This window comes from Panthera uncia, assembly GCF_023721935.1.
Source record: "Panthera uncia isolate 11264 chromosome A1 unlocalized genomic scaffold, Puncia_PCG_1.0 HiC_scaffold_17, whole genome shotgun sequence".
Lineage (NCBI taxonomy): Eukaryota > Metazoa > Chordata > Mammalia > Carnivora > Felidae > Panthera > Panthera uncia.
This window is the reverse complement of record NW_026057577.1, coordinates 127983894-128055982: the sequence shown is the minus strand read 5'-3', so window position 1 is coordinate 128055982 and position 72089 is coordinate 127983894.

Genomic DNA, 72089 nt, shown 5'->3' with positions numbered 1-72089 from the left:
GACTTACCCTAAAACTCTAAGGAATGAGTAGATCTGTTTTCCTTCCTCTAAGTTTATCTAAATATTTGAACTCAAGATTTTTCTGCACCTGGCTGAAAGGTAGACAAGAATTAGAGAGGAAACCCAGTCTCCGGCCGCAATTTCACAACCCTCTCTCTGCCCCTTTGCCACTGTCATAGGGAAAAAGATTCTGGTAGAGGCTGTTCCTTCAAGGATAAACTGACAATTTGCTAAGCATATGTAAAAGCACTCTGGTAACTTTTCGATTAATTTTGAGATTTTTTTTTTTCACCTTGTGGTGCTTCAAGGCCAAACGAGCCCTCAAGGAGGTCACAGGAATGTAAGAACATAAGAAATGCCATAATAGGTCAAATTAATGAGCCAGTTAGTCTGATGCACTTTCTCGGAGAATCGCAACAAGGTACATTTTGTGCATGTTGTCAATTTCAAAATATTTGAGGCTATCATTGGGAGCGGTTTTTAGATCAGGTATCTATTTCAAATGTGCATGGTTCCCTTTATTCATTTTTAATGCATATTCACCCATAAATTCATTTAAACCCATCTGATGATACTTGAACCACGTACTACTTTTTGTGTAATGAGCTCTATAAATCTGTTGCCTTTAATTTGGCCTAAACTACCTGCTTCACAATTCCAAGGGTTTCCAGATTGAAGTTTGCTGGAAGTTGGTAGACCAGTAACTACACTTCTATACACTCTAACTGTGGTCTCTATATTGAGTTGATTAAATATTTAAATCCTCCCAACCAGGTGGTTACCGATTGTCCATCTACAACTCCTAGCACTTCTTGCCAGCTTTTTATTACCCATGGTCAATAAGTTCCTTCGTAAAGTCTACTTAAGTATTTTCTGTTGTTTAGCCTATTTTCTTCTTTTATTAGCACAAATGATCTGGATTCTCCTCACCAAAAAAGTAAATAAATAAATAAATAAATAAGCATTGTTTCTCAGGGCTGAATAGTAGGCACATGACCGCCAAAGAGGCAGGGTGTGCAGCCGTCATAGATCCATGAACATCTGGGCCTGTAGAGATGTATTTTTAATTGAAAACAAACTATTAGTTTTCCAAAAACTCATTGAAAAAGCAAAAATAAGAAACAAATATCTGTATTGTATTCTTTTATCCACAAGAGTAAAACAACTTTAGTACAACAAGACCTGTGCCATGTTTCCCATAAAGGAAAACACAATGAAACAAAATGACGTTTTTTTCCAGCTTGGAAGGAAGTAAATGTTTGATATAAATAGGAAGGGAGGGGCCATCCATGTCTTGAGTTGCAGTAAGGTCCACATTACAGTCTCTCAGCCCTGGCTAAACTGCCGTGTGGTTGCCTCACTCCTATAATTTTTGACTGGTCTAGGAGAGAATGGCTCAATCTCAGAGCTGGTAGAGACCGGAGAGATTTTCTTTCTTACTTTATAGATAAAGAAACTGGAGTTTAAGCAGAGAGTTTAAATGGCTTTCTTGCAGCCACACAGCTGTTTATGGCAAAGCTAGGTATTAGATCCAAGTGTGGCTTCCACACCACCATGGATAGCAGGGCTGTCCCTGCTCCATGGGATCTGTTCTTTCTTGGGACCACCCAAGGTCACTACCGGGATAATATCTTCTTCCAATAAGACTTTGTTTTCTTCTAAACTCACACAACACACGCAGTTATTTAGTGAGTAATTAAAACAAAAAAGAAAAACCAAATACACCCAAATCCTACCTTCATTTCTCAACCCACCAAGTAATCCAATAAATTATTTACTTAGGGATTACTTGGGTTAAACAGCATTCCCTGCATACTGTATGAGATGGCTTTGATTTCAAGCTTGTTTTAAATAAATAGTTCTATCAAAATAGAATGGCTTTAACTTTCAGCCCTGGGAATAAACAAATAGTCTCAATCAATGACGCTGAGACAACCATTTAACATTTTTCAAGAGGCTAAGAAAAGAAATATTTTCATGCCTACAACATTAAGTCAGAAATAGCCTTTGGCACATCTTTAGCTTGGTCTTTTCAAAGGTTGTGGGAAAATATGGGGGGGAAAATATAAGCAAAATTAGCAAGCTACCATGACAACAGCAAATACTCAGAAGCAGAGTTGAAACTCTGTAAATCTCACAGGGAAGCAGAGGAGGGTCCCTAGGACAGTTCATCAGGAAAGAGGCATCGAGCATAAAAAGAATTATTGCTAAATGGACAGATATTGGAACAGATATTTATTGTAATGGATTTCCTGTGGAGTAAAATTTTATCAAAAGGGCACTATTACCGAGGAGAGACCATTTGCTTAAAATTATAAGTGTTTTTTGCTGTATTGAACTCAATGTGGAAATGCATGTCCTACATTTTCATTTCTGTGGGCTGTCATTTGTTTTAATGGACACAAGAAGCTGCATGTTTAGGGGTAAAGAAAAAGTACATGGAGAAGTTTTTAGCATTCTGTTTGCCAAAGTGGCTGAGTCAGGACTCAGGAGTAGACACAGATCTCCCAGTCTTTTTCTATCACAGCATGATTGTTTTTCCTAGTTATATTGTAAGTCTTAAATACTTACATTCTTTCATTCACTCAAAAAATATTGGCATGCAATTACCATATACTGGTCTTCTATAGCTTTAGGAATACAGAGCTGAACAGAAAAGAAAGTGTACATTACATCCTAGTTGAAGAGAGTAGGAAAACAGAAGTAAGTAAATCAGTATATAACAAGAAAATGTCTAGACAGGAGGACCAATGAGTGTAAAGGCCTTGAGTCAGGAAAGGGTTTGGCATGTGTCAAGAACAAGAGGAGGCAAGTCTACCTGGGGCACAGTCAGCTAAAGGGAGTGTACTTTGTGACGATGTTTGCAATAGAGTTCAGACCATTACAGGAGTGCAGCAGGAATTTTTCATTCTTGTCCCCAACCATCTATTTCTCAGACATCTGTCAGAATAAGCTAAAAACATAATCCCTCGCCTGGATTGTTGCAGTAGGGGTAGATTCTCTACTGAAAATGAAAGTTGAAAATAGAATTGAGAAGTCATGATGATGGCATGGATGTGGGAAAAGAAAAGGGGACAGTAACAAGTCCTAGGTTTTTGGTCCAGGGCAGTGAGCGAATGGTTGTGCCATTTACTAAGATGGGCAAGGCACAGAGAACACATTTGAGGGAAAACCTCCTGACGAACAAATTTGGAACGTCTATTAGACATCCAAATGATAACAATATACATTCCATGGTTCAAGGTAAAGGGTTAGGGTGATACTCGAAGGTCATCAGCCTACAAATGACACAAAGCAATGGGCCCAAATGCAACCATCTAGAGAAGAGACAGAACCCATAGGCTAGCCCTGGGCTACTTCAACATAGAAGTGGGGGATGGAGGAGTCAACAAGGAGCCTGAAAGAAATATATCACAAGGGAAGAATAGAAATAAGTTTAATGTGTGTCACAGAAAACAACTCTTATATATTTCCAAAAATAGAATAGTATTCAAAAATAGTATCAGAGGTGGCTCTGATACTGCTGAAAGGTTCAGTAAGGAGGGGCACCCGGGTGGCTCAGTCAGTTAAGCATAGGTCATGATCTCACAGTTCATGAGTTCAAGCCCCACACCAGGCTCTGCACTAACAGTGTGGAGCCTGCTTGGGATTCTCTCTCCCTCTCTCTCTCTCTCTCTGCCCCTCCTGCACTCTTTCTCTTTCTCTCAGAATAAATAAACTTTAAAAATTGTTAAAAAAAAAAAAAAAGAATAAAAGGAGAAGTGTACGTTGGATTTGACAACAGGTAGGTCATTGGTGATATTTAAGATTAGTTTCCCTGGAGTGACAGAAATGACCACAGTTTTGAGGGGAATGAATCATGAATGAGAGAAGTATGGAGAAAAAGGAGTGAGTCTAGGAAGCGTTTCTTCAACAAGGAAGCTGAGTTTTGTTCTACAAGAGGTAGACAAAACTGTACACTTACTAGAAGGAAATAGAGAAGGAGCTGATAAATTTTCAACCATTAAATTGACCAAAAAAGACTCAGAGGAAGTAATTATGATCAAATTTGTTTTTACCTCCTTCTTTTAAAATCTATTCAGGGATTACTTTTTTTCTCCTTTCCCTGGATGAAAATTTAGGTAATCCCATGACTTTTCTAATAATTCTTGGTAATTCCCAACTCCTACCTTAAGTCATTAAACATAATGTCAACTTTGTAGTTAAAATGTCCAATACCACGGAAGAGTCAAAGCCTCCAAATCCATCCAAAGGAAAGATATATATGAATTATGGTTTTGTGGAAAATTTATAGATGGAGGTCTAATTTCAAATCCAATAATGCTCATAGAAATAACACCTTGTAAATTCCTTGGGTGACAAAGAAGCATTGGGGTATTAAGTTCATTATCTCTTACTCACCTCCCCTCCTATGGCTGGCTGTTTTTTCTCATCCTTTCTGGGGTTGGAAGGAAAAGGAAGGAGGTGGAAAGGAAGGTGGATGCGAAGCACAGGAAAGCGCCTATGTAACAGTGCTGTTGTCAGCTGGCTTTGTGCTCTTTGGCTCAATGAAGGTTTAGAGGTGTGTCCTCTGTGGAACTTTTTCATGGGTTCCTTGGTGACCCACAACACTTGTGGCCTCTCACCTCGATTTCCCTAGACCAGATGAATGTGCTCTATTCTTGCAATTCCTTTATCTTGCCTCACTCAGACCATCTCCAGCTTCTCCTCTGTTGAAACTTTTTTCATCCTCAAAAGATGATCCTATTAGGTCAAATCAGCAGTGGTTCCAGAGCAACCTCTTCTCATTTATGACCCTAACAAACCCGTAAGAAACTCTCCTGCATTCTTTGCCCAAATAAACCCTGAGGTTATACTTAGAATTTAGTATTAATAATTAATTAATAATAGTAATAAAAATTTAGTCAATTTTTCTTCACCTTGTTTTTCTAAACCATTCCATCTCTGCCTAAGTTTTTTGTTTTCTTTGCTTTTTTATCCCCCTCCCCCCACCCAGTCTGGAGTCACACACTGGGTTCATTAAGACATCATCATGTTCTCCAAGTGGACTCTTTGAATGTCCTCTCACATCTGAGATGAAGGGCTGTGAAAGGAGGAAAAAGACATCTTACAGGGCTGCTTTTCAAAGAAATCTCCAAATCCTGCTTTTTAATCTGACCGTTCTATACTCAAATGCAAGTGTAGTATACAAGGACCACATAACCACTTTCCTAAAACTCCTTTGGAAATTCTGAATACGATTTAGCACCTACTCCAGAATGCAGCATCTATTTCATTATGGTATTCAACTGAAAATGCAAATTTAAATCTAATTGCAGATTTTTTTTAACACAGAATAATCTAAAGTAGGCTCACAAATTGATGTGAATGATCAGGGGGAAATGACCCAAAATGATACAAGAAAGAAAGGGAGTAACTACAGAAGGGAAATTCCTGGAGTGGGAAAGTGGGAACGTGATCAAGAGAGCTGGAGGAGGAACGTGATTATGTGTATCACAAGTATACCAGTATTCAATGTTTCTAATGAAAATTTAGCAAAATTTAAAAATATAATTTGATCTCATCTTTATAACTGAAGCAAATATTGATCTTGTGTCTGTTTAACCTAGTATCAGTAATACTTTACTGTCTTTTTTTTTTTTTTTACAGTCTTGAGGTTTTTTGTTGTTTTTTTTTTTTTTTTACAATTATCATGCCATGAATTCATAGGGAATGGGTTCCAGCAGCTCAGCCTCCTTTCCATTGGTCCTCACAAAGTGTGTGCTTTGCTGAGTGGGGCAGGCTGGCGCTTCAGTTGAACCCAAGTACCTTTCTCCTTGGCTTCCTTCTTTTTCTGATCATTTTCCTTCACATGCTTAAGGAAGCTATCTCGGCTCTTTGAGTGCTTAATATGCTCAATTGTACATTAATTCTCTTGGCAAGAATCTTGCCCTTAACTTGTTTACAACAATGCCAACAGCATGCTGGGTACCACTATAGACTCTTACAGTTTTGCCATAACATTTGTGGGGCGTTCCTTTTTGAACAGTGCCCATTCCCTTGATGTCCACAATATCACCTTTCTTGTAGATTCGCCTGTATGTTGCCAAAGGAACAACTCCATGTTTCCTAAAAGACCTAGAGGAGAGTACCTCTCCTCTTTCCCTTTGTGTTGGTCATTTTGGCGAATTACTGGAAGATGGCGGTTCCGGCTGCAAGGAAGGGCAATACTTTACCGTCTTTATATCAACAACACTAAAATAACAAAAGCTTCCAAATATTTTATTTTTGTAATATTTTTTAATGTTTATTTATTTTTGAGAGAAAGAGACAGAGTGCGAGCCAGAGAGGAACAGAGAGAAAAGGAGACACAGAATCAGAAGCAGACTCCAGGCTCTGAGCTGTCAGCAAATACCCCAATGTGGAGTTTGAACCCACGAGCAGTGAGATCAGCTGAGCTGAAGTCAGACGTTTAACCGACTGAGCCACCCAGGCACCCCAAGTTTCCAAATATTTTAAAGATATTATAAGCATTTAAGGTTTTAAAACAATTTTATAATGCTTCCTTTTATTGATAAATATTTAAAAGCTTCACAAACTCTTACCAAGTTATAGCAGAGAAACAAAATTGTACAGACCTAAAATCTTTTCTCTGAAATCCCCAAAATCCAAAAAGCTCTGAAAAGGGTCTTTCATAAATTTTGGTGAAAAATATTTGACCTGAAGACAGATTATAGTCTCTATCTCACTGTGGACGTTGATATTTTGCTGGGAAAATATGAATCTATTTGATCATGGGTTTGGCCCAGACCTTGCTGTAAGTATTACATAGCATATAGTATGTGCACAATATTACCCTTCCCAAATTGAGAGGCAGGTGAAAATCTGAATTCTTAAGCATTTTTGGCCCCAAGAGCTTTGGATGGCAGATTGCAAACCTTTAGTATAAACTAAAATATAGTATCTTTGTGAATTTAAGACTACTTAAGCATTTAATGAACTCCAAATTTATGGAATTCAGTATAAAGCAGAAACCCTGCCTTGGAGAAATACTAGAAAGACCTTTTTGTAACCTTGTCTTACCTATATCACCAATAGCATGCAAAGACTCCAAGGAGCAAATTAAAGCAAGATATAGTGCACTGTCTCTAAAGAAAGCTGGGCTTTTCTGCTAGCTTCCTTATTTCATCTGGCTTACAACATTAAGCATGTTAATAACCAGAGCACTCTTGGAAGTCATTTGACCAAGCCAGCCCTCAGATCCCTGGAGTTCAAGCAAAACTGCACAGTAAATCTACTGTAGTAATTTGGAATATGCATTACAAATACAAAGGGAATGTACATTTAATCCATCTCTAAAAATCATATCTTAAAATCATCAGAAAGGAGGATAAAGTTTATGGTGCATAATCCTATCCTCATGGAATTTTAGCTGACCAGCAAAATACCTTTTGATACTACATTATCTGTTTTAATCTTTAAAAAGTTCTACCCTTGACCAAAATGGTTTTCAAGAGCAATGGTGCTGAAACCTGTTGTGCGATCAACCATTGTATTTGGAGCCAAATTCTGCATCACTCACTGGGTTATCACCTAAGGAGAATAACACATTCTACTGCCTGAGAGTCATGACCACACAAATGTCTCATATCTCATGTGTTAAAACTGACTCACAATTAAAGAGAGTAAACATAGACATGTGTAAATATTAGATAATACCTTTCAACTTGAGATATGGAAACAAAAAACTTTTAAACCTTTTAAGGACAAATAACCTATTATAGGAGCTGAAGAATGTACACATTACAATTCAGCACTGTTTTATTCATTCCTTGGAAGCCTGACTATGGTAGAAACAGAATTTTTTTTTTTAAATAATGTTCAATAATGAAAATGTGGTAATTTTGCTCAGACATTAATTTTAAAAACCCAATTTTGTTAGAACTCATGTCAAGACACTAAATGTATAGGTGGTCAGTCTACCTTCTAAAATATAAATACAGAGAATAAAATATAAGCTTAATGGAAGGCTATGACACCAGTGCTAATTATATTCTCCCAAAAAACAAGGTCATTGAGAGCACTCCCCAGGAGAATGTTCTCTGGATTCTACTGTGTCCAAAAATAATATTATCTATTAAGGTGATTAATATTCATTTAGGCTTTGTTTATCAACTTCCTTTTCTGCATGAATTACTAGCAATTATCATTATGGAGAAGGAGGAGAAGAGGGAAGAGAAGGAGGAGAAGAAATGAAGATGAAGGAACTAAATGGCCCATAAAACTCTCCTACTTACAGGCCCTAATCAACCGAGTTAAAAACTAACGGCTGCTCTATCCTGAGGTGGGGGGGGAGGGGGTTGTTTCCCTCATTCTGGTTTTTTCTTGGTTGTATTGTTCTTTAGTCTACATTTTATTTTTTCATAGACTCCACACCTTCCTGAGAGTAAGCATTTCATCCTGTTTTTTGAATTTCTGGTAGTCAGAATCAATAAAAGTAAATATCCAAACAGGCTGAGGAAGTAATTTCCTAAACATCCTCACCAAATATGGTTAAAAATAAACACAAATTAAGAGTTCAGCTGTCACTGAGTTTTAGACTTTCAAACTCTAATTCATTACAAAACACACACACACACACACACACACACACACACGCACACACATGCACACATACAAATAAAATAAAATAAAATAAAATAAAATAAAATAAAATAAATAAAATAAAATAAAATAACTAAAATTACTGGAGTAACATGAAGACCTGCAGAAGCTATTGTTCAGAGATTTACTTTTTTTCTGGGAGATAAAATTTGCTTTTCCAGCTTCCCTCCCAATGTCTTGACAAAATAATGACAGGAATTAAGAACATAAAGCTTGCAACTGAATTGTAGCAATTTCTGTTTTGTAGACCTGACGTTAGATGGGACTGCTCTGCATATTATAAAGGCTAGTGTCTCTGAGGTCAGAGCTATTGGTAGTTTTATTTCCCAAATTTTTAAGGGTAATATGCTTGTTTCAGCAAAGCTCACTAATTTTGATTTCTAGTATACTGGCCTTGTCTCATAACTAAAAATATTTTTAAAAATTTAAAAACAGAACCCACCAAAATAATAAAAACGACTATTCAATGGTGATGCCCCTTTCTCGTTAACATGACTGAAAAGAAAGCTGGCATTGTCAAAAGGTACTAAACAGCCATAAATGTTTTATCAGTTTCCAGATGGGAATGATAAGCAACCTTTCACATACCCTTTCTCCTTTTTCTTTTCTTTTTTTTTAATGTTTATTCATCTTTTGACAGTGGGGGTGGGGAGCAGAGAAAAAGAAAGAGACCTAGAATCTGGAGCACTCTCCAGGCTCTGAGCTGTCAGCACTGAGTCCCACTCCGGGCTTGAACTCAGCAACTGCAAGATCGTGACCTGAGCCAAAGTCAGATGCCTAACCAACTGAGCCACCCAGGCGCCCTCTTTCTCCTTTTTCTGATTATAATGCTTTTAGATTCCATTTAGGAGTGTGTCTAATTAATTTTAACAGCTTAGCAACACTGGCCCCAAGTCATTTCCTATTTCCTCTCTTGTTGTGAGCAGAGGCACATCTCTGTAGAAGCTTGTTGGTCCCAGTGATTATCTCCTTGGACTGAGCATGTACAGGTCCAGCTTTGTACAGCTAGGAGGAAGTCTGCTAGGACTTCCTTAATAGAGGAACAAGCATTAATAGAGTGGTAATAAACAAACAGGAGAGGTAACTTAGTAACAAAAGAGAACACCTCTGAAGCTTCAAAGTTCCTGAAAAACAAATGCAGCATGTATAAGATAGTCCTATTAAAAACGTAAGACTTTTGATGACATTTTATAAAACAGAAGCCCAGTCTAGTGCCCTTTGTCTACTGTTTTAAAATCTTTATTGTTGAAATTAAAAGAAATTAGAGACAAAGGTCTGTTCTTTATTAAGAAAATAATTTACACTACATCCATTTCTTGACCTCATTACTCATTATACTTCCATTAAGGGCATTACTGTCCAATTGGCATATTGGTCAATTTAATGCTAAACTTTTGCTCAAAAAAGCATATGCCCACTTTTTTTTTAATTCATGCTAAGTTAAAATTATCTTATTTTGTCTTATATTTCTCTAAGCCAGTTTTGAAAATAGACTTTTTGGTATGTAACCAGGCCAATAAAACCTACCTACTACCCAAGGTCATTCTAATCCCTTCCCCCCGCCACCCCCCCCTCCCAAAAAAAAAAAAAAAAAAAAAAACTCTTACTTGTAGCCATGACACTATTGTGGTTTCCATTTTTCTTTTTTCTTTTTTTTTAATTTTTGAAATCTTCAATAAATTGACACCAGTATAAAAATAATACATCAAGTGATTATTAAACACACTTAAAATGATGTGATTTTTGTGTTTTTATTATGATATTTTATAGTACTCAGCTCAAAAGAAGTCAAGAGAGGGGCTGTATCTCATTTTTTATAAATAGTTGAGGATTTGACTGCATCATTCCATTATAGGTACTGATGTCAAAAAAATCACCATTTGATCACTTTAAACTTCACATATATAAGTAAAACAAACTATTAACTTAATGTGCACAGATATCTCACTGCCTTGCATGCAATAATTCATGTATTGCCCTAAAACAGAGTTCAGCACTACTTACACTTCCTGAAGAAACACACAGGTGGGACAAAGAGGTAGCTTGTAACACCTAAAGCTTCTCTCTTAATACCCTCCTATTAACCCCCCCCCCCAATTAAAAAACACCAACCCAAAAAACATAAAAGTTATTTGTGTGCTTTGCAAACACCACTTCAGGAAATGGCCCCAAACTCCTCTTTCCAATTGCATTTCCAGTATTAAAATGCTGATGGGCTTAGAGCTATTCAGAGATCCCAATTCTCCTTCCAGCCTGTAGGAGGGGGGTGGTACTTCCTGCCCACCTGGCTGATGTCTGTTATAGGACTTGCTTTGGCCAATGAAAGATGAGTACAAAGGATAAATGTCACTTCTCAGAAGAAATTTAAAATTTTTTTTTTTTTAATTTTATTTTTGTGACACAGAGAGAGACACAGCACGAGCAGGGGAGGGGCAGAGAGAGAGGGAGACACAGAATCCGAAGCAGGCTCCAGGCTCTGAGCTGTCAGCATAGAGCCCAAAGCAGTGCCTGAACTCACCAACCGGCAGGATCATGACCTGAGCCCAAGTCAGACACTTAACCAACTGAGCCACCCAGGTGCCCCTCTCAGGAGAAGTTTTCAGTCCGCATTCTCTTTTATGTCCAGATGGAGCCTCCATTGGTTCGACACCTGAGTGACCACACTGAACAGTGCCTCCCCTCTGTCAATCCCCAATGAACATGTGGCCTGAAGGAGAAATAAATTTCTGTGGTATTAATCCACTGAGATTTCAGAACTTTTTTTTTTTAACTGCCACTTAACTTAGTGTATCCTAACACACCATCTCATAGAGAACCATGAGCATCTTACCAGAGACAGCCAAGTTAGCCATCATCACTACATGTTTATTCAAAATAACATAAATCAACTACCCCTACAAATCTCTAAAAGGCCATTATTCTTTCACTGTAAAATCTAATCCATGAGTATTTTAAAAGATGCATTGCTTTCCATTAAAAATAGCTATTTTTTTATTACAGTGAGGTTTTCAGTGGTCATAAAAATTTGAAATAGTAATTAACGGTAATAACATTTACATAGCACCCTAAAACAGTTTAAATTCATGTTTTATGTTAATTTCATTGTAATTGAGGGAGGTCTGATTAGAAGTTTCTCAGTTTTATTGTGCATGTTGTATAGGGAATAACATGGCAATCCCTATGTAAACATGATTGCAATGGCAGAGTAAGTGAGAATATTAGACTGAAATGTTTAAAAGAAAATTAAATACTATATCAAAAAGAGAAAATTATTTTATTTTAGATGCTCAAATGCATTTTCTGTAAGAAAAAAAAAATAACCGCGTATTTGACTGCTTGTCAGAATCCTAGGAATATCGCAGAGAAATCATTTGGAAATTAACATCAGCTCGAGGTCTCAGTATACACTCACAAGGGATGACAGCAGTGCAAATCCCTGCTCAATGTGTGGCTTCATCCGGCTGCTCAGCAAAGGGAAATCATAAAGAAAGTCACCAAATGCTCTCACCTATGAACCATTAGTGACGACAGTGTCATGAAGTGACCGAGCATTCCATGAAGCTGGACAAATGACACTTCTCAGATGGTTTGGGGCATGTAATTAATGGAGAAATGTGTGAACTTGAGGAAATACTAGGATGCAGAGTCATCAATATTATTTAAAAATTCAGTAGAGGAAGGATCATAGTTTTTTGGCAAATAGTAGTCCTATGTAAGTGTATGTGTATGTGTGAGAGAGAGACAGAGAGACAGAGCACACAAGCACACATGCTCTACGTAACAACAGACCATTACCGGACAAGTATCTACTGAGGACTTATTGTGGTAAAGTTTCTAGACTTGGCAGCATGGACAATACAAAGATGTTTGAAAAGCACCACATGGTCTCCAAAACTTTACAGCCTAGGCCATACCAAACATTCTAAGCCTTAGAAGCATAATGCATATCTGCTAGAGCACTTTGCAACCAAGCCCATGCTCTGATTATTGTAGAATTAATAAATACTTAGTTGAATGAACAGACAATGGCTGAGAATGAATTCCATCAATATATTTTTTATACATAAACTTCAATTTCTGAAAGCTTGCCATTCTTCATTTGGGATATTGACAAAGCCCCCTGCAATATAGGGTTTCTCTAATTTATAACATGATTAATTTGTTACAGAAATATTGTGACAATTTTATAATAATCATGATAGTGCAATTTAAAGTATTAACTGAGGTGCCTGGCAGGCTTAGGCAGTGGAACATGTGACTCTTGATCTCAGGATTGTGAGTTCAAGCCCCATGCTGGGTGTACAGATCACTTAAAAATAAAATAAGTTATTAACCAATGCCTGGTATAATAGAAAAGTGAATAGTTGAGTTACAAATATCCAAGAGGGCAAAAGGAGCTAAGGGAATCATAATTCTAAGCAAAAACACTGAAATAAAATACCTTACAAGGTTTCGAGTCAGCTCATTTTACTATTAATTTGAAACAGTGACAACAAATATTTGATAGCTTAGTCTTTAACTCATAGAGTATTTCTATATCTAAAAATACAATAAGGAAGTCCACATTTATCAAGTCTCAACCATGTAACAGATGGCATGTATATATATACATACATGTATATTTATTTATATATTATCCCATTTACTACCCTAGCCTTGTGAAAACTAACACACACTATGAGGATGTTTTAGGTTGCAGATAATTAACGCACCAAACCTAATCATAGAGGTTTTGGCATAAAGTTTTATTATCTCATGTATCAAGAAGGCTTCACTGGGTAATTCTGGTTTTCCTCAATGTCCTCAAAAACCTAGATTTTGTTCAAATTTTCTCTGAGCCATACTTAGTATATCAATTTTGTCTTCATGGTTTCAGATGCCATCCCTGTTATCTGCTGTTCCAGGAAGGCACAAAAACTTCTAACAGAGGGGCGCCTGGGTGGCTTAGTCAGTTAAGTGTCCAACCAGCTCGGGTCATGATCTCACCCTTGTGGGTTCGAGCCCTGAGTTGGACTGTGTACTGACAGCCCAGAGCCTAGAGTCTGCTTCGGATTCTGTGTCTCCCTCTCTCTCTGCTCCTCCCCTCCTCACACTCTCTCTTTTTCTCTCAAAAATAAACATAAATTAAAAAAAAAAAAAAAAACTTCTAACAGAAAAGGAGGAGAGGTGACTCTTTCTGTGTTCTTTTGTCAGCAGGAAAATCCCTCTGAGAAGCCTTGCAGCTCACTGAGCCTCCTTCTCCCCCATATCTCACTAGCTACTGGACCACATGCCCATCCCTATACCTTTCAATGGCAAAGTGACTGGTTCAGATGGTTATGAATTAGCAGATGTCCAGGGCCTCCTCTCTGAGCACATGGCCACAGAGGAAACAGTGAACACAACTCATTCAAAATTAGAAATCAGCCAACTAACCACAAGTTGGACATGGGAGGTAGGAAACTAAGAATGTCTGTAATAGAATATTCTTATTCATGCATAGCTAACCCTATTACTCACAGATTCCTTATTTGCAAATTTCCTTACTCACTAAAATTTATTTGTAACCCCTAAATCAATACTTATATACTTCTGTGGCCATTCACAGACATGTGTGGAGCAGTGAAAATTTTGAGTCACCCGACATGACCCCATCCCCAGCTGAGGTCAAACAAAGTGATGTTCTACCTTCTCATTTCAGCTCTCACACTGAAAACAGGTTTTCTTTTCACAGTCTATTTAGTGCCATGATTTTTGCATTTTGTGCTATGTTGGTTATTTCACTACTTTAAATGGCCTCCAAGAATAGTGCTGAAATGCTGTCTAGTGTCTAGTGCAAGAAGGCTGTGATGTGCCACATAGAGAAAATTTGTGTGTTAAATAAGTTTCATTGAAGCATGAGTTATAATGCTGCTGGCCAAGAGTTCAATGTTAACCAATCAATAATATGTATTAAGTAAGCTGTCCTTTTTCTTTTTTTTTTTTTAATTTTAAAGAGAGAGAGAGAGAGCATGCAAATGGGAGACAGCAGCAGAGGGGGAGAGGGAGGGAGAGAGAGAGAATCTTAAGCAGGCTCCACACTCAGCATGGAGCCCAACATGGGGTTCAATCCCATGACCCTGAGATTATGACCTGAGCAGAAATCAAAAGTCAGACTCTCAACCACCTAAGCCACCCAGGCATCCTTTTAAGTAAGCTGTCTTTAAGCAGAAACACACATAAAATGAGGTTATATACTGATCTGTTGATGAAAATATATGACCAGAGGTTCACAGGAACCTAATCCTGTATTTCTCCTGTGAGCAATGGTTCAGTATTCACGAATTCAGTGTTTGTGACAACTTCCAGAATAGAACTACTGCAAATGATAAGAATTGACCAGGTAATGAAACTAAGATATAACTGGGTCATAGTAGCCACAGTCAGCCATAAGTAGCAGGCCAGACCTCCAATCCAAATCCTATCAACACTGTTAAGGACTTTGGAATTTATCATGAGAACAATGACAAGACATTGAAAGGTTATAAGTAGGAAGAACCATAAATAGAGGTGTATTTCTAGAGCACCATTCTAGATACAATCTAGAGAATAAACTTGAAGAAGATTGAATTCAGGGAGACCAGGTCAGTGGGCTATTGCAATAATCCAGGCAAGAAGTGATGATGAGGGATGAGTGGAGTAGGAAGCCATGATAAGGGTTCTGAGCCAACAGATGTGGTTCTGAGCCTCACATGATGTAAAGACTGGTCACCAAGAAAGGATGTAAGAGTAATAGAGTAAAAACAAGAACAATGAAGTTTAAGAGGGAAAATGGTGCAGAATAGAAATAAAAAGAGAAGGATCCAACTTCAAAATATTGCTGGGTACAAGCTAAGCTTGGCCCAATTTCAGATTCTTATCTGAAAATCTTAGCAAAAACCTAGTTCACAGCCTCTATTAATATTAGGGCATTAAATTTTAATAAGTGGAAAATGGAATTCATAAGGCTTCAGTTTCATCCAATAGGGAGTTGACCAGTTGTCTGTGATTTTACACATCTCCTGGTAGAAACAGAGTTACAAATGCAGACCTGAGCATTGAGATACATCATGTAAATGTGTGACTCTCCCTGGAGGACTTTCTGTCCCCAAAGTGATGATTGAATTACAATTGCGTTATAAATATGATAGTCCCATCTGTGATCAACATTAAATTTTTCTGATGTAGTATTTAAAGTAAAATTTATCCCAAACCCCCAGAAGCCCTCAAAACTATCACACATTTGTTTTTTTGTTTTGTTTTGTTTTTTTTGTTTGTTTTTGTTTTTTTAATATATGAAATTTACTGTCAAATTGGTTTCCATACAACACCCAGTGCTCATCCCAAAAGGTGCCCTCCTCAATACCCATCACCCACCCTGCCCTCCCTCCCACCCCCCTTCAACCCTCAATTTGTTCTCAGTTTTTAACAGTCTCTTATGCTTTGGCTCTCTCCCACTCTAACCTCTTTTTTTTTTTTTTTTTCTTTCCTTCCCCTCCCCCATGGGTTTCTGTTATGTTTCTCAGGATCCACATAAGAGTGAAACCATATGGTATCTGTCTTTCTCTGTATGGCTTATTTCACTTAGCATCACACTCTCCAGTTCCATCCATGTTGCTACAAAAGGCCATATTTCATTTTTTCTCATTGCCACGTAGTATTCCATTGTGTATATAAACCACAATTTCTTTATCCATTCATCAGTTGATGGACATTTAGGCTCTTTCCATAATTTGGCTATTGTTGAGAGTGCCGCTATAAACATTGGGGTACAGGTGCCCCTATGCATCAGTACTCCTGTATCCCTTGGATAAATTCCTAGCAGTGCTATTGCTGGGTCATAGGGTAGGTCTATTTTTAATTTTCTGAGGAACCTCCACACTGCTTTCCAGAGCAGCAAAACTATCACACATTTGAATGCAGGTAAGTAAAATAAGAATTATGCTTCTTAGTTTTTACTATCGTGTCACATTTCAGTTGGAACATCTTGGAATTTGAAATTTTATCTAGTCTCTATGGAATTATAGGAGAGAAGAGAAGGGAGAGAGAGAAATGGCCATGCTAGAAAACGGTGAACTTTAGAATGTTAGAGCATATTAAGTTCTTTTGTCTATCACACATTGATGTCCAGTGCATTGGCATTCCTAGTTCTCTTTTTAAGTTTATTTATTTATTTTTGAGAGAGAGAAGATGCAGGAGAAGCAGCGAGAGAAAGAGAGAGAATCCCAAGCAGACTCTGCACTGTCAGCACAGAGCCTGACACGGGGCTCGAACTCACGAACTGTGAGATCATGACCTGAGCTGAAACCAAGAGATGGACACTTAACCAACTGAGCCACCCAGGCATCCCTGCATTCCTAGTTCTTATGAGATGTGACTAATCTTAATTATCTCCTAATAAGAATACTGTACTAGGCTTTACAATATCCAAATAATTAATGCTAATATACAGCCACAGGCAAAACTTTCCATGCTGTGCATTTGGACCATGTGCTAGATGTTTTACATAAATGACAGGCACACACTTGAATAACCCACCGTACTATAATCCTTTAACGTAAGAGGCCTTCAAAGAGGCTATGAGGCCTCGTCTTTCAACAAGTTCATTAAAACCTTTCAGATATACTCCGTTAAAAAGATGATCAATAAAATTAGAAATAAAGGAATTATTTTAGAATATTTTCCAGTGTTGAAATTAAAAAGAGACATACAGCAAACATTATTGAATTTGATTTCTCTTACCATTGACTATTCTGCAAATGACTTGCGTCAAGTGTCCCAAAACTAGAATGATATTTTTCATATTATATTTGTCAACATAAACACTAGCTGTTATAATAGATAAGCCCCGACTTCTCTGTGGCTTAACACAGGAAGTTTATTTTTCACAGCGGAATTAGTGAGGGTGTTCTTGGTTGGGCAGTCTTCCACATGGCCTCACTTCCCATCCTTCTTCCACCTTTCCTGGACACCGCCTCTTCCAGGAACCAGGCGTTCTCTTCATTCAGCGGATGGATACTGAGACTATGGCCATGACTCACCTGTCTCTTAATCACACTGGTCTGGAATTCACTTCTCTTACATTTCATTGTTGAAAACTAGTCACACAGCCCCACCTACGAGGGCAAAGGAACTGGAAAACACAGTTGTTGGCTGGGCAGCCACACTGCCCAGCACCATTCTACACTGAACAGGGTCCACAAACTGTTCAATTAGGTGTCTCTGTCACATGTACCATTTGCATTTCTTGTCAATATCTTTTGCCTTTAAAGATCTAAACTTGGTGGGGCACCTGGGTGGCTCAGTCAGTTAAGCATCCAACGCTTGATTTCAGCTCAGGTCATGATCTCACAGTCTATGAGTTTGAGCCCTGCATCTGCACTGTCAGTGCAGAGAGTACTTGGGATTCTCTTTCCTCCACCCCCCCCCTCCCCTACTCTATTTATGCACACATGCTTTCTCTTTTTCTTTTTCTCTCTTTCTCAAAATAAAGAAATAAACTTGAAAAAATCTAAAATTGGTTATAGTGGGAGTCAAATCATCATACACAATTCCATATGCAAAGAATCTTTTTTGTTACAGAACAGAAATATTTGTTATGCCTCTTCTGTAATACTAAAGTAGACTTCAATTGCAACTAGATGTTTATACCAAATAGAGCTAATACAAAGAATAATTTAAAATTGGGATGAGAATAATTTCAGGATATACAAAGAGTATTCACCCTTTGCCACTCCATTCTTTACTACCCTTGTAAGTTTTAGGTTTATGATGAAGCCTGTTTCCGCATTTTCTAAAACAAAAAGCATAGAAATGTTGGGTACCGCTGGAAGAGTCTTTGATCCATCACAGCCTCCGCATCTTTTAGGCTGAGGTACAGAAGGATAATGGCCTTGTTTACTTACATTTTTTCAGATCTTAACCAAATTGCTAACTGAGATTCATACTGACATACCCAGGCTCCACTGTTCAAAACAACACCATTTGCTCTAAATACAACTTGAAGCAGTTGTGAAATCTAAATCTTAGCTTTTTTGTACACCTTAAACACAAGGTTCTATATGAATTATATATCCATCAAATGGGAAAAATTTAAATAAATCTTATTTTTTCCCCACTGCTACAGAAATTACTCATGAGTCAAGGAAAGTAAGTGATTTTACTTTGATTTCAAATAAATGGAACAGTAATATGACAAGATTTTGTGTGAACTATAAACTTAAGAACTACCTTGATATAATCCTAAAGATGTTTTAAGAAAATAAAGGGAAAAAAGTCCCATTTATGATGAGACAAAGAACTCGTAGAGGCATAGGAGAAAGGAAATAACATGACTTTGGGCTCAAAATAAATTATGCTGAACTTTAGCGAAGGGATCAGAATAGAAGAAATGATACAAAAATACTGGCGACCAGACTGCCATGATTAATAATGTTCTTACTCCTGAAGGCCAATTAATTGACACAATAATTCTTTTAAAAGCATGGTAATGATGCAGTGAAGTAAAGAGGATGTTTCTTATGAGTACTTTAATAGACAGCTGGTAGGTGACATCAGGAAGGATTAATGAGCAACTCAATACCGATGGACAGACAGCATAAAGTGAACAGAATATGAGACAAAACATCTTCATCCTTGTGTGGAGGTTTATCTATAGTTCAAACGGAACTCAGATTTACCAGAAAACAGGGGTCAACCTTAAACTATAATTTTGCCACTTTCACATTGTCCTGAAATTATCTCAAGCCTTAATTAGAAAATCTGGAAGAAGAAATTTCTATAGAATAAGGAAATTCTTCCTCCCTGTATGCTCTTTTCAGTGGGACCACACCACACCTCCTTATAGTCCCCATCTAGTACATAGTGTGCACTGAATAGAATACATTCAGGTTAGAAATTGCATTTATCAGATATCAAGATAATATTTCTTTAACAGCACCATTTGGCACGCATTTGTTTTTAATTTAGAATGAGTTTAAATTAATTTTGTCTTAAAATTTTCATGCCACTTTCTGGGATGTTTGAAGCTACCCTGGAGGGCAGTAAAACCAGAGCTGGGAATCAGTTTCCGTCTTTAGAGAGAAAGAAGCAATTTCCATAATTCCAGAATCATTTCATTAGTGGGTACGTATGGTCTGAATTTTCAAATCTATGGAACTGACCATATGTTCCCTCTCCTCTGAAAAAAAACAAAAAAAAATTGTGGCAAATTGCCACCATCCAACATGGGAAGAATTGAAGGTATATAATAACAAGGAATTGTAAATATAAATATAAGGGCACTTCATTATGCATACTACTTAACATAAATGTATGGTCTCTGTGTTAATTACAAAGCTTTCTTCCTCCTAAAGTTATACAGTAATGGATCCCATCTTAGAGTTACCAATAGGTCAGCCAAAAGGAAGTGACTGAGAAAGAAAAATGCATTGCAAAATAGTTACTATGATCTACTGAAAAGAGTTCCTCCACAGTATAGCCACATTACCTGTGATTTTTATTTTGTGGATTGTTTATAGGACATCAGATTCCAGTGGTGGCAATATTCACTGGGGACCGGATTCACTCCTTAGGTTCAAATTAACAGCACAGTCTTACAGATTTCTAGAGAAAGATGTATAATGCTGTCAAAAGCACAGCATATTGTTAAATCATGTGTTAAAATAAGATCCAGAAATCACAGTAAAAAAAAATTTTAACTGTAATTGTGCAATGGAAATATTATTTGTAAAAAAAAAAAAAAATACACATTGTTTTCCAAAACAAAATATGCTCTCTATTCACCATTTTTGTATTAAGCTGTTTTAAAAGCATTCTTGCATGGAATTCATGGAATTCAAAGCAACTTTCACACCTGATCTGAAAGCGCACGACATCCCTGGAAGTTCAGGAAGGTAAAATGATATATTTTTTACTATTTTATAAAAAGAAAGGCAGTTAGCAGATAGATTATGTGGGTTATCCAAAGTCACAACATAGAAAAGTGGCAGACCCAAGAATCAAACTTCTAACAACCAATTCTGTCACAGAAAGGGGCTATCAGGCGTACATGTGGTCTGATGTACACTTTCACCTTTCAACATGTCTAAAACATGCTTGGCCCAGGCAAACAGAACCCTAATTCATTCTTACATTTGCAAGGTAATAAGCCTAAAATGAATTAAAAGGCATATCATGCCATGGCCTTGGGAAAAAACATCCTCTCTCATTGCCATTACAGAGAGAGATGAAATCATATCAAAGTAAGCTAGACAGTTAAAAGGGAATAGGAAATAAAAAGGAAGTGGCCAAGCAGTGCTGGTGGCAGCTGTCTGAAAGGGAACATCAGCAGGATCAAATAACAGAACTTTCTTAGTTGATTCTTGAAAGCACAAACTCAAAAAAAAAAAAAAGAAGAAGAAGAAGAAGAAGAAAGAAAAAAGGAAAAGAAAGAAATTTAAATTTAAAAAATCATACACATGCCATTATGCTGAGTCTAAATACACATCCACACATACTCAGTTTAGTTTTAGACAGTGTAATGGTGAGCTTCTCACAGGCACACCAGATTAAGCACCAAAATTAAATGTCTTTGAAGTCAGTGTAGACAGACACTTGCATGGCCTCGCTTGAGATGAGCTGAGAGCTCACATCCCTTCATGCCTGGCATGGGGCCTGAAATCTCCAGGAAAGCCATTTCTGAGGATTCCCAGCTCAAATGCAAACATGTGACAAGGGAGGAATAACTTTAATCTAGATTTACCCATTAATGCAATAGTTTGTATCTGGGAAAGAATCCGGTATGGTAAAAACTCTGGAGGGAAAAAGGAAAGAAGAGGTCCTAAGGAATTTATTGCACCTGGAAAGGGAAAGCCCTGCCACTGGGAAGCTCAGCAAATTGCTCTGTTCAGTTGAAAGACTATGAATTTATGAAGCCTAGAGAACAGCCTGCTAGGCGGCACAATGACAAATTTTAAAGTTCTCAAAGGGCTCCAATGTTAAGTAATTGTCTAACTGTATACAATTGATTACATTTTTTTAAATCTTTTGAGTTCCTCCTTCCTTTCCACAGACCCTGTTGAGGCCATTATACATCTGGATCCTGCCTACCTTCCAGACTTCATGTTCTATCTTTTTCCTCTGCATTAATCTCCCTTCCCTGTACACATACACCCCACATTACAGTCGCACCAAGTTTTATAAATTCACCATACTTTATCTCTGGAAATTCACCCACAGTTCCTTCTGCCTAGAATTCATGTGCAAAAAAGCAAAAAAAAAAAAAAAAAAAAAAAAGAAACATGCATTTGGCAGTTTATACTGATTGTTCAAGACTCAACTAACAAGACTCAACTGACATTCCTCCAGGAAGCCATCTCCCAGGACACATAATGTGTTTCTTTTACATGTTCCAAGTGCACCATATACAGATGGGTCCCAGTTAGAACTTTATCGTACCAAGTACTTCAGAAAACTGGACAAAAACAACTGTAGACCAGTTACACTCTAATCACTGCACCAACTGACTTACATAGTTCAAAATACACAAAAAGAACTGAAGAAGGTTCCCAATAAAAAGCAACGCAGCATCCCATAATTCAGGTAATCAAAGTAAAAGAGCTCAACCTTAAAAACGGAATCAAAAGACCCCACGTACAAGAGAGATCCTGTGAAAGTTCTTAGTCTGTTTCCAGAACCCAGTCTTAATCAGTTAAAATAATTAGCCAGGGGTAAAGGTAAGGATGCTTTTTAATTCACCATATATGGACCCTGGTGACAAGAGAAAGAAAATTACAACACATAGCTTAAAGCTGAGCAAAACATAAGGTTTTTCCACCTGTTGTACAAAACTTTTCTTCCCTAGAAGAGCATATTTAGCCCACTAGTTGCTCAAAAAGGAGGAAGAGGATTATTTTGGCCTTTGAATTAAAAATATCGGCTTGATGGGGCACCTGGGTGGCTCAGTCGGTTAAGCATCCACCTTCAGCTCAGGTCATGACCTTGCAGTTCATGAATTCGAACCCCTGTGTGAGGCTCTATGCTGACAGCTCAAAGCCTGGAGTCTGCTTCGGATTCTGTGCTGCCACACCCCCATTCATGCTGTTTCTCTCTCTCTCTCTCTCTCTCTCTCTCTCTCTCTCTCTCTCTCAAAAAATAACCATTAAAAAAAATTTTTTTTTAATATCAGCTTGAAGCTGGACCTCTAACTTGAAAGTAAATAAACCAATAGAAGCAAGAGCAAATAGCAGTTCACTTTGAAAATAATTAGCTGGAACAGCTGGACTATCAAAGTGACCCTTTTTTCAGGAACAAATCTGAGAAACTATAAAATATTCTAAATTGTTTAATTAGGCCTTTGGTTCTCTAAACAGTTAAGTGTGGGTTTTACTTTATTATGCTTCCATGATGGCAGCCTTTTTTCTCCTATACTTGGTAGCATATCCTGTGTACCTAGGAAGAAATAATTGGAAATTAGTGAATAATAATACATTATAATGTATTCTAATTATAGAGTGACGTAGAAAAGGAAAGATACAATGACCTTTTATTTCTGATTCTGAATTTGACTGTACACAGTCATTTAACTTAACTGGAATTCTAGTCAGCCTGTTTTAGTTAGCATAGAATATTCTGGTTAGCATAGAATGGATAGATCATGACCTGTAACCAACCACTGAAATAAAACTGAGTCAGGTGAAGGCATAAGAACACTCATTACTACTGGTGGTTGCAATATTTGAAATGCACACGTAAATACTATGTCTATTATTGGGTCTATTTTTTTAAGTATCAATAGACTCTTCTACAAAATATTTCATTTCCTCTTCACAGGAAGTAAACGGAACTGCCAATATGTGTGAGAAGTAAAAGCTTCTCGAAATTTTGTTATGAAGGCCACCGAGAAGAGTTAGCTATTAGATGACCTTCACCCATTGAAGACTCTGAATATCTCTGCTTTTCAAGTAGTTTTCTGTATCTACGGACACCATCCGAGCTGGAATTAATAGCCTGAACATAGGCATGATTTAATCAAAATGTCCTTGGTGCCTAGTCCAGCATTTCAATTTAAGAATTGAAATCCAGTTTCTGCATTTTAAAAATCAAATCCATTCTCCACGGAGAATTTTTACAAAACATCTTGGCACCTGCAATGCTGAAAATAGATCCAGCCCTATTTAAGAGAAAGTAACAGCAAATCGGGGATTTGTGTGATGGCAGTAAAATGCAGTTAAGTGTGGTCGTGCCAGGTTTTAGTCTAGAGACAGGGGGTTTTTATAGCACATTATAAACTCCTGAAACGGGAGGTTATTAGAGGATCAGTTCCCTAACTGTGTGGTTCTAGCAGGCTCTGCTCTGTTGCACTCTTTATTCTCCTGCTGGGAGCTCTGTCTTCTGAGGTGCGGAGCACATCCATCAGCCTTTTTCAGCTGTTAAGGCACTTCATTTTTTCCGGTGTTCCCTTCAACTTATTCCCTTGCCTCTGCCCCCGTGGACCTGAGAGATCTACAGTTCTCTTTGGCCTCTTAACAGGCATAATGGATCACCAGCTGAACCATCACCACATAGCCCTTCTTGCTAGGAAATTATTTCTCTCTTGCTTCAAATGTTCTTTCCTTTCACTTGGCAAATCCCTTTGCTGCTGTTCTTGCTGTGTGTTGCCTATATGCAAAGAGAGAAAACTTGGTCAAAAATGCTGACTTACCTCTTGAAGTTGTCTCTTGAGTATTGGTCCTTTAATCTTTTCCAACAGAAAACGTGAAAATACTTGCTTAAGAAAAATAAGTGTTATTATCATCAGGTCTCTATTATTTGTGACCCTCATAGAGTATTATTCAACTATTTGGAAAATTAGCTCTATTTGTCTTTTTAGAACCCTCTCATTGAAAGATACTTTCCTAAATACAACATTCTGTTTTAGGAAAAAAAAAAGAAAACACTAAATTTTATAAACTAGACACAATAAAAAGTAGCAAAATCCACAAAAAGAAGCAATCTCAAACTCCTGAGATTATCAGTCATCTTTCTGTACTAATGCCCACATCTGTTCCACACTAATGTCATTAATTAATGATCTTGCTGATCTAATACTTCCTGAAAGAACTACGTGCTAGTAGAAACATCACTGGGTTGGGGGATAGAAGACCTAAATTCCAGTCTCAGATCTGGGTGGGCTAATCAAATGGCTTTGAGCAAGCCACCTAAATTCTTGGGGCCTCAGCTTCCTCAACTGTACTAAGAACAGGTTAGAGTAGATCACTGTGATCCATTCTAAGATTGGTACTCTATGAGGAAACTTAAAGGAGCTTCTCCTTTTTTTAATTGTCTGACTGTGTCCTTTATTTTCCTTATGGGCTCCATTTCCTGTTCCTCTCTATACATGTTATTTCCTTTCCATTTTTCTCTTTTATTTCTTCCTTGTAAGCTATTCTCTTCCTTCTCTCTATCCACAGCCCATCCTTATAAAAGCCACTTAGGTTTCAGAAGAGCACTGAATACAGAAGTCTCTTCATTCTCAGATATGAGGCCCTGTTGGCTCTCTACAGGACCAAAGTGAAGGTCCCTTGATAATCAAACCTAATCTCACCTATAAAGTAGTCCTTTAGAATTAAGAAAGGTCTTGTGATCAAAGCAGGATTTAGGTGCAGGTTACAGTGATCAATTCTCTCCCTCCACATCATCCGAGGATTGAAAATTAGGACAAATCATTATATTCTCCATGTTTCTCTCCTCCTTGCCTCTTTCTACCCTTTTCTTACTCTCTCTCAATCTCTCTCTCTCTCCCTCATACACACACACACACACACACACACGCACACACACACCCAATTACACTAAAAAAAATCATGTAAAATGAGACCATGAAAACTAGTCTTTATATGTTTCTTAATGTATGTACGTAATATATGTATCTTTTACTTGTTTTTCAAAACATAAACAGATTTTTTTTTGTTTTTTATGTTTATCAATGTTTAATCATAAAATAATTGGAAAATGTCAAAATGGATAAAGGAAAACCAACGTGATAACTAACATGATGATAACATTATTTCAGATGCTGCTAGTGAGACAAAATCACTGTTTACAATTTAGAGCATAATCTTCTCAGTTTTTCTATACATAAAGTTCTTTTCTTACAAACATTACATATGCTATTCATAGTATTTTATACCCTATTTTTTTCCAACTGAAAATATATCATGGGTCTCTTTTGATATCCATAGATATGTGCCTTCTCATGACTAAGTACTATTTCACTTTATAAATGTGTATGAATTATTTAGCATCCCCAGTTTATGAATAATTGGTAGCTTTTTTCCTAATTTTTTCTATTAAGAAAATACATTCTAATAAATAAAATTTTTTCTATTACAAATTTCATCTCTACATAATTTATGTTTCTTGAACTATTTCAAGATGAAAAATTCCTGGAAATGAAACTGTTTCAACAAAGGGTATTTGTGTTTTAAAGAGTTTTAGTCTATAATGTCAAATAACTCTCCAAAGAAACTTATCCAATTTTGATCCCAGTAAGAAAGTATAAAATAAAAAGCACATACACACACATTCTTGCCTACCTTGGATATTGTTAATTGCTTTAATTTCTAATTTTGTTGAAATATGAATTCATTTGATTACAAATGAGATTAATATCCTTCCATATGTTAATTGGCCATATCATGTCTTCTTCTGTGAATGTTTCTCTATTCGTACCAAGAATATTAGCTCTTTTATTTTATATATTTTGCAGGTGTTTTTCCAGGTGGCTGTTTGTCATATTGTGATTGCCAGGGAGTAATGTTTACTTTTCACATACTCCAGTCTAGCAATAGTTTTTTCTGTCTTCTTCACTTTGGTGCCATACTTAAAAACACTTCACACAGAACAAGATTACATAACTATCTGCCTACATTTTCTTTTGTTCTTTTTCATACTAAAACATTTAATGCATTTGGAATTCAATTAGTATATGATGTAATTTTTTAATCAAATGGTCAGCAGGGTGTCCCAACAAACTGATGATAGCATCTACCCTTTCCTCCACTGTATTAAAATTCCACTTTTATCACACACTTCAGTATTATACTTCTGGGCCTTTATTTTTGGCACTTCCAATCGAGTGTTAATCTATACATCTCTACCTATACCATGCTATTCCTATCACTACAGCATTCAATTATATGTTAATACTCAGAAAACATGTCTCCTCTCACTATTCCTTTTTTTATGTATTTCTCATATATTTCTTCATCCAAGATAACTTGAGAATCATTTGCACTTTCAAAAAACTATCCAGTGCTGTCTTTAAAAGAAAACGAATAAAACGAATTCACTAAAGTGGAAATCAGATTGAATTATCTGAAAGAGTTGAGAGAAATTTTGACATAGTAGAAAGAGCCAAAACTTGCTCTTACGGTTTGACTCTCAACTAAAGCTATAAATTTGGCAAGTTTTTTAGCCTCTCTGAACCTGATCTTCATCTACAGAATGGAGCTAATAAAACCCACATGTAGTGACATCTGACATGCTTTTTGGACACCCATCACTGGAACCTAGTCCCTAAATTTGGAGCATTCTTCACCTAAAAATTCTTGTGAGAAGTACTGAACCTCTATAGAAAGCTAATGATGCCAAGTACTCACTCCTCCACCTCAGTCAAGAGTCTGCCAGTCTTAGGCACCCACCCCAGTTTTAAATCAGCAGCTGGTGAAACAAGAAAAATGGTCCATGAGGAAGAATCTCTGGCTGTGAAGGCAAAATTAGCACTTGCTGTAGTAGCAGCAGCAATAGTGTCTCTGACGCAAACCCAGGTAAGCAGCAGTGGTGTTCTCCCAGAACCTGGTTTAACAGGTGTCCCAGGAATTCCAGAAGGCTCTCTAAATCCTTTCCTGCTTAAGCCAGCTATAGTTGGTTTCTGTTGTTTGCAACTAAAACCCATGCCCAAGGTGCCTGGGTGGCTCAGTCAGTTAAGAATGCAACTCTTGATCTCAGCTCAGGTCTTGATCTCAGGGTCATGAGTTGAAATCCCATGCTGAGCTTCACACTGGGTATGGAGCCTCCTTAAAATACATCCATCCATCCATACATACATACATACATACATACATACATACGTACACACACACACACACACCCTGGGCTGTTTGAGCAATGAAATAAGAGAAAGCATGCATCCTCAACATTCTCAGGACATTCTCTTTCTATTGAGCTCCCTCTATACGCTGACCTCTCCACTAAGATGTTGACCCACAACAGACTGCATCAACGAGCTCCCTTTCTCTCACTTTTCTAATTGAGTTCAGCTAATAGAAACTCCCAGCATGAGGTGTGATGGAGGAAGGAGAGTTGGGGGTAGGCACTTAACTCCCCCAGCTCTTTCTCTAAAGGCCTACTATTCAGTATCCCTCCTGTGAGCTAGAACCCCTGACACTCAGTCCTCTCTCTGAGTTCCAACTGCCACTCAGGCCTAAGGGTAATAAAGACATTCCAATTCTATTCTTACTAGCCCTGAGATGACTCACAAACTCTTATGGTTCTTTTACATAAAACCCACACATTTTTTTAATTATCCTATTATTATATCCTTCCCAAATTTCCTATTTTTAGTGTGTTTTCTGTTGCTTGGGCCCCAATATGCAAGCAAAAGCTCCTGGGACAGTGCTCAGCTTATAAGAGAGCTCCAGAAATTTTCCATGAGTCAAAATATCAAATATATTCTTTTTTTTTTCCTATCCTGTAATGCAAGGGGGCCATAATGCAAGGGGGCCAGAATGAGATGAGGTAATTTTATGGACATCTGCAGCCCTCTGGTGTTTCAAAGATTAGTGGGGTCTTCTGCTTTCTAAAGAACAGAAAATCTAGAAGTATGCCCCTCAAATAGAAATTTGCCTAATTCATCATTCTCAGGGGACACTCACACCAAAGTGTCTCAAACTTTTGTCTATGCTCATTTAGGCCCATCGCAGGTGTGAGACCACACATACATACATACAAGTGCCACATCACCCCCTTCACCTCACGGCCACTCCTTTCCTACTCCTCAAATGCAATGGTATCCATCCTACCAATCAAGAACCTTCCTCTGCCCATTCCACTCACTGGTGTCAGGTCAGGTTTTCAATGAATCACAGCACTCTATCAAACTATGTGCAAATTTTTGCAGATTTTTTGGAGCAGCAAAAACTTCCTTTTAACCATTCTCTCCATATCCATATAATAAATGATACTAAATGCTACTTGACTGTCCAGTTTTTTGTATCAATACATGGGTATGAAGGGCAATTAGCCATTGAAATAAAATTGGTAATGAATGCTAATTACTTCTTTCTATGGGTTTTGGGGTAATGTATTCCAAGGATTTCCTCATTACTTTGAGAAATTGAGAGATGGTTCTATAGAGATCTACAAAAATTCTGAAAAGTACTTAAAGCATCAGACATTAGCTAGAGTTCTGTATAATTGGATCTGTTCTGCACCCCTTGCATGTAAGTTTTCTTGATGCAGAGCCCTGAATGCATAAAGAAAGGAGAATGTAGAGGGAAGAGCGGCTTCAATCTGCTTTGCTGTCATTTGGATCTTTCGAGTTCTGAATTCTTTTGGCAGCTCTAATATAACAGAAGAGCTTTTCCTTCAGTGACTATAAAATCCCCATTTGGAATGTTTTTCTCACACATTTATGTGAACGTTGCCAATGGCTACTTTTCTTAAAATTAATTCTCACCCTCAATAATGATTTACAGAAGTTTACTAAAGTGCTGATAGTAAATACCAGAGACTATAAAATAGATATCTTTGCCACAGAAGACAAGTACTTCCTCTGTGTACTCAAATGTTAAAGAATCAAACTCAAATTTCACTAGATTCTAAAATAAACACTGAAAAATGAAAAATGTAATTCCTTATAATTAATTATATTCCATATTATCATCAACAATTCCTGTATATCGTGGCAACAAAAACAAAATGATATCACTCTACAGGGACAGAAAATTCCTGACATAAGGAGGATGCTGGTTTGGGAGAATACAGAGAAAACAGAAAACTTTTTTTTTTTTTATCACCTGAAGTAAAGCTGGATTCTGGCTGCAGCTGTACCACTTCTGACCTTGACTTCTTTTGATCTCTATCATCTGGAAGGTAAATTAGCCTCACTTATTTCAAGGAGCCATCCCAGCACCATTATTTAAATAATTTTCCACAGATATCCAGTAAGTTTCACCAGTGGGGAATTAAACTGGATCAAATCTAACCCCTCCCATTCTTTAGCAACAGGATTTTTTTTTAGAACCTACTTTTATTTGAAAGTTTACTTCAGTTCTTAAGATAATAATGACAACACTCTTTAAATCTGAAAGTCTTAGACAGAAATCAAAGTGGACATCAAATAATGCATGTTCTGCTTTTGTACCGAAAGTATCTGTTGTTTCACAGATAAGAAGACATATCTTATTAGGTGATGTGTAGTCTTCAGAAGGGATGGCCCAGGAAAAAACAATGTCCACATATTCCTAAGTCTCATTCAGATCATGAGATATCACACTCAGGGTCTTGCTAGCTCTCTTTGGTGCTGCAAAGTTCACGCAGATCCTCACAGAAGGGCTGAGGCAGGAGGCACAATGCCAGGACCCTGGCCAGAGTCCCACCTCCCATTACTGGACTCTGGAATGCCCCAGGCTGTGAATGAGAGAGTGTGGAGAATGTAATGTGTGCCCCGTCCGTAGCCCAGGACATCAGCACAACTAGCCAGTTACTCAGGTCTTCAGGATCACCAGACGATGAATAGCTCGATGTGGAGCCATATTCTGTTCTATTCTAGTCCATTTATTTCTGATGAGCTCAGGAGCAAGTGGATTGAATACATGAAGGTCAGCCAGCACCGTGGCAGGGTGAGAGAGATGAGAGCACTGAACTTCCTGCTCTCAGCACTAGTTAATGGAAATAATAGAACCAGGGAGGATTGGTAACAGTTTGCAACGAGTGACCTCCCACTATAAACCAATACACACGTTTCCATTTTTTTCCTTTTTTAACTACTGCTATTGATAGAATACCTTGAATGAATCTATCAATCCATTAATCTGCTTTTTTTAGAACCAAAACATGCCCAGGAGAAGGTTAATTTGCGTGCACACGCTTTCTCTCACTCTCTCTCTTCTCTCTCCCTGAAAACAGAAAACAGCACTGGCAGGAGCAGCAGCGGAAAAGAAAGGAAAATCTGCTCCAGAATAAATTGGCTGTGCTGAAACATTTGTAATTAAGCATGATAACCAATTACAGAAATACCTGGGGTAGTTCAGTGATTCGCTCTCCCACATCAGAGGTCTCCTAATCAATTTGAAATAACCAGACGCTGCTATACAAAATAAGCAAGATCACAGCGTTTGCTAATGAGTCTCAAAAATGGATTTCACCGCATGAAAATGTTCATTGTCAGGAGAAAGAGTGTTTTCAGAATCTTGCGGGTCATTTTCATTTGCATTTGATTGGAGAAAAGTCCTTTGTTCTTTTTTCCCTTCTCACATCCTTTACAATACTACTTTTTTTTCCTGGTGATTTAGTATTTTTGTATCAGTGTGTTGTACCAAGCCCTAAAAACACACCAAAATAAATCCTTTTGTGCTGAAGTATATCCGCTTAAATTATTACTGAATTTCACTGTGGTGAATGGGTTTCCTTGAATTTGACTTTGCAGATGTATGACATGGAGTGAAACTGCCTGACAGAAGTTGCAGAGGTGGAACTCCGAAAGCAACAGGAAAGCCCCATGGTCTACCATGTACAACAGCTCTTCAACGATTCTCAACTGCAGCCTGAGAGATTTGAACAGTCATGGGCAAACATTTTGAAGGCCACCAACCAAAATCTTGGATAGACCTTTAAACAGGTGTAATAGCACATCATAAGCCTGATGAGTATCTGCCTTTTCACAGAAAAAGAACATGGGGAGAAGACACAAAAACTTGAAAGAGGAGAGAACATGACACTTTTGACTTCTTACAGGCGACATTACTTAAGACAACTGCACGTTTGCAGTGGTCATTACCAGATCATGGGTGACCCATTCATAAATCTTTGGTAAGTTCATGGCTTAAATATTCTCTCCCAGATCACATTACAGGGAGTCGTGTGTCTCTCTCCTCTCTCTCTCTCCTTTCTCTTCTGTCCTATGCTGTTCTACTATCATGCTCTCCATCACCCCTACTTCTCTCCTGCTACTCCCTGTTCTCACTTCGTTCTTCTCTCATAGCTGTTCTAGACCTATGTACATTCGCAAAGCCTGTATGCATGACTGAATGTGTTTCATCTCTTCACATCTCCCCCAGGACCATAAGAAGCAAAAGACATGTGCCCCAGTGTGTGCACAGCTTGGTCATTTCACAGTGCTTCTAACCATACCCTTTTTCTGTCACCTCTTTTACCAGAAAAAAAAAAAAAAAAAAAGGCCATGCTCACAAATAAATGTTTTACTCTGAGAGCTACATAGTTTGTGGTAGATAATTCATCCAAAAAAGGTTTTTTAATTTAAAAAATTTTTGTCACAAACTATTATCACAATTCTTGCTTATGTTTTTTTAACTTGAGAAAGTAATCAAATTTTCCCAGGCTAGGTAGGAAGCTATTCTTCAGATCCATTACGAGAAAAATGATCTATTGTCATTCTTGGTAAGTACTAGAGTCCCACATTTTTTTGTTTTTGTTTTTGTTTTTGTTTTTGTTTTTGTTTTTGTTTTTGTTTTTTGAGAATGAGTGCAACTGGGGAGGGGAGCGGTAGAGGGAAAGGGACAGAGAGAATCTTTTAAGCAGGCTCCACACCCAGCGTGGAGCCCAACACAGGGCTCAATCTCAAGACCATGAGGTCATGACCTGAGCTGAAATCAAGAGTTGGATGCTTAACCAACTGAGCCAACCCAGGCACCCCTAGAGTGCCATGTCTTTCTAAACACCTTTTGTAAGATTCTTGAGTTCAATCCTTGAAATAGCTTGGTTTCTATTTTTGTCTTTTCTTCCTTTGCTTTCTAAATACTTTCCCTTCTCCCTTACTAACGGCAGAACACACACATACACACACACACTCCATAACATACACACACATGTATGTACACACACACTCCATAACACACACATACACACACACATAACACACACATGTACACACACACACACTCCAAAGGAAACTAATAGAATATTAACAATTAAATGTAAAAATATGTAGTTTTGCTTCAGTGTTATTTTTTCAGCCCTTATCATATCTGCTTTCTTTGCATCTTTCAGGTATCAGCTCCAATGTCTACCTACTCCATAAAGGACCTTGCCTGACTATCCCTGATAAAGCTCATCTCCCTCCACCCTGCCAGTGTTATTTCCATCACATAGATCTATTTTATATTCTTAATAGTGTTTCTCAGTATCTAAAATTATCTTTATGTGTATATTCATTTACATATAAATATATCTATGTGTATATATGGTGTACACGTGTCTGTATACAATTATGTATGCATACATGTGGGTACGTATATACATATGTGTGTATATATACATATTTGTGTGTGTCTGTGTCTATGTGTGTGTAGCATTTCCAGAAAGTAGTCTCCAGTTTATTGTAAATTCCTCCAGAGACAGGAAGTTCAAGGTCAGCCACTCTTTATGCCTTTGAACCAGCTGTCCTACACCAGACTCCAGAAGCCATGAGAACTCGTTAATGTCTTTGTTTTCCATCTTGGAGTCTTACTCTCCTGCTGCCTAACACTCTACCTTATAAACTCCTCTTTATTTTGCAGTTCCCCTCTATGCTTTCCAAGTGTCCTTTACACCCGACACTGGAAACTGCTCCTCTGCTACTGAGGTCAGTTCTCTTCCTCACTGCAATCTCTACAGACCCTTATTAGATGCCACAGGAAAAGCCTCAGGCCAGTAGATCCCAGTCACTATGCCCTACCTCATCACTAACTCATGTATCCTTTTTTTTTTAAAGAGCAGTTCTAGGTTTATAGAAAGTATATAGAGGGATGCCTGGGTGGTTCAGTTGGTTGAGCGTCCGACTTCGGCTCGGGTCATGGTCTCGCAGTCTGTGGGTTCAGGCCCCGTGTCGGGCTCTGTGCTGACAGCTCAGAGCCTGGAGCCTGCTTTGGATTCTGTGTCTCCCTCTCTCTCTGCCCCTCCCCTGCTCATGCTCTGTCTCTCTGTCAAAAATAAATAAACATTAAAAAAAAAAGAAAGTATATAGAGCTCCCATATACCCCCATCACCCCCCATCTCCCACACACAGTTTCCCCTATCGTTAATATCTTGCATTAGTGTGGTACATTTGTTACAATTCATGAACCTACACTGACACATCATTGTCACCCAAACTGCATAGTTTACATTAGGGTTCACTCTTGGTGTTATACATTCTGTGGGTTTTGACAAATATATAATTGCATGTATCCACCATTATAATATCATACAGAGTAAGCAAAATAATAATATGGAAACCATTGTTCTAAAAATCCCCTGTATCCCACCTTCCATTCAACCTCTGCCAACCATTGATCTTTTCAGTGTTTCATGGTTTTGTCTTTTCCAAAATATGATATACTGGTGGCCCTTTCAGATTGACTTTTTTTCACTTAGCAAAATGCATTTAAGGTACTTCTGTGTCTTTTAATGTCTTGATAACTCATTTCTTTTTATTACTTTTTGTTATTATTATTTTATTTATAAATGAAAACTGGATGTACCACAGTTTGTTTATCCATTCACCTTGAGAAGTACATCTTGGTTGCATCTGAGTTTTGGCAATTACGAATAGAGCTGTTATAAACATTTGAGTACATGTTTTTGTGTGGACATAAGTTTTCCACTCATTTGGGTAAACAGCAAAGAACATGGTGTCTGGGTGTTATGATAACAGTATATATTTAGTTTTGCAAGAAACTGCCAAGCTGTCTTCCAAAGTGGTTAAACCATTTTGCATTCCCACCGGAACTGAGTAGGAGTTCTCGTTGTTCTACATCCTTGCCAGCATTTGGTGTTGTCAGTGTTTTGGATTTTAGCCATTCTAATAAGTATGTAGTGGTATCTGTTGTTTTCATGCAGCCTCCTCCTTATTGGATTTTTCCCTCTCTTGGAAAGAAATTGGACAACTCAATGTTTTCCTGGGCAATTCGTGACTTAATTAAAAGCTGGCTATTAAAAAGTTTTTCCCTAGAGTTAGCCAAAGTTGTTTTCCCTGTAACTTCCAGATAGCGAATGCTAGTCAAAACTTTGACAACATGCAATAGCAGACAAATCTCTTTTCCTCATGATAGTACTTCCACTGTTAAAAAAAAAAAAATACCAGCATATTTCCTATGAATTTTCTCTGATCATAGAAAAATATTCATTTCACAGCATTAATTTAAGACCCTTTGGGGCACCTGGGTGGCTCAGTCGGTTAGACATCTGACTTCAGCTCAGGTCAAGATCTCACTGCTCATGGGTTCAAACCCCATGTGGGTCTCTTTGCTAACAGCTCAGAGACTGGAGCCTGCTTCACATTCTGTCTCCATCTCTCTGCCCCTCCCTTGCTCATGCTCGGTCTCTCTCTCCCTCTAATATAATAATTAAATTAAATTTAAATTAAATTAAATTAAATTAATAAAAAGAAAAGACCCTTTGACATCCTCTAACCACATTCTAATTCACCTGTATCTCTCTGAAAATGTGGAACCCAGAATTGCACACAAGACTTCAGATATGGTCTAACCAATGCCAGTGGGCCAACCTTCACCTCCTTCCTTCTACTCCACTGGCCTGTGTGTGGCTGCTGTACCACTAATGGTCCTTTCTTAGAGTCTTCCACATTTCTACTTGCAGTTGTTCAGCAGAAAAAGTTTTTTGTTTTTTGTTTTTTGTTTTAAGGTAAGCTTTTACCTTTATCCCTATTAAATTTCATCCTGTTAAAGGAAGCTTGTCAAAATGTTTTCAGATTCTGATTCTGTCATCTAATATATTTGCCATCCATCTCAGCCTCAGGTCATTTGCAAATCTGATAAGCATACATTCTATGTATTCATACACATCATTGATACATGAATTTAACTAGATGTGGCTAAACGCAGACCTCAGCAGCCCAGTGTCAGAACCACCTTCAGGCTGACATCTCCCAGTTAATCAGCATCCATTGAATAACTACACAAAGTACCGTGTCAGCCACTGTAAGGGATGCAAAGTAGTCCAGTTTACCCCTTCCTAATGGGGATGTTTCCAAGGATTTTGAGCAAAGATATACTAGAAGCATTTCTGAGAGATAAGTCTGACTATAGAGTCCAGTAAGAGCTGAAGTACCTGAAGTGGTAACTTAGAACATTATTATAACATTATAAAACAAGAACAAGAAAAGCCTGTACTACAATCTTTATTTAAGAAGAGAAATTCTTGTTCATGAAAGAGAGCACTATAACAATTCATCTTCATGTTCCTGTTAAAATTAAGCAACCATACTAAGTTTTTAGATGAGACTAGGATTTACTTCAACTCAACAGGCAATGGACAATGTGTTTTCTGTCTACCAAGTACAAGGCTAGAAAATGGATAAACTGAGGTACAAACTGAACTTTCTTCTTTCCCTCTCAAGTCACTAATAAGCCAGACATATACACAAGATATACACAATCAACTGTAACATGTGTGATATGTTATTCTAATAATATACCATAAGTCAGGGAATACTTCCCAGGAAAAAAAAAAAAATGACACTGATATTCTGTTGAATCAAACACTGGAAGGTTAACATTTTGCTTAATGAAATTAAGATTTTTCACAAGGTAAGATATAGTGATTGAGCATAATTCAATAATCTATAACATCTATAGTGTTACCTCAAATTCCAGATAGTAAAAACCTCAAGCATACATGTTAATCAAGTTGTTCCCTCATTAAATGTGAGGATTTCTTGCCCCTTAAATTGACGAATGCTTAAAAACTGTAAGAGACAAAAAAATTTTATGCTCACAACAAAGTAAAACTATGAATTACTAACATTAGTAGGAAGAATTAAAGATGAAAATGATAAATGTTTGGCTAAAAATAGGAACATAAATGGAAATAAATGACTAACTACTCCCTTTTCCTGTGTTTTGTGTCTTTCTTGGAATCAACTCTTTATAACGCCTTGCCCTAGGCTAATTTGTCTGGAGCAAAGTTCACTTAGGATATGCACAAAAGAACAAAGAGTGTGATAGCTGAGCAGGAAGCTTCTGAATACATTCTCTATGTCCATCAAGTCTATAGGCTTTGGAATGTCTATCAAGACAAGTTGTAACTTTCACTTCCTGGGGAGTGCATTCAGAAGAAATTAGAGGAAAAACAAGGGAAGGTGAGCCTCATAGGCCAGCAGTAAAGCAGTAAGTCAGACTTGAAAGCCAAGCAAAGCATGCCATTGAGTCATGCCATTGAGTGAGCAATACCTCAGAGACAAGCTTGTTATTCCCCCACACCATTCATAGACATTCACTGCTTATCTGCAACAATTTCTCTTCTCGTGTTGCCTTTATAAAACAGGCTGGCTGAAATTCTCCAAATAAAAGCACATCAGCACTTGAACCAGAGACCCAGAGCCCGTTGCCCACTGTTGCCCAAACTTAGCACAAGATATTTGAACAAAACTAGAGAAAATCTGTTTTGTTTTTTTTTTTAAGTGCTTGACTCTTTAGTTTCATGAAATTGTCATTCATCTCAGGCAGGCACTTTGAAATTTAGTCTGATTTTTTTTCACTTTAATGAACTAATTTGATAAGCATCATTAAGACCAAAAAATTAATATAATCCAATCAAATAATTCTATAGATAGCTATTAAATGCCAAAACATTACTAAATAGTTTAATGCAATGGGGAAAAAAACACAAGAAACACACACTAATCTCCTAGACTTTTATTGACTTTTTCCTGAAGTAATATGAAATTATACAATTTTTTAAAAAATATGTAATATTTATCCCCAAACATATTGTTTCCTCCACATATAACTAATCAATAATCATTTCCTTTTTAATCAGATTCTGTGTATTTTACAAAATTCATATTTATTTGAAAAATATTACCCTAGTCCATCTTTCACCATTGAATCTAGTTAAAAAACACTTTTAAAAGCCTTCTACATTAATGGGTACCCTCGTAGGCCCTAGGAATACAAAGGTAAAGGTCACAATTTCTTACCTTAAAGAACTTACTCTTTTGTAGGAAAAACAGACATGTAGAGAGATAGTAACTATCCAATATGACTTATGAAAAAAATATAAGTAATACTGGAATAATACAAAACAAGAAATAATTACCCTTTAGATAATGATCAGGACAAAGTGATAGTGGGATTTGTATACACCTAATTTTGAAAATTCAGAATCTTACCTTGACCTGTCCTGGGCATGATATATCACCTTTCCCCTGTAGTGATCCCAGGACAATCTGATTCAAACATTCCCTGGGTGACGGCCCAACCAAAGGGATTCTAGGGGATTCAAACTTGATTCTGGTTCAACTGCCTAGATTCTTTTATTAGAATGCCATGGTCTTAGGCCATAAGAATAATGACCACTATGGCCTAATGACCTTAGACCATAATGATAATGACCCCCATAAATATCCCTACAAGGGCTCTGTTGGCTGAGGTTGACACATTCGGGGCCTCTGTAAGTTTTATAATTATGTTCTACCTCTTTTACACCTCATGTTTCCAGAAGTAAAGTTTGAGAGTAAGCAGGAGATGACTGGAAAAAAGTAAAGTTACCTAAAGAAGACAACATATTGTGACAGTGTAGAGAGAGCACACAACAACGCAAGTACCTGGGATAGGGAGCATCTTAGACCCTGGAAGGTTCAAAGAAAGGAGGAGCTTCATACATAGAACTTTCCTTATGAAAGGGAAATGCAGTAAAACTCTTCCCAACAATTGCAAGCACCTTAAATTCAGCTGACTGGCAGTGTTCCATCCTCTACTAGATGATTCTGACTACAGTTTTGTCACTACTCCCTTTACTGATAAATCCAATAGGAAACAGCAGGACGACCCCAGCTCACAAACTCCCTACACAAAATATCTATTACATATCTTGATGTTTTCACCTCCCTGCTTCCCCAGTCTAAGTCATTCCATAAGGCAGAAAAAATGCCACTGGCTAATGGTATAGACAAACCGGAAAGACTGAACTGACTGTCCTCAGTTATTTCTTCTGAAATCAAGATCTAGACTCAATTAGTCAAACTAAACTGGGAACCGTAGGCTTAATAGCCAGCCACAAGACCACATTGGAGGCTCTGTCATCCTGTTCTTTGTGACCAATTTTTAAGTCTCGCTTGGAGGGTAGTAAACAACAAGTAGAAATATACTTTCTTTCCAAAGACACTACATGTGCCCCCCAGAACTGTACTGCTTGTGGGAAAGCCAAACATTTACTTGCCTCTATCCCAAAAATACCTTGACTTGCACCTTAGGAGTAAGTATGAAAGACATGCAAATGTCCGGAAAACACAATCATCGGACTTAGGTAGCCAAATATGACTGTGAAGATCTTGCCAAAATGATCAGGGTCTTGGTTAGTCAGAGGAGTTTCCTGGAAGAATAACCAAGTTGTCATTTATGTACCCTATGGGCAGTTATCCCTACAAAGGGAGCCATCTAATCAGACAATGTTGCACAAAATCTGTCTTTGACTTAAGTGATCAAAGTCACCATCCCAACCCTAGATTGCATTCAGATCAACCCCAACTCACTGGTAACGTTTCTGTTTACTCTAATTTTGAAGAGAGAATTTTTTTTAATTAATAGACCTTATTTGTTAGAGCAGCTTTAGGTTTACAGAAAAACTGAACAGAAGAATAGGAGTTCCCACATAGTTACCTCTCTGACCACCACCCATCCCATACACACACAGTTTCCCTTATTATTAACATCCTGTATCAGTTTGGTACATTTTTTACAATCGATGAAACTACACAGACAAGTCATTATCACCCAAAGTCAAAAGTTTACATTAGGGTTCACACATTCTATGGATTTTGCCAAATAAATAATGTCACGTATCCACCATTATGGTATCATACAGAATAGTGTCACTGCCCTAAAAATCTGCTATGCTCCATCTATGAAATCCCCGCCTCTAACTCACCCACATCACTGCCCTAGTCCCTGGAAACCACTGATCTTTTTCGGTCTCTATAGTTATGCCTTCCTCGAATGTCAAACATTTAGAATCATACAGTGTGCAACCTTCTCAGACTGACTTCTTTCACTTAGCAACACGCATTTACGTGTACTCCATGCCTTTTCAGGGCTTAATAACTCATTTCTCCTTATCACCAAATAACATTTCATTGCATGGATGTACCAGTCTGTTTATCCCTTCACCTACTGAAGGACATCTTGGCTGCTTACAAGCTTTGGCCATTATGGATAAAACTTCATACGAGAGATTTTTAAAAGGCTATCTCTATCTCTCCCTATCTAAGGATCCTAACTTTCTAGAAGTCAACCTCTTGGAAAGACCTCTGGAGTTGTGCTTTTGTTCTGTTATTTTAAAACCATAGCAAAGAGAAAACAGGAACTTTTAACAGTGACCTTACTTTCACGGAATACAAAAATTTATTTTAATTTTGAACTGATACTGAGGAACTTGGATATCTTAAACTCAATTATTTCTATCTGAATTTTATTAGATTGCCTGAGCAACTCATATTTCCTTTCTACTTAGGAAATTTATAATGATGTCCCATAAACTGAAAAAAAAATCTGTCTCATATGCACATGTGTTTTTATGTCATATATACATCTGCAATAGGTGTTTGCAAAGAGGAAAGGTATTTTTCTCTAAAAGTGTACCTATTTATAAAAATAACTTAATAAAACATGCACTTGAATTCTCACACTCAAACTGCCACTTTTCCATAAATTAATTACATTAATGTCTCAGACTAGAATTCAAGCTAACTGTTCTACATAATTAGAATTTCATTTATAACCTGTTAACAACCTCAAGTCCTTGTTTGTTCAAGGAGGTTCAAGCTAAGGCCTCATTATCCATTATTGATAGCTGTCAATAAGATAACATTATTTTATCTTGTAAGTCTTATATTGATTTTTTTAACCCAATGTCAGCTCTATTGAAAATACACATTCTAAATTAAGCTGACAGATCATTTCCTGCCCAATAAACATGCAAACCAGACAAGAGAAGCCTGATTCCTGAGCACATGCAGGAATGTGGATAGTGTGTGCGTTTTTTCATCTAACTAAACCAGGTACACAGCAGCTTCTTTGCTCGTGGCTGTGTTACTCCTCTGAATACCTGAGTTATTTAAGCTCCCGTAGTGCTGTACAAACCCTGGTAAGTAGGCACAGAGCTGTCCCTTTGCATTAGTTGCTGTCACCCTCAGTCCCTCCATAATGAGTGATTTAGCTATACCTCCATTTGTCACTGCACATATATCCCCTTAGCCTAGATCTAAATGTTTCCAATAAACTTTATTATACTGTGTTGCTTTTCACTTAAAATAATGTCTGCATCATTTCATTACTGAACCACATATAAATTATTTTTATCTCAAGTTCATTTGGTGGTATCACTTTAATGTTATTCCAACAATTTTGTGTCTTTTTCCCCACCTCTGGATTTCTAGCCAAAACAAACTGTCCTACTTCCAAAGCTGACATCAAGGAACTTCCTGCCTAGAATCTGAATTACCACTACTAAATCTGATCCCCAAAGTGCTTTTAAAATGGCTAATTTTTACTGTCATGCATAAAATTTGTGTACAAATATCCATTTATGGGTCAATGACTTCTGAAATTTGCCTTTTTTTTTTTTTACTTCTGTTAGCTTTTTAATGTCTGTTTTTGTCTCCCCCCCCCTTTTTTTACAGGAAATATCAAGAATATTACTGATGTTAGGATCCTTTTTCCTTGTAATTTCTCCTTGAACAATAAGTGAGCTCTTTCAAGGCCTGTCCTGCACCAGATTGAACCTACTCTTCATCATTCTCTGCCCCTTTCAGGTATTAAGGGGGAGATAACAGATTGCAAAGAAGGTCAGGGCAAATGTTTTGTTTTACTTTATAAAAGCCAAAAGATGCTACAGAATTAAAATACTAAAGAATTGGGAATAACAGATTGGCAAGTCAAAAGCAGCATTTCAGGAAAATTGATCTCCACAACTTTGCCTCTCTAGGTTTTATTTCTAGCTTAGTACTGGGCAAATGCCATAATCACTCCCCAACACTCATTGCTTAAATTAGAATTTTACTTATTATTTCTCTATACAAGAATATTTCTTAGGAGAGATGACAATAATAAAGCTGTGATATAAACAGAAGAAAAGTTCACATCCAATCTAGCAATAAAATCTCCCACTTGGAGGATATCACCTTGACATTATAACTACAAATTAGAATATTAGTCATGGTAAAAAAAATTACTTAAATATGAAAATATAAATGTCTATTTTGATGTCTGCTGCATAAAAGAGCAAACCTGATCCAAAAGCCAAAAGCTGAGAACTGTTATATAAAAGAAAAAGGAGTGTGAATAAGAAAGTGACTTTAAAAACAATTTGGGGGGCGCCTGGGTGGCGCAGTCGGTTAAGCGTCCGACTTCAGCCAGGTCACGATCTCGCGGTCCGTGAGTTCAAGCCCCGCGTCAGGCTCTGGGCTGATGGCTCGGAGCCTGGAGCCTGTTTCCGATTCTGTGTCTCCCTCTCTCTCTGCCCCTCCCCCGTTCATGCTCTGTCTCTCTCTGTCCCAAAAATAAATTAAAAAATGTTGAAAAAAATTTTTTAAATAAAAAAATAAAATAAATAAATAAAAACAATTTGGTACTTCTTTTTAAGTTTATTTGTTTGAGAGAGAGCGCACGCACACGTGTGTGCATGTACACAGGGGTGGGGCAGAGAGAGAGGGAGACAGAGAATCCCAAGCAGGCTCTGCGGAGCTCGATGCAAGGCTCAATGTGGAGCTCCATGCAGGGCTCTAACGCACCAACCGTGATACCATGACCTGGGCCAAAATCAACAGTCAGATGCTCAACTAAGCTACCTAGGCACCCTAACAATTTGGTACTTTAAGAAATGAGAAGACTTATTTCCATAATGTGTTATAAACACATGAGTAGGAAGAACAAGTTTTGCATTTACTAATTGAAAATTTTGTCATACTCAGGGGGCCACTGATTCTCTTTTTGATTCAAATACCAAGTTGACAACTTGAACTACTAAAGCTATTTAGAGAGAGAGAGAGAGAAAGAAAAAGACGGAAGGAGGGAGGAAGAAAGAGAGAGAGGAAGAAAGGAAGGAAGAAAGAGAGAGGGAAGGGAGGGTGGGGGAAGGAGGGAGAAAGAAGGAGAGAGAAAGAAAGAGAAGGAGGGAGGGAAGAAGAGAGAAACATGCTCTCATTTAAAAACTATTCACATTATTAAAGCACTGAACTAAAAGCCCAAATGTTTTAAAAATAATTTTTCCACTTGTTGGGATGAGCACTGGGTGTTGTATGTAAGCCAATTTGACAATAAATTATATCAAAAAATTAAAAATTTTAATTTTTAAAAAATAAAATAATAATTTTTCCAACTGCCAAATTTTGTGGAAATTTGTGCCAAATTTCACAAAGTGCATAACTTACTAAGACTTATTTTATGATCAGTGTTATATGTTAACAACAACAACAAAAAGAAACCATAGGCAAATAACTCTGAAATTAAGCATCAGTGACAGGAAGTCAAACATTCTCCCCACAGGCAGGGAAGAGTCACTTTCCTTTTACCTACATCCCAGTATGGGGCATGTTGGTGCTTTGTACACTCACAATGGCCTTCTTAGCCACATCGGAATTGCTTCTTTGATGAGCAGGCTAATGATCATTCTTGCTTTGGCCTTACTGGAGCAATGGAAGTTGACAAGGTATGCATGGCAAATGGCCATGCAGGCACAAACCTATCTCACTAAAAAGCCCAAAATTTCAGGTCCAGGCAAGTACCTATGTTCCCATCTTTTGAAAGTTATTTAAGGAAGTAAAAGTCCCACCTTGCCTTCAATCCCACTCACCCTTCCAACTGCTTTAAAATTTTAGTACTTTCAACAACTAGGGACACGTACTTCTCAATATTTCCCTAAGATTATACAGAAATACACACAAAGACACACACGGACACACACATACAAGAACTGACATACTGCACATTTTTTCACTTGACAATATAGCACATTTTTTTCATGTTAGCATGTGTAACTGGACTCCATTCTTTTCAATGGTTACATAGAATCCAATGTAAAGATGATGTAATTTATTTTGTCATTTTCTTATTAATGGACATTTATGTTTGTGATAGGCATAAATGTATGCTTTTGAACCCACAGCTATAGGTGAGAGTCCTCAGAATACGTATAGCTAGGTATTTCTAGGTTATAGGAAATGTGCATTTGAATTTTTAATAGCTATTACCAAACTAATCTCCAAAACTTGCAAATTCCCTTTAACACAATAATGTAAGAAAAGGTCATTTTCATACCACAGCTTTACCTAACATAGCACAGCACAAAATGTTTTCAATTTTCTTTATATTGTCCAAATATAATAGCCAAAAGGGCATCCTGTTTTAATTTTCATTCCTTTAATTAGTACTTAAGTTGAACGACTTTTCATATGTTTATCAGTCCTTTCCAGCTCTTCATCTCTGAATTGCCTGTTCATATTCTTAGTTCATTTTTCTATTAAGAGGTTAACATTTTTTCTCCACTTATTGGAAGAACTCTGAAAGTATTTATTAGACATACCTGTTATGTAAGTTACAATATTTTCACATTAGCTGTTTGTATTTTAACTTTGGATTTGTTATCCTTTACAGAAATTAGAATTTTAATGTACTCAAATCTAACCATGGTGTTTTCTTTATGGGTCCTGCTTTCCAAATCTTACTTAAGAACACTACTCCAAACTTACATTTTCTTTGAATACTTTTATAAGTTTTACATTTAGATTTCTGATCCATCTGTGGTTTATCTTTTGTGTATAGTATGAGGAGGGAATCCAATTTTGTGTTTTGCTTTTGAATATTTAATTGTCTAAACGTCTCATGGATTTGAAACACCATGCCTAACAAATACCAAGTTTCCATATGTGGGGATGTGTGCATGTGTCCACAGTCCCATTAGGTTCCATTGATCTGCTTGTCTATTTAACTTCCAGGCTCATATTATTTTACTACAGTAACTCTTTTGTCTCTTTCAATATTATTGTGTGTACCTCATTATTATTAATTCTCTTGGAATTTTTCCCTCTGGATTTTAATACCAACTTTTTGGATGCTGATTGGGGTTGAATTTTATTTTTATATTCATTTAGTAAAGACTGACATCTTCACATTATTAATTCTTCCCATCCAGGGAAAATTCTTCTGGACTTCATTTTATGTAGAACAAAAATGTTAAAAAATACTCTAATGGGTCCTGAAGGACAAGCACTGATGAGAGTAAATTTTAAATCAACTCTCCAACACAGTAGGGTATAATTATAAAGAAACTATGAAGCTAATTCCATGACTCTTTCAAATCTGGACTTTGCTCTAAATGATCAAAAGCATTTGTCATTTTAGAGACTATTTTTCTTTTCTAACACTGCTTTTGCTCTTGTCCCCCCACCAGGAGTGAAGGTGTTGGACTAAATTTGGCATATATAAAGATTTTGTCACAGAGATAATCAAGAGAATTGAAGACATGTCATTTAAGGTAGGCTCAGTTTAACTCAGCTTGCAACAATGAATGGTTTCCTCCTCTCTGCCTGGCCAATGGGATGACCTGGTGCAATGAGCTCAATAAATGAGCGATGGTGTGAAAAAATAGAGCATTTTGTCACTCTTCCTTCTGACCTCTTGAACCCTGTTTCTGAAAGCATCAACCGGGGAGACAATTAGTACCGGTTACATTCTAGTCTTGTGACATGGACAGCTATTCGCTAGGAAAGAGACCAATTCATTTCATTCAGGTCGCTGAACAATCACTGGATCATAAAGACTTTTAGTCACTGCCAAAGTGAACTACATTTGAACCACTGGACCCAGTCGTGTGAGTCCATCTATCATTGCCAAGCCAACTGGTCACCCATACAGACTTTGCATTAAATGCAATATCCTCCAAGATGATTTATAAGTTATCCTCTAAATATAAGTCTATGTCTTGGATATGGAAAAAAATTGCAGAGAATGGATATATAGATTTTTTTTTATGTCTCCTGCCTTCTTATTCTAATCTCTCTTATAATCCTTAACTTCTGTCTTATTTTTCCTTGGACCTTGCTTTGCTAACTTCACATAAATAAGACATAGGGGGAAAAAAAGGATTCAGAGTTTAAAAGCCTACCATGACTGTCTTATAAAAGACAGAGGGTTATAATAACCAAAGGTCCAAGTTTACAAAAGTTTTTATAACTGGCCTTTTTTCTCTTTCTCAGACCTAGATAAAAGTTCAGTGAAGTGGTTAATTGTCTATCCAGACTGGACAGCAAAAAATGGTGGTTGTATAAAATAATAGAAGCTCGAAGAGTCTCAGACAACATGCGGTGCTGAAAGATTATGTATTTGGGACACTGGCTATACTTCTAAATAAGATACGAAGTCTGAATAGGATAAATTTTCTGAACCATTCCTGAGGAATATCTACCAGTGTTTCATCTTGCTGGGCATTGGGTTTTACTGCCAACCAACACAAATGAAGATAAACCAGTCCTCTTGGTAAAAGAAAAGAACAAAATCTTCTGGGTGTTTGGTTTGTGTGTTTGTTGATAGCCAGAGTTAATCTTTAATCTTGAAAAGAGAGCAAGTTTTGAGGTGGGTAGAAAATATTTATGATCTCTTTTCATCATTTCTTCTTCAGATTATTTTTTTTTTATTTTTTAATATATGAAATTTACTGTCAAATTGGTTTCCATACAACACCCAGTGCTCATCCCAAAAGGTGCCCTCCTCAATACCCATCACCCACCCTGCCCTCCCTCCCACCCTGCCCTCCCTCCCACCCCCCATCAACCCTCAGTTTGTTCTCAGTTTTTACAGTCTCTTATGCTTTGGCTCTCTCCCACTCTAACTTTTTTTTTTTTCCTTCCCCTCCCCCATGGGTTTCTGTTATGTTTCTCAGGATCCACATAAGAGTGAAACCATATGGTATCTGTCTTTCTCTGTATGGCTTATTTCAAATCTGAATTAATTTCATTTTCTGGTGAAATTAAAAGATACTGTTCCATTTAGTACAAGTTCAAAGTGAAACCATAAGTAGTAGTAATGGTAGTTATCTGGTCTCCCCAGCCAAATGGATGCACCAAGAGAATTAAAACCGGTAAAGGCTATGGTAGAGAGGGGAGGTGGCCCTCAGCCTCCACGCCAGGAGCACCTTGATGAATTCTGTATATAGAACTGAATTAGAAACCTTCAAGGAATGGTTGGCATTTTCTCCATTACAGTCATAATCTTATACAACAAATCACCCATTTAAAAATGTAGAACCATGTTTATTGTTTCCTTAGCTCATCTCAAAGGAGCCCTCTGAGATTACAGATACAATGCAATTAATCTTCGAAGAGAAAAAAAAAATCTGCCAGTGACAAGAAAGCCCAAATTTGAGAAAGAATCATGAAAAGCCAAACTCAGCCAGGCTGTATTTATATAAAATTAAGTTCAAAGAAATAACCATAAGTTACTCTGTGCAGGAAGAATATTTTTAAAGACTATACAAATAAATGACACCATGTATAAACCTGAGGTTTTCAATGTTTTAAAATACTGCTCCATACTGCTATGAAAGGAGCAAGCAGGTTAACTGAAAGAAAGCTTTTGGTTGTGTATCAGGAGCACATTACATGGGGGTGAAAAATAGTCTTTAGTAACCATTGCTCAGTACGAGAAGTAGCATCTACTGAAAAGAGCATAGAATTTACACTATAAATAAAATACAAAGCTTCACATACAAAGCTATGAAAATAGCAAAATAATTTTACCTGCTTAATGGGAAGTCTATGCAGGACATTTATTGTTTTTACTCTTGCTCCACAGAATATATTATTTGAGCCCATGTTCCTATCCCAGTAGAGAGATGAATCCTCCTCCTTGTGCTTTACATTTTTGTTTTCATCTTCCATAATGTAAAAATAAATGCACAAAATGGAAATGGACTCAAGTATGTTACGTGATGGAAAAGGATGATTTGGAAATGCAGAACAAAAGTGTATTAACAGGCTGAATTAACTTTCATTGACCACTTTCTATGCCCTGCATACTACAATAGGCACCTTACATAGATGACTTCAATTTAATTTTTTTATAAAGGCTTTAAAAATTACAACTAAATCAAGAGGATGAAAAGAATCCTTAAGCAACAATTTCAGGTACCAGAATGGTATGTAAGGGCAGGACAAATCACACATGCACATAGAAAATGAGGTCTGTTTTTCAGGCAACACTAGGCTAGGGAGTGATTAGTTTGTTTATTGGTAACCTACTGCACTGTGAACAGAGTTGAAGCACGGTGTTAGTGTTGTGTTACTGCAATGGTGAATTAACACAAGTAAGAAAAGAAGGGTTGCGCTGTCAGAACACATGTGAAGAACAGATTGAGAGACTTTTTTTTTTTTTTTTTAGCAAACTGTAATTTTATTTCTCAACTAGATCATAGGTTCTTTGAAGGCAAGACCATGTCTTATAGGCCCATTATCCCCAGCACAGTCATACATATACTCAATAAAGGCCAGTTTATTGAGGATTCATATTAGAAAGTAGGAGGGTCTGGTACATCTGGATAACCAATATTCAAGATGTTTTAAATGTAAGAAGATAATCCAATGGGGTTTTTAGATATCTCAGTTATAGGGCATGATATATGCCTGACTAAAAAGAGGAAATAACACTTTCCCCAGTGCTAAACACCATCTTAAGGGCACAGTCATAAGAAAACAAGAAGAGATGAGGTGCTTTGTGTTTTTCTAGCACTTATCATCAAAGGGAGATTTTTGTTTTAGGACCAACTGATACTCCCCAATGGACATCTAGATCTTTGGCTATATTTGTCCCATTTTATGTGGTAATCACTCAGCATTCTTGTCTTCTTTGGCCCAGAGGGGAATTGTGAGTTCAAGCCAGTTTGTTGAGAATCCACACTGCTACAGAGAAATGTTGTCAGTGTTACATGGCTAGGTCGCTCTTGATCCTGCTAAGTCCTTCTTGGCTCAGCAATGTTTGGTCACACTGTACACAGCTATAGGGGTCTTTCTAGGGAACTAACATTTCCCAACATTATGAATGCTCATAATGTGCCTGTGACTTTTCTAAGCTCTTTACGTAGATTCACACAATCCTTCAGTGAACTCTGTTAAATAGTATATTTCTCTCCAGTTTAAGATGAAGACACTGAAGCAAAGAGACATTAAGAAACTTGCTTAAAGTCACACAGCTATTAGGGAGACATGCTAATAAGATGTAGATACAGGCCTCTATACTATATCGGTTTTCAGATTCCAGCCACCACATCAGTTCTGCTGACGCTTATGCTCCCCTCCTGCTTATTAGAATATCCCATTAACCCACTGTTCTCTTCATGCCTACTTCCCAGTACTGGGGCTCTAAGGACTGCATTTCTTCATTCCACTGTATGATCTTAAGTTCTTCCTTTTCATTTCACCCCCTACTGCATGTGCCCCCCTCACACCTGCCATACTTTCCTAGCTGTTTGTACTACCGCCTGTGGAATCCTGTTTGACCTTCAAACTTTTCCTCAAGAGTGTCTTCATGGTAGGGACAAAAAATAAGGCACAGAGAAAGAAGGTAATGATCAGACACCAAAAATGCAAGAAGACCTGGTCCAATTAGGCGAGCACAATACTCAGAAATTTCTCAATGGCCTTCACCAAGGAGAAGGCATACAACCAACATATTCCAAGAGTGAATGGTAAAGGAATACTAATATTACACAAGAGAGTGAAAATAAAATTAGTAAGTAGGGATTTTTAACACAGAAACACCCTAAAAGCAATTCTGTGACTACCGAGAGACAGACCTTCATGTTCTTCTTGTTCGTAAGGGTATGTCCCTGGTATAATGAATATTTCCCCCAAAAGTCACTTTGAAAAATTCTGAAACTGCTTTCCAGACCCACTCATAAAGAGGGTAAAAAATTTACAGTCCACTGCAGTCAGTGTTAACGACTACCAGAGGATGATAAACTCATTCTAATAACCTCCCCAGCTAGCGGTATGGGGTGGGCTGCCGGGGGAAGAGCGCTATAGAGGCAGAAGCAGCAGGCTGATGGTTTGGGAGTAGTAACATTCCTCTGGACAGATTCCTAGGACTTCACTCTTTCCCCTCCCACTCCTGGCTGATACACTCTGGAAAAAAAACTCAGAAGTGCAGCATTGTTTATTTCTACATTTCTCATCCGAAATGTTCGTCTTTGCCTAGTTATTCTCAACTTCACAGTGAACATAGGTGGCTCCATAAAACATAAAGGCAGTAGGGGGAGAAGGTTGAAGTTGCTGTAGAGTTTGATGTCATTTCTTTACTAGGTAGGAAACGAGACTTATGACTGTCAGGTGCGTTTTTATTACTTTGCTTGTAAGGAAGAGATTGTGAATAAGGTTATCTGTAAATGATCAGTTCCAAAATAGGCTTCTTATTTTCTCTCCTGTTTTACTCAAAATTAAGCAGAGTAACCATGTAATTATTTAATGTCCCATCCAGAACACTGACAGTAAAATAAGGCCCTATCAATAATTAAACCAGTATAACAGGCACACACTGGAACTATCCAAGGCAAACCAGGATGGATGATTGCCCTAAAGCTAAGCAATCTTCCTACAAAACGTTTTCCCACTTGGAAGAGAAGTTGGTAGTGCCTATCGTTGGTGCTGTCTCCAACCAAGGTGGGCCACCCGGCCACTAGCTTGATTTCCACACTTACTACAGCCACAGCTTCTCCTTCACCCCTTCTGCGGCCTCCAGCTCTTCTCTCTTGTTATTACTAACCAGAAGCATCGTGGCCCATATAAGTGTAGGTTAGCTGGAGTTGCATGCGTTTATTATTTCCCCCACCTAATTTCTGCAACATTGCTGATCTTCCTTGAGCCGTCCTTCCTTACATGTAACTCAATGCCATTTCATTGCGAAGTTTATTTTTGCAACTGTAGTTACCATTAGCTCAGCAAGCTTGTCATATTGTCAGAAAGACTGACCAAGTATTTCGTCAGCTACGCCTAGCCCCACAGATGGAGCTTCCAGTGCAGCAAGCTTAGAAGATGTCTATTCCCTAGGAAGGTGAAAATGAAAGTTGAGCAGCTATGTTACAGAACTGAAATAAACTGAGTCTGCTTTCAAAGTCTTTTCCTCAGTATCCAAAATATGGAGATAGTTTTAGCTCAGGAAATGAATAAGTGTCCATCCTGTGTGAAATTCTCACAGTATCTAGCTGTCAGAGTAATCTAATAAATGTAATACCCATGGATTACCAGGGTACAGGTATTTGACCTATAGGCATTTTAATTTAAATGGGAGGTTTGTGGAAATGAAAATGCCCTCAAGGCCCAAAGGAATGAATCACCAAGTGAATAATTTCAGATATTTGGCCCACACCAGTGTTCCTTGAATCATTACCACCCAGAGAGGGATAGAGTATTTGATTTGATATGACCCAACTCAAATGCAAAGACACCTAATGAACTGCATCACTGGGACTCCACTATTCCACAGAAATGAAGTTTCCAAATTATTGAAGCAAACCTATTCATATGCCAAATGTCATCATTAACTCATTCATCAGCTTCTAAAAGAAACCATTCCTAGCTTTCTAAGGGAAAGTGACTATCATGTAACTTTTCTTGAATTGCAGAATCATCTTCCTGAGGATACGTCAGAGTATTTCTGCTATAATACCCTCAATGTCTGCTTTTTTGCAGTGGTGGTTATCTTTCCATTCAAGGTCAGCTGTCACTTGCACTGTCATTAAACTTCCATCTAACATCATGTCACCCTCTGTCCTTTTAATTTATTGCTGCAAAACTGCTAAGTGATCAAAAACTAGATGTCTAGTATAATTAAGGATGGTTTGTTAAGAAACAGTCACTTGGATACCGCGGAAGCCTTTACTTTCCTTATTTTGGATTTGGAACTAAATTAGCAAGAGTTCAAAGTAGACCTTCTAAGTGGAACATGATTCTCATCCCTCACTATGTCTCACTCCTAACCCTTTCCTCAAAAAGATGTGATTTTCCTCTCTTACACATTAGCCATTTCCTATCTTTTTATCATTTTATATCCTTCTTATTAGGTTACAAGATCCAAAAAGTAGGTCTTTTCTCCTTCCTTTTTTACATTATGTTTTAAGAACTTCACAAGAATAAGAAAGTCAAAAAACCAAAGAGGTAAAAAGCCATTTCCAAACACTTGGTGTATTTAAAAAAAAAAACAAAAACAAAAAACCACACACACAGTGAATCGTGTCTGCCTATGCTGGGCTTCACGACTGTGAGAGATGAATAGGAAACTGGTGCACACCACTGCCAAGTGTCCCATTTCACTCTTGTGTTCCAAATTTTAAAATTCTTGTGCTGGAGGCAAAGTCATGCTAAATTCCCTAATGCCCTAATATTAGGCATTCCTGAGTTACCTTTGTCTGTGAGATCTCCTGAAAAGAGCATTACAGAAGGTCCGGAACACTGATCAAAATAAAATCATGACTGGCACCCCATGGCTGAATACACAGGTCACACAGGACAGCCATTCCATCAACATGAACTTGACTGTACCGTCACATCTCCCAACACGTACAAACCAGAATGTCATCAGCAAAGCAAAGCACAGCACAGAAGTAATTACCTGACTAATTCAAACAGAAATAAATTTCTTTTGTTTTGGCTACGTTACTGGGGGAATCCAGGCAGAAGTGTCTCTGCTACCTGGATTATCTAAGCAATTACCTCAAGCCCAGACTCCATTCTGAATCCTGTCAAAGGATATCCACTCTTCAAATTTATAAACAATAGTATCTCTAAGCAAATTACGGAGGTAACATTTAAATCCAGCTGTTGATCCCTCCAAGGTAAAATTCACAGCATTTTATTCTACAGCTAGCTATGCAGAGAAAGGAAATGGCTCAGAGAAATGCTAAAATCCCAAGCACAAATTTGCTATAGAATTAATATCACAATTTGTCACTGATAATGAAAGCATATAAAACAGGTCCTGACAGCATGTTATTTCTGTTGCAGATCATTCTTTATAAAATCCAAACGAGGTTTTCCTTTGCAACTGTGGAAATGATTTTTTTCTAAATGTACAAAGCAAAATAATATTAATATTGTGGTTAGTAGCCATCTGCTTCATGAGAATTCTGTACAATCATTAGTCTCAACTGATGGCATCGTGGCAAGCTGCCACATCCCAAGAGGCCAGCCTCTAAAACCCATCAGCATCTTTACATCAGTCTCAACTCTGAGAGGGCAAACCACAAAACAGGAAATCTGTTCTATGGGAAGATCCAGACCACTAAGCTCTGTTTTTAGATATTAAACCCCAAAATATTATCCCACCCAAGTATATGCTCAGAGGCACGCATCAGAAGGGCAATCAGATGGAGACACAAGGCAGCAAGGAATAAACATGAGGCATTTGGGTCGAATGCCAGGTCCAGCAGGGCAACCAGCAACCTGTGTTCCACTCAACAACAGTGGTTTTCACTACAAAGTCAGAAAAGGTTCAAGCTGTGAGGAGTTCAGCTTATCACAGAATCTCACTGAAGTCACTGTAACTTTTTAGTAAAACGCTGCAGAGGCAGCAACATGCAGAGGGATTCAAAGGAGGTGTGAACTAAGTCATATTTCTCACACGGTTTCCACCATAAAAACTTGTACCAGAAAAATCTGAATTTAAATGTTTCACCCGATAGGCTATGTACTTTCCTGCCATTTTCAATAGCCTGTTCTAACGATTTTCATTTAGAAATGCAAAAGGATGCTGTATTTTTAACGTCTAATCAATCTTCAAGAACTCTGTATGTTTGTAATCACGAGCCATACGAAAGCTAGGGGAATAAGATATGTGCCCAAAAATGTTCTAGTAAGATACACCATAACCACTTGGCTATGGTATCATAATCACATAATCATTTTTCTTTTTGGGTAGCTTAGATTCTCCAAGCAGGAGGAAAAGGAAGAGATAGCAAGGACTCATACTAGAATATCACAGTTAAACACAGTCTTACAATACTTATGCAAATAATTCAAGTTCCCTCAATCATTCTGCCATATTTAGAATTTTATGGGAAAGTCCTAAGTACAGGAGCAGGGGCAGGGGTCTGACTACACATGTGCATGAAACAAGTCACACTTCAAGAATCTACTAGTCTTCATTGCAAAGATGTTATTTCAAGTAAGTTTCAATAAAACTTCCATGAAAGCTACATACATTTGTAAATAAATGCACAAATAAAAATAACAAATGTAACTACAATCTTAAGCTCACAATATAACTTGCATGTACTTATCCAAAATGCTCAGGACAAATTGTCACAGATAAAAAATACCAGCAAAGAAAAAACAAAGAATAGTAAAGGGGCATTATAACATGGTACTATTTCTTGTTCTAACTTTATGAGTGTCATCAGTTATTTCAAATGAAACCTTCTGAAGAAGGATCATCAATTTAATTTTAAACTGCTAGATAATCTTATCAAAACTCTCCCCCCCACCCCACCCCTTCCAGGAGCATCTCAAAGAGGCTAAGGGGACTGAGGAAGGCAAGCTTTGTGCTTCCTTCTCCTCTCACTTTAAGCAAGTATTATATCCAAAGGAACAAAAAGTGAAATGAAGTTTTAAAACTAAAGGGCTAAGCTGTGAGGATCAGCAGGAGACAAGACGATTCTACCACCTAGTACTGGGGGTGGTTGGAACATTAACAGACTAACTGGATATTATCGCACCAGTAGACAGTGCTTACATTCCAACGACCATGATCCACTGCTCAGAGCCAACCACTCCAGGGACAGGATAGCTCTGCCTTATTCTTCAGCAAAAATGATCGCATTTTGCAAAATAAACCAACAGAAACCTCATCCTCCTCTCCCATTGCATATACTTCTTCACCTCCACGTAAAGCCAGAAGATTTCTGTCTCACCAGTTGCAACTTGGGTCATATTTATAGTCAAGAATAGAAAGTGCCACCACAGCGATTTCAAACAAATATGATACCTTGAACCTCAATATGTATGTGGAATTCAAGTCACACCTAAGATTTGGGTTCAAATCCAACTATTTGCTGACTATGCGGCCTTGGATAAGTTACTAAATCTCTTTGAGGTTCATGTTCCTCATCTATATAATGGGATAAATACTGACTTTATAAAGTTTTCATGAGGAATCAAACAAGGCAACTTAAAAAGGACTGACTGGAGTTACTGGCACATAATAAGCATTTGATACATCGGGTGATTATTGATGTTCGAAAATGAGAAATTTCAAGTTTTCTGAAAATTTTATGGTCTTGGCTTTAAGTTAGAGACAACCAGACTATAAGCATAAGCTTTGCAAAATCAAGAGCTCAGAAAGTAGAAATTTTCGTGCCATTCCAGATTCTGGTTCTAATAGTTGAAGATAAAATATTCTTGTTTCTAAATGCATTCTGTTGAAGTCAAACTGTAGATTTTTGTTCAGGACTCTTAACCTTTCTGAATTTGTGTGCTCTGCCCAAAAACACAAAGGCTAATAACAAATGCACCCTCTTCTAAAAATAACTGTAGTAAACATGGAAAGCAGTAGTTAACATGAAGCAATTTATAATTAAGAAAGGACAATATAACATAGGCTATTACCAATGGGCAGCGATACAGTTGGTTGGTACAAGTATGTACAGGAGTGTAAAAGTACAGGCCAGAGGTGTAACAGGCATGGTAATGAAACCCTAACTCTCCATTTACATATGGGCATGATAAAGTAACTACTCTACAGAGTTGCTGACAGAATCAAAATATGATGAACAAAAGCTTTTTTTATTATTGAAGTATAGTTGACATACAACGTTACATTTGTTTCAGGTATGCAACACAGTGAGTCATCAATTCTATACATTGTTCAACGTGCGCCATGATAAGTATAGTCACCATCTGGCACCATACAACATCATGGCAATATTATTGGCTGTTATTCCCTCTGCTTTACTTTTCATCTCTGTGACTTATTTACTTTATAATTGGAAGTTTGTAACTTCTTAATCCTCTTTACCTATTTCACCCATTCCTCCAACTCACCTCCCTTCTGGCAACCACCAGTTTGTTCTCTGGATAGCCAATATATGGAAGCAACCCAAGGGTTCATTGACAGATGAGTGGATAAAGAAAATGTGTGTGCGTGCGAGTACACACACGCACATGCACATGCACACAACACACACGCACACGTGCATGCACACGCGCACATACACACTGGAATATTAGCCATAAAAAAGAATAAAACCTTGCCATTTGTGATGACATGGATAAATCTAGAAGGTATTATGCTAAGTGAAGTTAAACAGAGAAGGACAAATACCATACGATTTCACTTATATGTGGAATCTAAAACACAAATGAACAAATAAAAGCTTTTAATGCATTGCCTAACACATAGTAAGTATTCAGTAAAAAATAGCTCTTAAATTGATTTTAAAGATTATTGTGTACTATGCATCTTTCCAGTATAAAACATGGAGTTCCCTTTCAACTTTGCAATTAAATTTTATTTTTTTTTAATTTACATCCAAATTAGCATATAGTACAACAATGATTTCAGGAATAAATGCCTTAATGCCCCTTACCCATTTAGCGCCTCACCCCTCCCACACCCCCTCCAGTAACCCTCTGTTTGTTGTCCATATTTATGAGTCTCTTCTGTTTTGTCCCCCTCCCTGTTCTTGTATTATTTTTGTTTCCCTTCCTTATGTTCACCTGTTTTGTCTCTTACAGTCCTCATATGAGTGAAGTCATATGATATTTGTCTTTTTCTGACTAATTTCACTTAGCATGATACCCTCCAGTTCCATCCACATAGTTGTAAATGGCAAGATTTCATTCTTTTTGATTGCCGAGTAATACTCCATTGTATATATACACCACATCTTCTTTATCCATTCATCCATCAATGGAAATTTGGGCTTTTTCCATACTTTGGCTATTGTTGATAGTGCTGCTATAAACATTGGGGTGCACGTGTCCCTTCGAAACAGCACACCTGTATCCCTTGGATAAATACCTAGTAGTGCAATTGCTGGGTCGTAGGGTAGTTCTATTTTTAGTTTTTTGAGGAACCTCAGTACTGTTTTCCAGAGTGGCTGCACCAGCTTGCATTCCTATGCTATTAAATATTTCTTATTTGTGCTGCTTTCATTTCTGAAAATATTAACTAATTACTACCAACTTTGATAACCACTAAAAATTTTCAAAATATCCTTTAAGTGTCTGTACCTGTGTTGCTAAAATATTGTGGCTTGTGATACTTCTCAAAAGGCTCATGTTTTTAATTTTTTTTAATGTTTATATATTTTTGAGAGAGAGAGAGACAGAGCACAATGGGGGAGGGGCAGAGAGAGAGGGAGACACACAATCTGAAGCAGGCTCCAGGCTCTGAGCTGTCAGCACAGAGCCAATGCAGGGCTCGAACCCACAAGCTGTGAGATCATGACCTGAGCTGAAGTTGGACGCTTAACCGAATGAGCCACCCAGGCGCCCCAAAAGGCTCATGTTTTTAATGTGCTTAGTGAAATCTCCTACATGGTAATGTTCATGGAGATACATGATTATTCTTAAAAGACTTTACTGGTTATAGAAAGAGTAATACAGTAGTTCCTTCCTTATCTTAGGTTTTGCTTTCGATGGTTTCAGTTACCCACAGTTAACTGCAGTCCGGAAGCAGATGATCCTCCTTCTGATATATTGTCAGAAAGTCAACAGTGGCCCAACACTACATCACAATGCCTTCATCATTCACCTCGCTTCATCTCATCACATACACATTCTATCATTTCATATCATCACAAGAAGAAGGATAAATACAGGACAATAAGATACTTTGAAATAAAGACCATATTCACATAACTTTTATTATCGCATACTATAATTGTTCTATTTTATTATTAGTTACTATTGTTAATCCCTTACTGAATCTAATTTATAAATTTAACTTTATCATAGGTATGTATGAATAGGAAAAACATAGTACATTTAGGGTTCAGTATTATCTGAGGCATTCACTGAGGATCTTGGAACACATTCCCCACAGATAAGGAGGGACTAATACAATCATTTTCCACAAAATCTCAAATTTTACAAAGAAGTACTAGTTCATAACACAGTTTAATAACAATTAATAAAAGGCATTTTAAAAATATTTGAGGTCTCAGGGTGCCTGGGTGGCTGAGTCAGTCAAGCCTCTGACTCTTGACTTCCGCTCAGGTTATGATCTCATGGTTGTGAGACGGAGCCCTATATCAGCTCTGCACTGAATATGGAACCTGCTTGGGATTCTCTCTTTCCTTCTTTCTCTGACCTTCTTCAGCCTGCACTCTCTCCTTCTCTGTCTCAAAATAAATAAATAAACATTTTTTAAAAAACATTTTTAAATGTTCGCTGTCTCACTAAGAAAAATCCACTTTCTCTATGGTTGTTCTGCAAGGACATTATTCCAAATTAGTAATGGGAAGTAAGTTTCAATAGAAAGGTCTGCTCTTTGTCCCCCTAGTGGCCACAAACAAAATAGCAACATGTAAAGAAAAGACTTGCAGAAACTACTGGAGTAGAAAACTACTTCATCGCCTTAATTTTACAGATAAATAAACTAAGGCCAAGAGAAAAGGGCTTGGCCAGGACTACACATTTTTTCAGTAAATCACCAGCATGTGAGAACTTTTTTTAAGGTTCTGAATACTATGATGTCTGAAAAGGTACCTCCAAAAGGAAGTTAACTAAGGTCCTTTAAAAATTTCCTTACCAACTGACGATCAGCAGCTTTTTCTCCAGTTTTATTTTTCCTTGTAAGATAGCTAATAAGTACAGTATCCCAGGGGGCAATGAGGAGACCTCAGCTGTGACCAAGAATTCTGCCTGCATCCTCTATGAAGAATTCCTTTTTGAGAAATAAAGACTGACACTGAGGGGCCAGAGGCACACAAAGATAGCTGTCCTCAAAAAAGACCAGTAAGAGTCAACGTATCTTTACCGATCGCCAAGGGCCCACAATGAATAAGAAACAGAGGTCAGGAAATAAGTTAAATACTGTTTTTCTCAACTTTAAGGTACTTCCACATAGAAAGAGAATAGAAGTAGGCATGGGTTGGGTACACACATGGCAAAGAATAAAATCGAATTTTCTTTGCTTCCTGCTGGCCCTAAAATTTAACAAAAGCACTTAAGGTTTTGTTTGGACATAAATGCAATAGAGAACTGAATCCATTATCCAGATATCTTCAGGCAAATAATAAAGAAGATAGTAATGTAGCATCCAAAGCATGTTTAACTTAAAATAAAAAGTTTTGGCTATGGCAAGTTTTGATTTTCACATCATTGCCTATAGATTACACAATAAATTTTGTGAATCTGTTAAGTCCCTATCTAGTGATTAAGAGTACAGGAACACACTTCAAAAATGTGTGTTTGAATCTCAACCTGACTCATATTAGCTGTGTGACCTTGAACAAATTATTCTACTTCCCATTCCTCAATTTCCTCATCTGAAAATGAAAATAATAATACCTAGCACATAGGCTATCAGATGGACTAAATAATACATGTAAAGAACAAGTAAATGGCCCATCATATACATGTAGTAATGTTAATTATTGCTCTTATAAAAATATTACCTGTACCCATTTTCTACATTGTAAACCTGAAGAGAAAACAAAGATAAGCATTAAATGAAAGTGTATTCATATTAGAAAATGGCAGGTATGTATAGTCCAGTCTTGACCTCTAATGAGATGTGTGGCTGTGGACAAAGCATGTAACCTGTATGATCCTTGTTTCCTCATCTACAAAAATAAGAGGGTTAGATCAAAATTCAAGGAACACAGGTTTAACAAAGATGTAAAAGATTATTCAATCCCAAACTTGATGCTCGAGTTCACTTAAAACAAGTGTTTGTCTAGTCTGTGATTGCATGCCTTCATCTCTATCCTGAAGCTGCCAGTACCCTTCATCTTGAACCGCACTAATAGTTTGAAAATTCTTCCATTTGTTAAGCTGAAATCTACCATCTGCATGTCATCAGATCTAAGATGCCAATGGTAGTAAGTTTACCATTATTTTATGTGTCACTAAGAAGAGACACTGCCAATTATACCATGACATGATGCTTTCTTATCGTTGTCAATTGTAAGAAGCATCATAATTTGAGAGATGTTACCATATGAAAATATGGGTGTCTTATAATCAGTGAAGTTCAATATCTTCCAGTGGCTTCACCAGTTGATAATAATTGAAGATTCCATCATATTAAAAGCCAGTCTAATTTTCTTCTGTAGGACAATTCATCAAGTACTTAAAGAGTGTTCATGGCCTACTTGAACCTTCTCTTTTCAGTCCCATTACCTTTAGTATATAAACATGGTCTTTAAGTCTATGTGCCATCTCCAGTTTCTGTGTACTAAATCCATTTTACTTTATCTCAATTTCTACTTATTTATACATGTCAACACCAAACATACTTTCAAGCATAAGGAGATAAAATGATGATGAAACAGACAAATGCTCTACCTTCAGTAATTCAGTGACATGCAGTCTAGTAGATGAAAAGAATATGTAAACAATAAAGTATAGCTAAGGTACTAATAGGTGTTTTATAAAGTATAGCGGAAACACAAAAGCAGGGGCAAAACGAGAATAGGGGTATTTAAGTGTGATACCTAAAGAGGAAAAGAATGCTCTAGGTGAGGTCTGGTCTATTCTAAAAAGAACATTTATACCCATACAGAGGATAATCTTCTTCTTGTCTTTGTCCTCATCTTTTTCTTTTTTTGACAAAATTTGTAAAATGTTAATTCAAAGTCCCAAAATATTTTTGAACATGTTATTATATTGTTTCCTACTCCAGCTTGCCACTATTCCCATAGAGTGATCCTATAATTGAGAGAGGAATTAGCAAAAGGAAGGAAATTATTTTACTCTCTAGATGTAAGTGTAGGCTTTTCCACTCATTCTGGTCTATAGCAGTTATTTAAGAAAATATACTGATACTTATCCTCCTAATGCGTCATTTCTTCTGAACAAGGACATACCCCTTCATTGACATAGTACAGTCCACCCACCATGGGTTGTACATATCTGATCAGGCAAATTTAGATTCTACCACAAAGCAGTGAATAAAATGTAAAAAGAATCTGGCAAAAAGTTGAAGTACACTCTACCGACCCTGAAATTCCCAGAGTACTAAAATGCCCTGGATAGGTCAATAACACTGTGTTGCTGTGCATTTATCTCATTTGGAAATCTCCTGGCTGTTGTAATCTACCTATAGTGATGAGTCAAATACAATGATCAAGAGGAGAAATGTCTTAATGCATCCTGGGATCCAACCCATTTTAAATACAGTATTGGAAACCCTCCCAGGATTAGAAAACCTGGATAAGCACATGAAGTTTGTGTGAATTTATTTTAGCTTGTATTGAGATGTCTATGGCTGCACAAAAGGGGAATTCCATTGAGGTTTCCTGTCTCCTTTGTTTCAGTTCAATAATACCCTGAGTGGTTAAACCCTTTTCCTCCCTTAAACACTGGGGTGGGCGTATACGTGTATGTATGCACGTGCACATGTGCACATACACACACAGAGCAGAGTGGGAGAACAGGCATTCATTCCTCAGTGAAGTCTGTTCACTTGTGCACACTGCGATATTAAGTAATAAGCATTATAAGGTGTGTACTTTTTCTGGTAACAACATACTTAAGGCAAATTTTAGATGGAAGATTTGGATTGGTTCAAGTACAACAACCCATGCCAAGGTTCTTAATTAGGCGTATGGTTTTAAAAGTGAACTTTTTCTTCTAATCAAGAATAATTGTTGATGATCATGAAAATGTTCGTACCAGATAATCATTGCATACAGATGTATATTATTGAAAAGAAAGTCAGAGAACTTGTAATTATTTATTTATATGCATTCCCATTATAAGGATAAGATAGCCTCTTAATCATCTGAAGAGAGATTTAGTGGAAGTTGAAAAATCCCTCATCAAAATTAATATCCCTAGTAATGGTCTATGAAGGAGTTTTTTTTTTTTTAAATTGAAACTTTGCAAGCTGTAAAGGAGAGAAGTACAAGTAATTTTGACTGAAGCATATAAAATAATGAAGTAGCCTAAAAGCTGATGAGGTACTTCAGCTGTACCAAATTACTAAACAAGAGAATATGTGAAATGGGACACTTTTAGGGATGTCTTCCCAGTTCACAAGGACACTCCTAGCTGCTAGGGGACCCTGGATGTAGGTAACCCCACTGCCTCCCAACCCCCACTCCGCCCCAGCTCCAGCTGATGGGTCCAGAATATATGCCTGATCAATCATGAAACTGAAAATGGAGCAAAAAGAGGGAGACACTCTCTTTCCAACAGGTAAGCTCTGGAACTGTCAGTTGTGCTGGTATGAAGTTCCGACAGAGGAAGGGACTGTGATAGGAAACTCCAGCAGAAGCGCAGTGAGAAAAAAGTAGCACTGTAGGCAGAGTGCTGGTAGCTCCTGGGTGTCTGTTTCCAGGCCTTTCCAGAGGCCCTGCAGAAGTTCCACTCACATTTCATAAGAAGATCCCACATGATGGTAGCAAAGACACCCCTCCCCATTTGTTTAACTATCTCTAATTAACTTCATGATTTATCAGCATGTTTTGGCGTGCCAGAGAATGAACTGGAAACACCAGGTAATCATTTAACCTTAGTAACTCTCCGTTCTTTAATCTCTGGAATTGGGATAAGATAATTATGGATATTTACATCAATATCAATATTATTGGGGTGCCTAGGTGGCTCAGTCGGTTGAGCATCCAATTCTACATTTTAGCTCAGGTCATGATCCCAGGGTCATGGAATTGAGCCCTGTGTTGGGCTCTATGCCGAGCATGGAGCCTGCATGGGATTCTCTGCCTCTCCCTCTGCCCCTCTCCCCTACTCGTGTGCTCGCGCTCACTTGCACGCTCTCTCTGTCTAAAATAAAAACTAAACACATATATATCATTATTAATTGGAAATTAATAATAATTGTGGTAAATGTTACTAGAGATATTCACACAACCTCTTTTTAGTATAAAAAGTGCCATCCTTTCTGTAATTCAAAGCTGCCACTTGAACTGTTCAGAAACAAATTGTTTATCCATTCTTAATAAAAAGTAGTTGTTTTAACCACTTTTGATATGTGGCTTAATGGGGTTTAAAGAATAGCATGTTACAAACAATTAGAGATTTCCTTTGTGAGATATTAACTTGTTCAGTGGGTGAACATCAACTTCACTATTATTCCAACTTTTAGCATTAAAATCAGTTAATTTGCATATATTTCTATAAAAGGTAGTCTTAAAGTCTAACTTATTTTTATCAGCATACTTACAATTACATATATATTGCATATATGTATAGTATGTAGATTTTATATGTATACATATACAACTGCACAGTTTTTCTAGGAATATTTCTGCTTCTTCTGCTTACCAGTTTTATTGCCTTAGACATGTTACTTAACCTATGCGATCTCTTCATCCATCTATTTCCTCCGTCCTAATGAGGGAAAATCATACCACTTGTTGAAAGAAGAATTAAATAGTCTATGAAAGTATTTTGTAATCAATGAAGGACTATACAAACATAAAGGGGTAGTATTTCCAATTAAATGTGTAAGAAATTCATAATCTGAGGAATGAACTACGAATCAGAAGCAGCTTTCTTCTTGCCTATCCTTTCTCCACAAGAGTTTAAATAGCTGCATGAAGAGAAAATGTTCAGTCTTTCTTTGTAACTTGGTGGCAATTCTATGGCTAGGGGAAGATCTTTTCAAGAAGTAAATTCAGAGTCTTTCCATCTTGCATGTGTGGAACATCTGTGCTAAAACCATTCCGTGTACACTTCTTTGAAGCACTGACTGCCTAGAGGTACTACTTTGATTTCGGCTTTATTTAAATGCCTCAACTTCTATTGGTGAAACAAAAGATTTTCTAGTTAAGAGCTCAGCTGGGAAGGAGACCGGCCTCCAACCAGTTTAATCACTCAGAGGCCAAAGTAGGCTGCATTTTGTTTTTAGAGCACCGTGCAATGGAAATCTCTCTGTGAACTTGCAGCTTACGCAAACAGCTGGTTTGGGATGCTGCTGACCCTGGGTGCAATCACTGTGGTAATTAGATTTAATTTTCCTAACCCAACAGTGTCTGGCTCCATCATGTCTACATCTCCTATGTAGAAAACCATAACTCTCATTTAATAATACTTTGGCATGCTTAAGATCTGTGCAGTTAATATTAAAAATTACTTTTTTGCAACTGTAAATATAGCCATTCCAACTGCAAAGGGTAAAAAAGAGTTTAATTTAGAGGTTATCCCATTTCAGGAACTTTCCTGAAAGATCTTAAACCGTTAAGCAGACCTTGACTATCATTACACACTCTTCTTCTGCAAGTCTTTTGTACCCTTGTATTAACTCATTTAGAAAGATGGAATCAGCCATAAGTCATCAGCAAGCCTGAAGGGTTGGGTTTCGAGTGTTTCTGCAAGCCCAGGGATGCACACCTTCGTGCTACATCTTGGGGTTACTCACTCCGACAAAGTACCAGAGATCACAGGACTATGTAAAAAACCTGTCTTCCTGGAAGGAGAGAAAGAAAGACACGTCTGAATCTGTGTCTGCTTCCGTCTGGAGAACGCCTGTTTATGTTGTGTAGAAAAGCCATCGGTATTGTTATCTCAGGAGACCCGGTTTGTTTTATATGTGTGCATGTTATGCATGCTATAACACGAAGCTGGCCAACTGATAGCGATGAGGTACTGTGTCCCTGGGAATTATAATTGCTCGGTCGGTAAAAAAAGAAAAAAAGAACATCCGACCGTAGCTGATAATAGCACAAGGTGCATTTTGGCAGTATAAAGGAGGAAACAGACAGAGTCACACAAGTTCTGAGTATGTTTTAACCCCCAAAAATAAGAAAGGAAAGGAAAGGAAAGCCTGGGGCTGAGGGAGTGTTACCGGGAGCGAATTGCTCAGGACTTCAAACACAGGGAGTCATTCTGTCAAGGGGAGGGGGCGGGCGGGGGCAGGCACTGGGCCTCTCTAACAAAGTCCTCCTCTCTTTGCTCCCTCCCACTTCATTCACTTGCAAATCAGTGTGTGCCCACAAGAGCCAGCTCTCGGGAGCCCGTAACCTTCCCATCCCAAGAGCTGCAGTTTCAGCCGCGGCAGCAAGAAAGGCAGAGCCCGCGACTGCAGGAGCAGCGGAGGCAGGAGCAGCCTGGGCGGGTCGCAGGGTCTCCCCGGGCGCAGGAAGGCAAGCAGAGGTGGGTTCGGTCTCTGTTGGCGGTGGTGGTGGTGGTGCAAGCCTTTTCTTTTTTTTTAATTCTGTAGCGTTGATGGAAGCCAATCAGAGAGAGAGTCCTCTCTGCCCGATGGGTGCCGCACGCCGGAGTTGGGAGGGATGCTCAGCCTGCGAGCCCGGGTCGGGGCAGGCGCGCGGGTCCGGCTGCGCGGGCGGCGCTGCTGCCGCTGCCCAGGACAGGCGCGGGTTTCCGGGGAGTCTGGGCGCCGCTCCTCCGCCTTCTGGTAAGACCGATCCACCCTGGGGCTGGGTGGGAGCGTAAGTAACGGGCCGCCGGGAAGAACTCGCTGCCTTCCTCTCCGCGGGCAGAGGCTGCCAGGAGAGCTCCGGCATTTGCAAAGTTGGCTGGTCAATTACCAAGGGCGCTGGTGCGTGCAGGACCCGCAGAACCGTTGGGGGCTTGATTTATTCCCACCTGCCCACATCACAAGGGTCTGTGCGGGGACTGCTTTGGCTGAGTTACATTTCTTGCCTGGGGGGTAAAGCAGAAAATCAGGTAGCTTGAAAACTCCTGAATGCTCCCAATAAGGAAAACTTAAGCTAAATAGATGGTATGGCTCAGAGAAGGAGCCAAAGAAAACTGTTAGCTTGCACGTTCTGGGAAATGCCTGCCGGCTCACATAGGGAAAGAAATGCTTGGGTTGCAAGGAAAGTCCAACATTGGACTCCGAAAATGGAGCACACTGTCCAGGGAAAAGTCATGTGGACGACGCAGCTCGATGGTGCTCTTCCACGGCTGGCCAGGCACAAATCTGGGGGATAACGCCTCCCCCGGACTGGTTGGAGAGCAGACCAAGTATGCCGGGTTGTAGGTGTCCGATGCAGGAAAAGTGGAGCCCCCAATGCGTTAATCCCCGAATTTAGTAAGAGCGAATGTTGCTGTGTTGTGTACTGCAGCAGTTGAGAGCCGGGTTTACTTCTGTAGTTAAATATTCTTCTGCCAAGAGTTATCGGAGATCTCGAGATGGAGGCTGCTGGAGAGGTCAGCGTGGTGCTGAGAAGTGTTTTCACTGCTGCAATAAAATCCATATTTTATGGGGAGTTATATGCAGGTCCTTGTTAGTCCAAAGGGCTGTTCACCTGAGTTAACTACTGAGAAAATTCAAGTACCAAGAAGTTTAATCATCTGGAATAGCCCCACATTTCCCTCTCCCTCCTTCATTTTTTTGGTAAAGCTATATTAATTATAATATGTACACTATAGAAGTATGTCAGCCCCTGTCTCCGCCAATCTTCACTTTCACTTACTGAAGCACATAATGTGGGAAAGAAGAGATTTTTTCCTTCAAACATAGCTGGAGTGGCTGATATGTAGATGTATGGCTTCTCTAGAGGGGTGCACATGCAAAATATGGGCTTTCTGATTGTTTATTATCCAGGGGATAATAAACTCTTCTCTGTATCGGAAAAGGAACACAGAGATATACCTAGAAAATGTACAACTCTTCTAAGAATGAACAACAAATATGCTTATACAAACAGTAGCCAAGGATTGCTTTTCTTTTCTTTTCTTTTTTTCTTTTCTTGCTGATACCTTTACCTGAAAAGAAAGCCTTTACGATTCTACTTTAGGAGAAAAAAAAAAAAATTTCTTCCAGTTTAGCTTGAGCATCATCCTTTGTGTAATAGCACTTGCATGGCTCTGTGTTTGCTATTTTAGAGATCCGGAAAACAAGTTGTGTGAAGAAAGGGGGGTATGATCAAGCAGATGTCTTCATCATGTCAAAAGGAAGAGGGCAAAGTTTATACCAGAGGCCAGATTTTCAATGCAGAACTCAGAAACTTAAAAGAAATCCAATATGTACTCGAAAATACAATTGCATAGGACTGTATCTCACCCCCTTTTGTTTTTGGTCTGTTCTAATTAAAAAGGTATTGGGAGGAAATACAAGGCAGCTCTTTTTCTACCTACTTTGATGGTTCATGGCATACTTCTGAAGCAGAGGAAGTAACAAATTTCTTCAGGAAAACATGAGAGGCAGCAGCACAGTTCTGAAGGAAAATGGCAATGGTTTAGTTCTACTGTACTTGTCTAAAATTATCTTTTACTGCCATTATAAGTGACAGACTGGATCCTCTATAGGGACTTTTAGTCCCTTTACTATCTGGCTTTTACATCAATTTATTGCAATTATATTTCTTAATGCTAACTTTGCAAAGATAATGTATAGAAACAAAGTCATTTTCTACCAAGTAGCCTACTCTCAGAAAATGTGTACCTTACCTCCTCCACCCACCACTTCCATCAGCTCTGCAAGTAAAAACTCACTTTAAGGCACTCTTCATTTTTTAAGAAAAAAGTCTCTCTCACAATATTTTGTGAGAAACTTGAAACAGTGAAACAGTGAAACTTGAAACAGTGAAAATTTCTAGAAAGCACAACTACAATTCCAGGACATCAAAAGACACTTCATTCTGGCAAATGTGTCAATAAGTTGGAACAACAAATTCTTGAATATCTAATATATATGGTATATACACACATATGTATAATATACATAGGGATTTTTAAAAATGATAAAATATGACAAATATTTTTAATAAAACCACATATCCTCCTTAGGAAGTGAAATGTGTGGTCCCCCCTTCTGGCCCTTACTTGCTTTGCAGTCATAATGCCAACTTACCAAGGCTGCATCCTTTGAACTATCGAAACTTTTTTTAGTTGGAAGGGACCTCTAGTGGGTCACTCCATGCATTTCTCCCTGTAGTTCAGCTGCATCTGGATTTTGTTATCTAAGGTAATAAGTGCATAACAGCTTTCCAAGTACCACCTTGACATTTATGCCAGGTCAAAATCATTATTATTGCTCTCATGTGTGTGGTTCCTCTAATTTAAGGAACTCAGGAGTATTTGCACAGTGAGCTGGGCATGCAGACTTTCAGTAACTTTTCTATGGTTCCAAATAAAAGCATTAGCCAATTAATAAAGAATTCACTACCATCAATATAAGATTTTCCTTATTTCTGACCTTGCCAAGACTGTACTTCCTTCATTCAAATTTACCCAATAATAATAACGGCATTATAGTTATGACTCAAAACTTCCATGAAAAGCACCCCCACCACTAAAGAAATATTTGCTGAAAAAAATTTAATTAACCTTTTAGAGATCCATAAACATTCACAAGTATATTAAACTAAAGGCTTATAATATAAAGTCCCTATTCAAATAAGCATATATTAAATGTCCAAATGCTGTCTGGATGCATGCATCACCCTAATTTTGTGAGGTGTTTTTATTTTTCTCTTTGATGTATCACAACACATTTTAGGTAACCTGCTCCTTAAAAAAGTCTGCCTGGGACTTAAAGTAAGTTCTCTAGGGGTGAATCAGCTTCTTCTGCTGACAGTCTGCAGGTTGCAACTTCCAATTTAAAAATCTGTTCTAAAGTTTGAAATGTGTTCCAAATGAGATAACATCCGGCAGAAGCCAGTTGCCTTGTGCTGCTTGCTTAGTCACGGCAAACCATTCTTTGGGGTTGATCAGAATTAGGGTCTCGCTTATAAAAATAACGAACAGTGACTCAGTCTGAATTGCATTTTTTAATAGTGTTTCAGCTAGCTAGTGTCTACTGAGCTCACCTTATTTGCTTCACAAAAAGGTGAAAATGTAGATAATCAAACATTCTCTGGTACAAATTTTTTTTTTCTGAATAATGATTCTAAATACAAAGACTCAAGAACATCATGCTAATAGGGAAATTGCTAAAAGAAAAAAAGTAAAACTCTCACACAGAGAGAGAGAGAGCACACCCAGTTGTGACACTGTTCCGATAATATTAGAGAAGAAATATAGAAATGTAGGGCTTGGGTTGGTTTTTTTTTTTCCTCCTCAGTCTTTTATTTCTCTTTTTGTTCTCCATTGGGATTTTTATTTTACTTTGAAGACAGATGAGGTTGGGGCACTTCCCTAGATCTAATATTTTTGTTTAAGCTTTCCTCTTATGAAGATTAACTGGCCTACATTTTAAAAGTGCTATTCCTAAGGAATGCTCCCTTTTTCAAAGCAGTCATATGAGAAACTGCAGGTTATCCCTAATTAGATGTAGAGCCAAGTGTATACAGTCTTTGTAACGCCATCACTTACAAAGTAGGAAGAGAAGAGGGGGAAATTCATACAAATAACTATTCAAAAAGGTGGTGCACCTTCATTTACTACAAAAGTAAAATGGACTAAAAGCTCTTTGAGCCAAAATGGCTGGGTCAGAGGGGACCAGATACAACCAGTATCTAGTTGTTTAAGACTGTACTACCCAGGAAATTTTTAACTCTTCCAACAAAGATAACTCACTGAAGAAAGAAGGCTCTGAGCACACACGCATAAATGTAAACTAGACACATATGCAGAGGGCGCTGTGTCCCTCATCCCCACAGATTAGAGGTTATTTTACCTTGTTTCATCTGTTTAATACCTTTATACTAACACTGTTAGGTGCTTATTTCCTCTATTAATCAGATCATCTTGCTGAGATTTATGAGAGGAAGAGTTTAATTAAAGCCAGAATGGTACTATTAAACTTGATGTGCAGTATAAATGGGCAGCATGGGTCCCAAGCTTCTCCTACCATATGCAGTGCTATCTTGTGGAAGAGAGTATCTTATGAATATGAGAAATATAAAGCTAGCCACCACCGGGAATAATCTGTCTTCATATTTCATCACTTGAAATCACTGTGCTTTTTCTTTCTATAATTTCCTAAATTGGTACATCTGCCCAAAAGATGTTTAGGAGACTCAATAAGTTATAGGAATGGAAAGCAACAAGAGAAAAATAAATTGAGGAGGTGTATAAGCAAAGGAAAAGAAATGAAGAGATGAATTTTTACATAAAAGGGAAACATAAGAATAGAAATAGAATCAAAATTGCTGTTTTTACACAATGTGCATTTTCTACTTTATAAATATTGCTACTATTAAATACAATCTTATAAACACAACATCATTAACATGTTTATAAACACTACACTTCTCTACAATGGAATGTAAATTTGAAGATGATCCTTTAAAAAAATCACTATCTAAAGGAAATGATCCTGCATGGATCATAAAATAACCAAAGAAATACGTTTTTTAAAAAGTGGTCTAAAATCTCAGGAGAATCAAAGAAAGAGGTTTTCTTACTGCTTTGAAGAATAGTGACTCTTCTACATCTATTATCTTTATTGTTCTGCAAACTAAATAGATCTACTGTGTGATCTTCTAGCACATGCAAACCAAAATATATAATAGTGAGACACCTCAAATATAAGTCACCCATTTCAATTCTATATGTGGGAAAGCATGATGAAAGACTGAACTAGCAAGACAGTCCTCTCCACCCCTACGCATGCCTGTTAGTGTGTGTGTGTGTGTGTGTGTGTGTATACACACACACACACACACATATACATGTATATATTTGTATACATATATATGTATATATGACAGCCAAGATTAAAAAAAAAACAGTAACCATTAGGCTCAGATTTTTTATACATTAAAAAATTAATGATAAAGTAAATGATAATAAAACTTTACTGAGCTTTTCTACATGTTACATGCTGTTCTAAGCATTTTACATGTATTCTGTATAGTAATGATAATACACCAAGTAAAAAGGAAAATGCTATACTTATATCCTTTTTATTTGGCCCTTTTTTGGTTCGAATTTCCAGGGAATTTCTGCTTGAGCTAAGCACTTAATGAATGTGCTGTTTACTAACACTTGTGCTATCTTAGAATTTAAAGTCTGACTCTCTGAGAAATACATAGCAGCAGAGGGCATGGGAATGATTTGATTATTTTGACCAAAGCAATGCAGATTTTAAGGCTGGGAAAAATTCTTGCAGGTTACTCATTTTTGAAAAACTACTTGCAAGCATGCATTACAGCTTATAATTGTAGTAAAAAGTGTCGTGTGAGCCATTTGAGTGTAATGGTACTTTTTATAAGAGAATAAATGATCTCTTACCTTCAGAGATAGCCTCATGTTGGAGGAGTATTTGAGGAAGGAAGCTAAAAATGACAACTATTCATTTCCTTGACAGGGGCATCCCACCTGTGCAGCACTCTTTGAAAGCATGAGTCCTTTCTCAGTGCATTGGATATTCTCACACTGTACATAGTATTTAGGACTATGGGTAGAGTTGAGTGAGGTCATAGTATTTCCCCTCCTTATATGATGAGTAAAAATAATGTTTTTCTTCTTTGATGACCACAATTTTGTTATTTAGTTACCATCATAGTTCAATATTTGTTCTGAATGATTTCTCTCCCCAGCAAAATTTCACACCAAAAAAAAAAAAAAAAAAAAAAAAAAAAAAAGTTGGGGGTGGGGAAGGAAGACATCCTATTAGCTATATAGTAATATTATATATGGTTGATATTGATGAGCCATTTTCATTAAACCTTATTCTTTCTATTGCCAGTATTCAAAAAGTCATGTAGTTAATCCAGCTTTCATGGACAATGTGATAATTACAAGTAAAATCAGAGAATGTGAGATACTGGAGCTTAGAAATGACTTTACCCAATATCCATCATTTACATTTGAGATACTTGATGACCAGGGAGGTTAGTGAGTTTTCTCTATCTCTCCTTTCTGTAACTTCTAGCTGTTGGGCAGTGTTGCTTTTTATCATCTCCACTTAATTATGGCATTAAAAACTGAAGAGGAACTTTAAATCTATAAATTGTTACTTATAAATATGCTGTGAAGGAGCAGACATGGAAACTTACAGATAAAATGAGGATTTAGGCTTTAGAAATTTCATGTGTTTGTACCATTTTGTAAAGTTCCCAATGTAAAGAAGAATTAAAACTTTCCTTCGAACTTTTGACCACTCTTTGGGGGACACATTATAAAATTTAGGTTTTTATTTTATTGTAATGGCCTGATGGTTGTTTTGAGTGAGCTTTATCTAAGTCAGTGA